Source organism: Spinacia oleracea, chromosome 4 (genome assembly GCF_020520425.1).
Source record: "Spinacia oleracea cultivar Varoflay chromosome 4, BTI_SOV_V1, whole genome shotgun sequence".
NCBI lineage: Eukaryota > Viridiplantae > Streptophyta > Magnoliopsida > Caryophyllales > Amaranthaceae > Spinacia > Spinacia oleracea.
Window position 1 is genome coordinate 71,134,282 of NC_079490.1, and position 72,089 is coordinate 71,206,370.

General features: G+C 41.2%; 2 protein-coding genes and 1 long non-coding RNA gene across 4 annotated transcripts; 2 read left to right on the forward strand and 1 right to left on the reverse strand.

Annotated features, from left to right (window-relative positions):
* Positions 1–5,706: 5,706 nt before the first annotated feature.
* LOC130459555 (uncharacterized) lies at positions 5,707–6,987 on the forward strand. 2 transcript variants are annotated; one of them, XM_056826998.1, is made up of 3 exons: positions 5,707–6,033; positions 6,130–6,320; positions 6,394–6,987. In XM_056826998.1, the coding sequence occupies exons 1-3, from the start codon at positions 5,913–5,915 to the stop codon at positions 6,985–6,987; spliced, it is 906 nt and encodes a 301-aa protein (XP_056682976.1). In that variant the 5' UTR covers positions 5,707–5,912. The 2 variants fall into 2 exon arrangements, with proteins under 2 accessions (XP_056682976.1, XP_056682975.1); XM_056826997.1 differs by having other exon boundaries at positions 5,707–6,320.
* An 18,460-nt stretch (positions 6,988–25,447) lies between these two features.
* On the reverse strand, positions 25,448–29,668 carry LOC110775397 (uncharacterized). Its single transcript, XM_056826573.1, has 5 exons — positions 29,448–29,668; positions 27,464–27,726; positions 27,149–27,360; positions 26,760–27,021; positions 25,448–25,972 (listed from the first exon to the last, which is right to left on the reverse strand). The coding sequence occupies exons 1-5, from the start codon at positions 29,533–29,535 to the stop codon at positions 25,676–25,678; spliced, it is 1,122 nt and encodes a 373-aa protein (XP_056682551.1). The 5' UTR covers positions 29,536–29,668; the 3' UTR covers positions 25,448–25,675.
* Positions 29,669–30,391: 723 nt separating this feature from the next.
* Positions 30,392–33,384, forward strand: LOC130459967 (uncharacterized). Its single transcript, XR_008919741.1, has 3 exons — positions 30,392–31,975; positions 32,358–32,420; positions 33,120–33,384. It is a non-coding gene; the product is annotated as an uncharacterized lncRNA (long non-coding RNA).
* Positions 33,385–72,089: the final 38,705 nt, after the last annotated feature.

A 72,089-nucleotide genomic window follows, 5' to 3' on the forward strand; every position in this document is an offset into this window, starting at 1 on the left:
TGCATTTATAAATTGAATAATCATTCCCTTTTTTTGCATTCACTTCTATTCAATTGGTTATTTATTATGAAAAGATCATAAATGTTTATATAGAATATATAACACAAGTTGTAGTTGGTTAAGATGGTTGGATGTTGAACTTTTAACAAAGAGGTCTGGTGTTCGATCCTTGGTTACATGTTTTTTGGTTGTCAATGACATGTCATGATGCTGATTAGTGGTGACGTGGCGTAATAAGGAGAGATATACGTGACACGTATACGTTTTTAAGAACGCCTTTTAATATATTAGTATAGATTTGTTGCAATAAGTTTAAGAACATGTGTATAGGTGAAAATCAAGTTTATGACTAACAGAGCACTAACACACCGTCTAAACTTTAGGTATTTGGTGTATTTCTGAAAAAATAGCGGTAGTTTATATATTATTAAAACTTGAAGAGTATTTGGTACATTTCGCGAAATCTTGGGGCATTTTATGAAAATACTAATTGTTTATATTCAGGCAAGCACTTTATAAAGCACAAGTATAGTTGAAAAATGACCCCATCATCCTCTCCCCACTTCGTTTCGTTACTTGTTGGCTTGCTTGCTCGCTAATTAAGTACAAGCGACGGGACGTCAAGGCTAGGCCTGGTTATTGGGCGGGTCGGGGCGGGTCACTAATGGGGCGGGTCATTTGCGGGTCATAGAAAAATACATGCGGGTTAGGGTCGGGTCAGGGTCATAAGGGTCAGGGGCGGGTCAGGGTCATAGCAAAAAACTAATAGGGTCGATAGTGGGTCAGGGTCATAGCCAAATCTATATGCTACAGGAACATTACTAGCTATTGCTGAGCATTTCTAAAGTGAGTACAGAAAAGTTTCTCAACCAGAAAGCTGCCCTTCTTGTTCATACACAGTGGCTCGTACAAAGGCCCGAGTTCCTTAGAAATTACTTGATTACATTTTGGATAATTCATCACTAGTACATGTTGCAAAACATAATCCATGGAAATTAATAAGAAATTCAATCATGTCCAACTCAAAATCAATTAGCTTCTTCATTCTTCACAACACCACCAACTCAAAATCAAGATTTTTTAGCGCAAAATGGAAAACATCAAGGAATCCATTTCATACTTTAATGAGAATGGAAAACCCAAAAAAATGTACACATATTCAAGTAAAAATATTTCCAATTTTATTCCTCCTTTTTGTTTGTTTTGTGCTAAAGTGGGAGTGTAACTGCTGTAAAACAAACAGAAAACGTGGAAGCCGTTATTTTTTTATCAAACAGATAAATGTAGAGAATTTGAAGGGTTAACCAAGAAAAAATGAAGAAATAAATTCCAGGCACTCAAACACAATTACAACAGCCACTGAAAATTCAAAATAGTGTACTATATCATCTCAAGTTTGCAACACAACCCAAATTCAATCAAGAAACTCCAATGAGATTTTATGGATTGGTGAGGAATGAGGAGAGAGAAAGCTTAGATAGATCGCATATGGAGGAGAGAGAAAGAAAAAGAGCTGGTAAATTTTCTTTAAAGCAACTTAGATGGATCGCATACAGACTGATACGGTGTAGCCATGTAGTAAGTGGGTATTTTTCTTGACCCTCTATTTTTGTTTTAAAGTTATTGGGCTTTTAAAAAATGCTCTATAAGAGCCCTATAAGAAAATACCCTATAAAGACCCTGTCCAATAAAAAAGTAAAGGGTCAAGACCCTTTTAAAATTGGCCCGACCCTTATACCCAATGGACTACCCTGTCCAATAACCAGGCCTAGTCAAGACATCATGATTCGAGATTGAGCCAGAAAACACCCCATCCACTTAATAATGAGCAATGCTAAAATCAGTAATAAATATCCAAACTTTTGATATAAAATAAATTTCTTTACATAGAGCCTTATTTCCTGTAGACTACAACCTTCTATGAATTCATCTCTTCATGTAGGCCTTGTTTAGTCATTGCATTAGCCAGGCCATTTGATCCCCTTCCCTTGTATGTGATTATGATCCCATTTTCCTTAGTCACCTCATTGCGGATAGAATTAAGGATGAAGTTGAGATTCCATGGTCCCCCGTTTTCCTCATTACACCATTTAACCGCGTTTGCCGAGTCCGACTTGACGATGAGTTTATGAGTTTTTGCGCAATCACAATTGAGCGAGATTTTTATTGCTCTGTGGATTGCTAGGACTTCAACATTGTTGATCTCCATGAAAGAAATCGGACTTGAGAATAAGCATATGAATTTTTCCCTTTGGAGTATGGGATGAAGGAATTATGTCCTTAGACATTTCCGGCAATTACTAAATATAAATAGGAATTAATTATGAAGATAATAAGTTAATTATTTTAGTAATCATATTTGCTTGCTAGAGAATAAATGTGATTAGCAGGACAATATTGATTGGACCTACAACTAAAATTGTTGTGGGGTTTTTCCGGTGAGATACCTGGGAGGTTTCTTGGTAACTTTTACAGATTAAACAAGATTGTATTTTTATAGAGAGAGAAAGTAGAGAGAAGGCAGAGCAGCAATTGCTCTAGAATGTATTGATTGTGACCCTTTTTTCTAGGGAAGTGGGAATATTTATAGTACTAGGTTTTTGGGGGAATGACCTAATATTCCCCTTACATGATTGGCTGGGGAATGGGAGGAGGACACGTGTCCTTTCTCCTTACAATTCTCTGGCCTCTTTTGGCAATAGTGGGCTGTTTGGGCCTATTGTGCTTAGTCATTCACTTGGGATACATACTAATTAAGCCCCTTTCCAGGTATAGGTTTTATACATACATTTATACACACTTAAATACATACATTGTAGATACCTAGATTAATACTCATGCCTCGGAGTAGACTTCGTATGATTTCTGCTTAGGGGGCGCAATACGTGCCATGTGTCACGTCCTCATTGGTACACGAAGGCACGGTAATTTTGCCCACAACATTTGCCCCTCAAGAAGGGCATTTCTGGAAACACATTCCGGGTATCGCTTCTTGACTCTTGTTTTGCATCTTCATCTTTGGGTCAGGTGTTGAGATGGTGACACGTGTCACCTTTCTCCATTTTGCCCCTCCCTATATATAGAGGTGAGGGGGGGTAAATTTCATTTTTTACATTTCATTTTCACAGAGCTTTCATAGGCGATTTCCGGCGTGTTCCTACCACCATCAGGCGATTTCCGGCCACCACGAGACTCATCCTTTTCCTCGTCACACTCATCCTGTTCTTCGTGAAATTCATCCCGTTCTTCGCGATACTCATCCTGTTCTTCACCAAGTACTTCGCAGATCTTTCAAGGTTAGTTTTCGCCATTTTTGTTATCCTCTTGACATTTTTCTCTTTGTTAGCGGCCGACCTCTTAGTACTAGGTAAGGGTTTAAAGGTTTTATTTAAGATTTTTCCGCCGTTCATCTTTTGTCGGGGCGGACGTCCAATCGCGTCTTTTTCTTCATTGTTGGTCACCCCTAAGCCGTGCTTCGTTCACTATGCAGAAGGCATGGCTAGAACCAAGCAAACGGCAGATCCGACGCGCCTGCGCTTGCGGGAAGAAGCATCGACACCTCCTAGGGAGAGATATTCTTCCACCGCCTCGGCAGTCGACGAAGAATTTGCCGAACTCTTTCAAGAGATCGACGAGTACGTCGAGGCGGGGGAGCAGGCGGCAAGCTCGTCGGAGGGTACAGCGAGCCAGGCAGTGGGGGAGCCAAGCGTCGCTCCATTGTCATCGGCCGCCGAGGAACAAGAAGCTGCTCCCCAGCTTATTAGGCCCAGAGGACGGGAGGAGGCCCAATTGCTTCCGTCAGAGATTCACCCAGACGTGGGCTGGATGCGGTGGCTAGACAGGCACGGAGCCAAGATGAGGGATGACCTCTGCGTGGGGGAAGGGTACCAAATGCGCGTGCCGGCCGGTCTGGACTCGACCGTCAGCCTGCTTGCCGAGGGAGAATTCCCTGTGTATGCCGCGTCAATCAAACTCGGCATGAGATTCCCTCCACACCCCTTCGTTGTGGAGGTGTTAGATGGTTTCAATATTGGGGTGGCCCAGCTGACCCCCAACTCATGGGCGGATATCTTTGGCTACATTGCCAAATGTGCACTGAACGACGTGGAGCCGTCCTTCAACGCCTTTCTGCATCTGGTCTCCCTCTCTCGTTCCCCCAGTGCCGCCAAAGGGTGGTTTAATCTGAGCAGCCGTGGTACCTACCAGACAGTGGTCGGCAAGCTCAGCAAGTGGCATATGTGGAGGAAGAGGTGGGTCGTGTTTTACACTGACGACCAGGAGATGTATGAGAGAATGAGCCGTTGGAACTGTGACGCCAACTTCATGGATCGTGACGAGCCCCTTCCCCCCCTTACTGCCGAAGAGTGGGATCAGATAATGGTCCTGTTCAGGGCCAACACTTACCACTTAACAGTGGATAAGAGTTTCCATGTGCCGGCCGAGTGGTTGCCGCACATTAGCCAGTTTCGGAACGAGGCCTTTCTAGCGGCCGTAGGCTTAGGATATTCCATGACTCGAGGTTGTATGCCAATTTATGTGCCGTTCCGCGTTGGTCTATTCATTTTTTCTAACTTTGGATTTCTTTTGTTCACAGAGGAAGGAATGAGCAAGCTATCGGCGGCGGATATTGGGAAGGGCGATATGACCGATTGGATGGCGGACATCTATGAGGCCAAGATGCAGAAAGCCAAGGCCGAGTTGGAGGAGAAGGTGAGTATTCTCTTAGGTTGTTGTTTTTTGCAAGTTAAACTTCTCCCGTCCAGCGTCTACAGTGGACGACTTTTTAGTGACGAGCCGATATCCTGATATCTGACCCGTGTTTGCTAAGGTGGGCCTCGTCACTTTTTATTGACGGGCCCCTTAGTTAGTGTTTTTTCAAGTGACTCGTGATTGATAGGGTACGCCTCGTCATTTTTGGGACGGGCGTCCTTTTTAATGACGAGCCACTTGTCTGCGATTGACTTGCACTTGATAAGGTACGCCTCGTCATTTTTAAGACGGGCGTCCTTTTTAATGGCGAGCCACTATTTATTGAGTGACTTGTGATTGATAAGGTACGCCTCGTCATTTTTAAGACGGGCGTCCTTTTTAATGACGAGCCACTATCTTGTGAGTGACTTGTGATTGATAAGGTACGCCTCGTCATTTTTAAGACGGGCGTCCTTTTTAATGACGAGCCACTATCTTGTGAGTGACTTGTGATTGATAAGGTACGCCTCGTCATTTTTAAGACGGGCGTCCTTTTTAATGACGAGCCACTATCTTGTGAGTGACTTGTGATTGATGAGGTACGCCTCGTCATTTTTTTTTAAGACGGGCGTCCTTTTAAATGACGAGCCACTATCTTGTGAGTGACTGGTGATTGATGAGGTACGCCTCGTCATTTTTAAGACGGGCGTCCTTTTAAATGACGAGCCACTATCTTGTGAGTGACTTGTGATTGATGAGGTACGCCTCGTCATCATTTTTTTTTAAGACGGGCGTCCTTTTAAATGACGAGCCACTATCTTGTGAGTGACTTGTGATTGATGAGGTACGCCTCGTCATTTTTAAGACGGGCGTCCTTTTAAATGACGAGCCACTATCTTGTGAGTGACTTGTGATTGATGAGGTACGCCTCGTCATTTTTGAGATGGGCGTCCTTTTTAATGACGAGCCACTACACGGTGAGTGACTTGCGATAGATGACGAGGCCTAATATTTGACTGTCCTTTCTTTTTTAGCAAGCTAAGGACGCGGCTAGGGCGTCAGGGAAGAAGAAGGGGACGACTCTGTCCCAGCTGAAGAAGAGAGCTGTGCCGGCTGGCTCGGAGACTCCGAGTACCTTCAAGAAGCCAAAACCCCTACCTCGCCGTCTCGTGAAGAAAGACGAGTCGAAGGTTGCTGAGGGGGGATGCCCTGATGACGAAGAGATGGGCGTGGACAAGCCGTCTCTGGTGGTGGACTTGGTGGAGGACCCTCTTTCGGGAATCCCGGCCGACGTCCGCTCTCAGATACCGGCGGAGGTGGCCCGCCGAGCTAGGTCTTCGGGCGGTAAGTATTATTCGAACGTCGTTCAGACGTATCGAGCCTCCTCTGGCAGTTCTTCTTACTCTCCGCGTCATCCTAAGGCCATTGTTTTTCCTATAGCCAAAGACAAAGGGAAGGATGCAGCTGCTGCCGAGGATGAGAACGTACCTGCTACTCCCCACTATTCGTCAAAGGATAGGGTGGCTATATGCCGCAAGGTTTTTAAGGCCGTCCCCGCACAGTATGTTGCTTCTCTTCCTGGCCGCAAGACTGACGCCCAGTTTGGTGCGATCCAGGCCACTCTTCTCGACGTAAGTCTATTTCCAACTTGCTTGTACTTGTCTTCCCTTTGAGTCATTTACTAATATGTAGCTTCTTCTGCAGTTGTTCTGCCGCATGGAATTCTGCAAGAGCTGGAAGACCCGCACTGCTGAGGAGCTCAAAGCTCAGGTGGCTGAGTCCACCCACCATGGTGACTATGCGTTCAAGTCCATTGAAGAGGTCCGCCTGCAGATGCAGACGACCATAGACCTTCAAGCGAAGGAGGTGGCTGCGTTGAGATCTGACAAGGCCGAGCTGCTTAAGAAGATCTTGGCGCAGGACAAGGACATGGTGGCAATGGTCGAGGAGGCCAAGACAGCGGCGGCGGAAATACGGGCGCTTCAGGACCAGTTGCGGGAGTACCCTCAGGTCAAAGAGGCGGCTGAGGAAGCCGAGCATCTTCGTGGGGAGCTAGAGACGGCCAGATCGCAAGTTCGCACCTTGCGTGAGCGTCTTCTGGAATCCTATGATCAGGGGGAACAAGCGACCAAGGACGCTGTTAAGCACGCCTGGGAGAGCCACATGTCAGAGTATGATCTTGGGTGGTTCCAGCGGCGAATGGAGCACAGTGCCGCTGTGTTGGCTGCTGAACGTCTTGGTCAGCCGCCCCCTGAGTTTGTATCATCTGATGACGAGGACGATGCGGCCGCCCCCTGATTTGCTTACTTTCCTATTTTTTTAAAAATTTTATTCAAGCGTTCCCGTGCCTAAGGGCAATAACAATTATGTTGTAAAGTTTTGGCGCTGATGGCGTCTGTATCATTGTGCCTGCTGAGCACACAACAATTCTCTTTCTTTTTCCTGGTCAGGAATTCTGAGCTACTTTCACACGCCTTTCTACGGGCGTTGTTTTATAAGTAAATAGGTTTTTTGATGTTTCTCCTATCTCGCATTTACTTGCTCTTCATAATTTGATTATTCCTTGATCAATAGGCTTAATAGGCTTAATCAATAGGTATGGTTGCCAAGGTGCATCCGAGTGTACCCTAAACCCTACTTTGGTCGTCACTTTCTTTGGCGAGCGTGTCTATAACGATATTGATTGACGCAAGTCAATCAATAGGTATGATTGCCGCTAGACATGCTCGTCAAATGGACTGGCCGGCCAAACATTCGTGCCGCCGCGCTTTTTAGCAAGCAACCTTCGTTTCGAAGTTAATCGTGCCGCTGAACTTTTGAGCGGACAACCTTTGTTTCCAAGTGGTTGGTGCCGCTGGCAACTGAGCATGCGCTAGGCCCTACTTTGGTCGTCACTTTCTTTGGCGAGCGTGTCTATAACGATATTGATTGACGCAAGTCAATCAATAGGTATGATTGCCGCTAGACATGCTCGTCAAATGGACTGGCCGGCCAAACATTCGTGCCGCCGCGCTTTTTAGCAAGCAACCTTCGTTTCGAAGTTAATCGTGCCGCTGAACTTTTGAGCGGACAACCTTTGTTTCCAAGTGGTTGGTGCCGCTGGCAACTGAGCATGCGCTAGGCCCTACTTTGGTCGTCACTTTCTTTGGCGAGCGTGTCTATAACGATATTGATTGACGCAAGTCAATCAATAGGTATGATTGCCGCTAGACATGCTCGTCAAATGGACTGGCCGGCCAAACATGCGTGCCGCCGCGCTTTTTAGCAAACACCCTATGTTTCAAAGTTATTCATGCCGCTGGGCTTTTGAGCGAACAACCTATGTTTCAAAGTTGTTCATGCCGCTGGGCTTTTGAGCGAACAACCTATGTTTCAAAGTTTGTTCATGCCGCTGGGCTTTTGAGCGAACAACCTATGTTTCAAAGTTGTTCATGCCGCTGGGCTTTTGAGCGAACAACCTATGTTTCAAAGTTGTGAGTGCCGCTGGCACGTATTATGCTGTACTGGTCGACCAGCGGCTTGCTTATATTAGGAGGGGAGTTGGATAGGTGATCAGCCTACAACTTGGTGCTAATCTGGGCCACTTCTTAGGCTTCAAACAATTAGTCTTGCTGAGTTTTTGCTAATCTGGGCCACTTCTCAGGCCGTCATACAATTAGGCTTTGGTTATGCATTGGAGTGTATATGTTTATATTCATTGTGCGAACAATAAATATTACGAAACAAATAGAGTAGTATTATTTATAACTTTGCAAGGCGAATTTAGCCGGTTACAAAAGTAATTACTACCCTACTATGACCATTAGAGGCCGCCCCTTGGGCAATGGATCGTGGTAAGTAAGACAAGGCTTAGCACATATCTAGAAGAAATATTTCTTGAGGTTGTCGGCATTCCAAGTGCGTGAAATAGGGCGGCCTTGCATGTCTTGAATGCGGTAGGTTCCATCTCTAACTTCATCATAGATCTCGTAAGGTCCCTCCCAAGTGGGCGTCAGCTTACCTTGTTCATTTGCTCGTCCTGTGGACTCCATTTTTCTGAGAACAAAATCTCCCACTTTGAGCACTCTATTAGAGACTCTCTTGTTGTATTCTCTTGCCATCCTTATCTTGTACAGCTGTTGTCTGAGCGCTGCATTTCCTCTAACCTCGGGCAGAAAGTCCAAGGCTGCTTTCATTGTCTCCCAGTTAGCATTTTCGTCATACAGCATGACTCTCAACGTTGGCTCACACATTTCTATGGGTAGGACAGCCTCGGCGCCATAGGCTAGCAAGAAGGGTGTTTCACCGGTTGAATTCTTAGCCGTGGTGCGGATGGACCATAAGACATTTGGCAGCTCATCAGCCCATAGACCTTTGGCTTCGTCAAGCTTCTTTTTAATTCCTTCAGAGATAATTTTGTTGAACGCCTCAACCTGACCATTGGCTTGGGGTCGTCCGACTGATGCAAAACAGGTGTGTATGCCGTGATCTGCCAGCCACTCTTTCAGCTTAGGCGTCTCAAACTGGGGCCCATTATCGAAGACGATAGCCTGTGGAATCCCAAAGCGAGTCATGATGTTCTTCCAAATGAATGCTCTCACATCAGCAGTTTTTATGTTTTTGAGCGCTTCTGCCTCCACCCATTTGGTGAAGTAATCTACGGCAACGATGACATAACGCCTTCCTCCTGGTGCGGTCGTGAATGGGCCTAGGAGATCCATCCCCCATTTAGCAAATGGAATTGGGCTTATAATGGGCGTCAGAACTCGTGCCGGTTGATGTATTAGGTGAGAAAAGCGCTGACATTTGTCACACTTCTTGACCAGTGAGATTGCGTCCTCCTTAAGGGTCGGCCAGTAATAGCCGGTTCGAAGTGCCTTTTCAGCCAAAGCCCTTCCACCAATATGCGAGCTGCACAACCCCTGATGAAGGTCTTCTAAAATTTCCTGCCCCTTCTCAGGTGTTACACATCTTAACAAAGGACGGGAGTAGGCCTTTTTGTAGAGGGTGCCGTTCCACATTTCAAACCAAGAACATTTCTTTTGAAGTTTTGCCGCTTCCCTTGAGTCTTCGGGCAAGACTCCATTCATTTTGAAGTTTACTATGTCATCCATCCATGTGGACGTTCTGTCAAGAGTTTCTACTTCCATTTGCTCAACACTTTTGTGCTCTTTTACCTCCCAGAACACGTGCCGAGGGGTATCACAAGACGCGGAACTTGCCAACTTTGACAGGGCATCAGCTTGGTTATTTTCCGAGCGAGGGACTTTCCTTACTTCAAAGCTTTTCAGTGGCTCTACTTCCTGATGGACGGCCTGCATGTATTTGACCATAGTCGGATCCCTAGCTTCGTAGGTCCCATTAACTTGGCTCACAATCAGTTGGGAGTCAGATAGTGCTACAATCTCCTCGGCGCCTGCCGCCTTACACATTTTAATGCCACAAAGCAGGGCTTCATATTCGGCTTCATTATTTGACGCCTGGAAGTTAAATCGCATAGCATATTCAAAAGTATCTCCTTCTGGGGAGTGACAGATTATCCCTGCTCCACATCCATTCTGTGTGGATGAGCCGTCTACATACACTGTCCACACTGTGCTTGTATTCTTGGCAAAGTCTGGCCTCGTCATTTCAACAATGAAGTCGGCACATGCCTGCCCCTTGACAGCTTTCCTCGGCTCATAGGTGATATCAAAGGCGTTCAGCTCTATTGCCCAATTCAGCATTCGTCCTGACGCCTCCAGCTTTGTGAAGGGTAGTTTGAGCGGCTGATCGGTGTAGATCACTATTTTGTGAGCTAAGAAATAAGGACGGAGCTTTTTGCTGGCCATGAACAGAGCTAAGCCAAACTTTTCCACTGTAGGATATCTAACTTCAGCATTTTGAAGAACATGACTGACAAAGTATACCGGCATCTGTATTCCCTCCCTCTCTGTCAGTAGAACGGCACTCAACGAGTGCTCGGACACGGCGAGATACATGTACAAAGTCTCTCCTAGCAAGGGACTAACAAGACGAGGCAAGGTGTGTAAGTGCTCCTTTAATCTGACCAATGCCGCCTCGGCCTCGTCCGACCATTCAAACTTGGCCTTCTTTCTGACAGATCTAAAAAAGTAGTGGCACTTGTCTCCAGCCCTGGAAAGGAATCTGCCCAGGGCGGCCAAGCAACCTGTGAGCCGCTGGACCTCCTTCACTGTCTTTGGTGAGCTCATATCAATTACTGCCTGGATTTTGTCTGGGTTGGCTTCAATTCCTCTTTCATCAATCAAGAAACCTAAGAATTTGCCTGCCGTCACCCCGAACACACACTTCTTAGGATTCAACCTCATGTTGTAAGCTCGAATAGTCTCAAATGTCTCTCTGAGATCAGTTATATGCGCCGCCCTCAGCTTACTTTTTACGATCATATCGTCAATGTAAGCTTCAATATTCCTGCCGAGCTGCTTAATGAACACAGTGTTAATAAGACGCTGAAAAGTGGCCGGTGCATTTTTTAACCCAAACGGCATCACCTTGTAGCAGTAAAGGCCTTGTTCAGTAACAAATGACGTTTTCTCCTGGTCGTCAGGCCACAACGGAATCTGGTGAAACCCTGAGTAGGCATCCATAAAGCTCATCATGGCATGCCCCGCTGTAGAGTCGACGAGCCGGTCAATCTTGGGCAATGGGAAACTGTCCTTTGGACATGCCCTATTGAGGTTGGTGTAATCAACACACATTCTCCAGGTACCATTAGGTTTTTTGACGAGGACCACATTAGCAACCCAGTCGGGGTACTGACTAGGCCTGACGAACCCAGCCTCCATCAACTTCTGTATTTCCGCGGCTGCCGCCTGATTTCTATCTTCCCCATGGTTCCTTTTCTTCTGACGAACCGGTTTAAAGTTTGGGTCCACATTCAGCTTATGGACGGCCACAGCAGGGTCAATACCCGGCATTTCGTCCACCGTGAAAGCAAAGATATCTTCAAATTCTCTCAAAAGGTGGACCAATTCTGCCGCCAGCGGATCGTCAGGAGAAATCCCGATGGGCACTACTCTGTCAGGTTTGTCTGTGTTTAAAACCACATTGAAATGGGCCCCAACAGGCTCTGGGCGCCTCTCTTCCATGTGCCCTGCTGAGATAGTTAATGTTTCTTTGACGACCTTGGGTTGTGTGTCGCCACATTTTCGTTTGTTGCTCGACGTCCCTTTCTCTTCACCCGTCCCCCATGCTTCTGGACTCAAGGTGGTTAGGTAGCAATCTCTAGCTTGTTGCTGGTCACCATGTATAGTGCTGACGCTCCCATCGTCACAAATGATCTTAAGAAGCATCAGATGAGTCACAATGACAGCCTTTGCCCTGTTCAACGTGGGACGCCCCAAGATGATGTTATATGCCGTCAGATCTTTAACTATGAGAAAACGGACATCCATTTGCCGAGATTCCTTTTTATTTCCCATCCTCAGAGGAAGGGTAATTATGCCGACTGGGTGGATGACACTACCTCCGAAGCCTATAATGGGATAGTGGATTTTCTCAATTTTTGAGGGATCATGTTGCAGCCGATTCAAGCACTCTAGACTAATTATGTCCGACGAACTTCCTGTATCAACCAAAATACGCCTAACCCTTAGGTTAGCAACTTTTAACTCAATTACCAAAGGATCGTCATGCGGGGTGGAGATTTTCCCACGGTCGGCCTCGCCGATTTCAACTTTTGGAAACGGGTCAACTGTGGCCTTGCCGGACAGCATCACTTGTCCCAATCGCTTGGCATAATCCTTCTGGCCCCTCATGGTCGGCCCGCCGGCGGCCAATCCTCCTGAGATGACTGCCACGCACTCTGGGTCGGTACGATTCCCATCTTCCTCCGAGGGAGGGGATTTGTTTTTCTTGTAGAAGGGTTTGCCAGAACCTCCCGTGTTCCTGCTGATATAACTTTTTAAGAACCCCTTGGTGGCTAGGCCATCCAATGCCCTTTTCAAGCTCTTACATTCATTGGTGTCATGCCCAATGTCACTGTGAAAGTGACAGTACAGTTTGGGGTCCCTACTTTCTGGTGGTGACTTCATGGGAAATGGACGATCAATGTCATATTTGGACCCGACGTCCATCAGGATTGTGTACATGTCTGTGTTATACTCGAAACGCTCCCGATCATAAGTTCTGGGCCGTTTCTGACCTGCCGCTCCGGGGGCCCTGTCTGATTCTTTTGCAATAGCCCACGTCCCGTTAGGCCGGTTCTTCTTTTCAAATTTCTCCTTTTTTGCCGCTAGCTCGGCGTTATCACTTCCTCTGGGGTCTTTCGGGACGCTGCAAATCTCTGTTGCATGAATGAAGGCCTCCGCCTCATCCAGCACTTCTGCCATTGTTCGGACGCTTTTCTTTACCAGATCAAACTTGAAAGAGCCCTTTTTAAGCCCTCGAATGAAGTTATCGAATGCAACACCATCTGGCAAATCCGGAATTTGCCCTGCCTCTAGATTGAATCTCTTCACATAACTCCTCAGGGACTCGTCCTTCCCCTGCTGAATCCTACTCAGATGCATGCTCGTCTTCTTCTCTTCCTTGTGAGCCATGAACCGAGTAGAGAACAATAGCTGGAGCTCCGAAAAAGAGCGAATAGTTCCGGCTGGAAGTCTCTCGAACCACTTAGAGGCTACTCCTTTGAGTGTGCCCGGGAAATACTTACACCAAGTTGAGTCAGTTGTTCCTTGGACATACATGTGATGCCGGTAAACCAAGAGGTGCATGTCCGGATCTGTGGTACCATCGTAAGCATCAATGTTGGGCGGCTTGACTTTGGGTTCCCTCGGGGCTCTCATGATAGAGTCTGCAAAAGGGGTGGTGTGCCCTAGGGCCATGTTGGACACCCCCTCCTGAATGTGATATACAGGGTCTTGACGCCTGGAGTAAGGTAGCCGCAGGGAGGACTCGCGTCCGCGAGTTTGACGGGTTGGACGGGTGGCCCCTGGACGTGCCTGGCTCAGATGCGTATAAGTTGGATGAGGGAGAGGTCTATCCGGCATGACGGGGGTTGACCCAGTGTCAGAAAGTTCCGACTCAGAGTCGGGCAACTGCTCTGCGCGTGGCTGCTCACGTCCTCGGGACGTTTCTCCGATCAGCCGCCGTGGCATTCGGCGTGGTAGGTAAGACATGGTCTGATTTGGCTGACTTGTTGGCGGCTGTCTCCTTAGGTCCTCGCCTGTCAGCCTGGTCCAGACATTTGGGGGGCGCAAAGAAAGTGTTGGCCTATTGCTTGCCGGCCTCTCATGATTTGCAGCCACAGCAGTGGTGTAAATCAGCATACTCTTCTGTACCTCAGCATTAACTGTCTTCCCTACATCAGCTTGGAACTCAGCCAAAATAGCCCGAAGAGCACCCACAGAGACAGGCATATCAGGGTTCTCCTCTATTACCGTATCCACCCGAGGATCCAGGTGTCCTCCAGGAGGGGTGCGATTGGCCTGGTCGTCCTCCTCGCTGAGCACCTCTACCTCGGCAGTGTGACGAGGGGTGTGCCCGGCCGCAAATGTACGTGCGGCATCTTCAGTGATTCTTGTGGCCGGCGTATGATGTTCAGTCGGCATTTCTCTTTCGAGGGGTGGCCGCTCTACGCGTGTAGGCCGCCCAGCATCGTTGTCCTGTCGTTGATCTTCCATGTTACCGTACCTCCCCACAGACGGCGCCAAATGTTGTGGGGTTTTTCCGGTGAGATACCTGGGAGGTTTCTTGGTAACTTTTACAGATTAAACAAGATTGTATTTTTATAGAGAGAGAAAGTAGAGAGAAGGCAGAGCAGCAATTGCTCTAGAATGTATTGATTGTGACCCTTTTTTCTAGGGAAGTGGGAATATTTATAGTACTAGGTTTTTGGGGGAATGACCTAATATTCCCCTTACATGATTGGCTGGGGAATGGGAGGAGGACACGTGTCCTTTCTCCTTACAATTCTCTGGCCTCTTTTGGCAATAGTGGGCTGTTTGGGCCTATTGTGCTTAGTCATTCACTTGGGATACATACTAATTAAGCCCCTTTCCAGGTATAGGTTTTATACATACATTTATACACACTTAAATACATACATTGTAGATACCTAGATTAATACTCATGCCTCGGAGTAGACTTCGTATGATTTCTGCTTAGGGGGCGCAATACGTGCCATGTGTCACGTCCTCATTGGTACACGAAGGCACGGTAATTTTGCCCACAACAAAAATATATTAATCCTATAAGGTCACACATATAAGCATTAATTGGAATGGGCCCAAAAGGCCCGATGGCAACCGGTCTGTTAAGGGAAGAATGTTGGGCTTTAGTTTTGTGTTAACCTAAAACTCTCACATTATAATAGTTATAATGTCAGGGACTTAGAAACTACGTGATTGAAGATATCTGACACAAAAACACAAAAAAAACCCTAACTGTCATTCTCTAAACGCCGTACATCCCAAACAAAGCAAGAGACAGATTGTGATCGTTCTCTTCCGTACTAGCATACGTGGGATTCAATTCGTGCTTGTGGACTGAGTAGAGGAGCAACAAGTGGGGCTCTAAGATCTTCGAAGCTTGCATACGAACGGGAGAACACGCTTCAAAGGTGATTATTCTTTCGACTTAATCTGATCTATACTATTGTTATGCATGAGATCCTGTGATAGATGTTAGGAAATTGTTTCCTGAAATTCCGCTTTATGCATTTATATGTTCCTACAGTGGTATCAGTTTTAGCCTCTTGCATAATATTTTATGATCATGATTGTATGCAACATTATTATTTTGATTCAATTAAGGGAAGATTTATTTATGGCTTGAATTTGCACAATTAATATATGATATTAATTGATTGGAATCATTAAATCGTGATTTAATTAATTTTTGCTCAAAATAAATTTATAAAATTCCGAAATTTTTATCACAGGGTTCAAATTAACAGTTAATATCACATAAAAATTTTCGGAATTTTTAAAATTAAATTCGTCAGATTTTAAATTATTTAATGGTTAATAAGATTAATCATGGAAATAATTTGTTAACAATTAAAGATTTGATTTTTAATTTGTTAAATAAATCTACTGATTATCCCCTAATCTTTATACAATAGCCGAAATTTTTTGGTAATTTTTTAACTAATTTTCGGAATTTTTGTATATTAATTATTGAATTTGGTTAATTTTTATGTTTAATTCGATTAATCATAAAATTTAAGGATAAAAATTAAAATTTTTGATTTTATTTGTTAAGAAAATTCAATAGATCTGCCTGGTAATTTAATTCGAATTTTTCGGACAATAATTGTTATTTTCTTGAATTATTTGAATAAAATGAGATAATTATGCCTTAAATTTTGAATTCTTGTTAGATTTAATTTTAATAAAGAGTTTAAATTGAAATCTAACTTCTAACAACCCTAAAATTCAGTTTAAGGATTGTTAATTTATTCAAATTTTTTACCATTATTTTCGGATAATTAAACCCTAATTAAATTGTTAATCTTTAACAAAAGTTGAATAAAGATTAATTTAATTTAGGTAATTGTTACCCAAATTAAAATAACAACCTCCATGGCTGGGTGGCCACCACCCGCGACGGTGGAGCCACGGTGGAGGATAATTAGGGCGGCGTTCCGGCGGGAAAAGGGAATTAAAAATTGGAAATAAGATCTCCTAATTTTTTGGAAAAGTTAGAAATTTTCTCAAATTAAAGATTGTTTTCCAAAAGGTTTTGGGAAATAGTCTGGGTTGAAGGTTTTGGAAATTTGGTGTTTTGGTTCGATTCTCATTTATTAATTGAAATTGATAAGAAGAGTTGGAAATTAACTTGGGTTTAGTTCTTCTAAATTAAAAATAATTTCCAAAATATATTTTGAGTAACTTGAAAATATTTTTTTTTTTGAAAAACATATTTTCAATGTTGAGCATAAATCCATAAATTTCCTTTCAAATGCAAATTTTTGATTAATAAGATTATTCTAGCCATATTTAAATAGTAATTGAATTAAAATAATAAAGTTTCCCAAATAACGTTAAACTTAAATTGTTTAAGTTTTTTAGTATTATTTTGGAAATGTTATTTGCTTATTAATAGTTAATAAGTAAATAATTTTTGTCTAATATATTTTAATATTATATGCGTGTATGGAATATTATGATATTTTGTTACAGGCAAGTGACTAGTATGGCCCAAAATAGGATAGAAAATACGATTTGCGTATCGTTTTGTATTCTTGTAAATTTTGAAATACGATCTGCGCATCGTTCTGTATTGTTGTAATTTAATTTAAAAGTTTAAATTAGATTATAAAGTTCGTATTATGAGTTCGATGAAGTAAGAAGGTTCAATAAAAAATTCAAGGATGGAGATCCAAGAAAGATGAACAGGAACCCAAGAAGATTTGAGCTTATTTTTTAGGGGCCATACTAGGATCACATTTATTTTTATGCATTTTATATTGCCTTAAAATGCTTATTGAGTTTATGTATGTGGTTATTTAAAGCAATGTGTTCACTTTTAATTAACCAACATAGTAAACTTAGGTCCCAAAATAATATTGAGTTTAAGTGCTTTTCCATACAACACCTATAAAGCCTTAGATCATGAGTAATAGGTTCTGCCAAAGCAGGGTGTTGCTTATAATTCCGGGGATAGTAGGGTAGATTTTTGAAACTTACATGTTAATGTTTGGTTTAACTCAACAAAACTATCAAAAGACAAAGTTTTGGGTTTTGAAGCTAAGAGATAGGAAAATACAAAGAGTTGTTAACCTGTCTACCAAGAGTTATAATCAGTTATAATTAGTAAAATGTTTACTTACCTCGAATACTATAAATTAAAGTAGCAGGGCCAAAGTCCGTTTGATTGTAGTGGGAGGGGATCTTGGTTAATTCTTTATTCAATGGGGACTTCTAATTTTGAATAAAGGGTAGTAGTGAATTGAATTTGTTTAATTGCTACTTTTGATAAACATTATATTGAATCTTGCTTTACTTTTTATTGTAGTTATCATGTCTGGTGCAAACAACTCTACTTTTAACTTGCGCCCTCTAATTGAAAAAGACAAACTGAATGCTACCAACTTCCTACAATGGCAAATGGCTGTGAGAATTGTTCTCAGAGCGGAAGGAAAAGAAAGTGTTCTTGACAATCCTCTACCTGAACCCTTGCCAGAAAATGCTACTGCAGCTCAAAAGCGAGCTAGACAAACTCTAGAGGATAACTCCTTGCAAGTAACATGCTTGATGCTTGCTTGCATGGAACCAGAGTATCAAAAACGTTTTGATGGTCTGGATGCCTACAGCATAATCCAGCAACTGAAAACTTTGTTTCAGAGAAATGCTAGATTGGAGAGATTTGAAGCAAACTGCAAACTTCTGGATTCCAAGTTGGAAGAGGGGAAGCCCGTTGGTCCGCATGTGTTCGATTTGATTGGACATTTTCAGACCATGGAGAAATTGGGTTTCCCTTATCCTAAGGACCTGGCAACTGACATAGTCATCAGATCCTTGCCTGAAGATTTTCATAACTTTAAGTTGAACTTCTACATGCAAGGAGGGGAGGCTACCCTGCAACAGTTGCATGGTTCACTAATTCAGGCTGAGAGAAACTTACCAAGTAAACCTAAACATAAGGATGTTCTAATGGTTAGTAAAGGTAAGCAGTTCAAGAAGAAAGGGGCTCCCATGAAGAAGAACAAGGGCAAGGTAGTTGCCAATGAGAACTCTTCAACCAAGCCAAAGGCCACTCCCAAGGCTAAGGTAGCTGCTCAACATGAGTGCTACCACTGCCACAAGATTGGTCATTGGAAGAGGAACTGCCCCAAATATCTGGAGGATAAGAAGACTGGTGCTTTAACTTCAGGTATCTATGTCATAGAAGTTAATTTAGCTACAACTGCTTCTTGGGTATTTGATACCGCTTGTGGATCTCACATTATTGGTAATGTGCAGGGACTAAAAAGAAGTAGGAGCTTGAGCAAAGGCGAAGTGGATCTCCGAGTAGGCAATGGAGCAAGAGTTGCTGCTTTAGCTGTAGGAGATTATAGTTTACGCTTGCCTTCTGGTTTAATATTAGAACTTTATAATTACGTTCCAGTTATTACCAAGAACATAATTTCTATTCCGATTTTGGATTCGGAAGGTTTTTCATTTCAAATTATGAATAATTGTTGTTCAGCATATTTGAATGGTATGTTCTATGTCTCTGCTAAATTATCAAATGGTTTGTATGTACTAGACTTACAAAACCATATCTATCACATAGAAAACAAGAAACACAAACCAAATGATTTGAACCCTACTTACCTATAGCATTGTCGATTAGGCCACATAAGCTCAAAGCGCATAGAGAAACTTCATAAGGATGGAATTCTCAAATCATTTGATTTTGAATCATTTGAAGTATGTGAGTTTTGCTTAATGGGGAAAATGACAAAATCTCCTTTCACAGGCTCAAGTGAAAGGGCCAATGATCTTTTAGCCCTCATACATACTGATGTGTGCGGACCTATGAGTACTTTGGCTAGGGGAGGGTACGGGTATTTCTTTACTTTTACTGATGATGTGAGCAGATTTGGATATGTTTACCTCATGCGACATAAGTCGGAATCCTTTGAAAAGTTCAAGGAATTCCAAAATGAAGTACAAAACCAACTTGGAAAGAAAATTAAAGCATTGCGATCCGATCGTGGTGGTGAATATTTATCTCAAGAGTTTGGTGATCATTTGAAAGATTGTGGAATACTTTCGCAATTGACTCCACCAGGGACACCACAATTGAATGGGGTTTCCGAAAGAAGGAATCGAACTTTATTAGATATGGTTCGGTCCATGATGAGTCTTGCTAACCTTCCTGCCTCATTTTGGGGATTTGCGCTTGAAACAGCGGCATTCACACTCAACAGAGCTCCGTCCAAAGCAGTAGAAAAGACGCCATATGAGATGTGGACTGGAAAAGTTCCAAAATTGTCTTTTCTAAGGACATGGGGTTGTGAAGTTTATGTAAAACGTTTACTTTCTGATAAGCTTTCACCCAAGTCCGATAAGTGTCTTTTTGTGGGTTACCCAAAACAGACTAAGGGATACTACTTCTACAACCAAAGCGAAAACAAAGTGTTTGTTGCTCGCGATGGTGTCTTTCTGGAAAAGGAGTTTATTTCCAGAAAAACAAGTGGGAGTAATGTATATCTCGAAGAAATTCGAGATGAGCAACAAATGGATGAGGTTCACACCTCGTCAGAGACGACCCAGCATGAAAATGCTCAGGAGGCGGTGCATTCCATTCATGCGCCTTCTACCGTCCCACTTGGAGATAGTCCATGCGAAGTCCCTCAACCTAATGAGGTGGAAACTTCTCCTGTTGTTCCCCAACGTAGGTCTAGTAGGACTGTCATTCCGTCAAAGAGATATATTGATTTCCTTTTGACTGAAAGTTCTGAAATAGAGATTTTAGAACATGAGGAACCTACTAGCTACACAAATGCTTTGACGAGTCAAGACTCCGAGAAATGGCTTGAAGCCATGAGATCCGAAATGGATTCGATGTTTGAAAATCAAGTATGGGACTTGGTTGCTTTGCCTGATGGGGTTAAACCCATAGGTTGCAAATGGATTTTCAAACTGAAAAAGGACAAAGATGGAAACATTGATGTCTTTAAGGCAAGACTAGTGGCAAAAGGTTTTAGACAAATTCATGGTATTGACTATGATGAAACCTTCTCACCAGTAGCCATGCTGAAATCCATTAGGATAATTCTTGCGATTGCTGCCTTTCATGACTATGAGATCTGGCAGATGGACGTCAAAACCGCTTTCTTGAATGGGTTCTTGAAAGAGGATGTGTACATGACACAACCACAAGGTTTTGAAGATCCAAACAATCCAAGAAAAGTTTGCAAGCTTAAGAAGTCCATTTATGGGCTTAAGCAAGCATCCCGGAGTTGGAACCTCAGATTTGATGAGGCAGTCAAATCTTTTGGCTTCCTCAGAAATGAAGAGGAATCTTGTATATACAAGAAGTTGAGTGGGAGTAGTATTGCTTTCCTAGTCTTGTATGTGGATGACATACTTCTCATAGGAAACGACAAGACCATGCTTGAGTCAGTCAAGGAATGGCTTAAAAGTTATTTTTCCATGAAAGACCTAGGAGAAGCTGAATACATCTTGGGAATAAGGATCCATAGAGATAGATCCAAAAGGCTGATTGGACTTAGCCAAGAGACTTATATTGATAAGGTTCTTGCAAGGTTCAAGCTGGAAAACTCCAAAAGAGGTTTCATTCCCATGCAACATGGCATTTCACTTGGCAAGACTCAGTGTCCTTCGACACCTGATGAGGTCAAGCGCATGAGTAATGTTCCTTATGCCTCTGCAGTAGGGTCCATTATGTATGCCATGGTATGCACTCGCCCGGATGTTGCATATGCTTTGAGTATGTGCAGCAGATACCAGTCAAACCCAGGAGAGGCGCACTGGATGGCAGCAAAGAATATCCTTAAGTACTTAAGAAGGACTAAGGATGATTTCTTGGTCTATGGTGGAGATAATGAGTTGGTTGCCACTGGATACACCGATGCAAGCTTCCAAAGTGACAAAGATGATTTCCGATCACAATCTGGTTTCATATTTTGTCTCAATGGAGGGGCTGTGAGCTGGAAGAGTTCTAAGCAGAGTACCATCGCAGATTCTACAACAGAGGCTGAGTATATTGCAGCAAGTGATGCAGCAAAAGAAGCTGTTTGGATCAAAAAGTTCATTAGTGAACTTGGTGTAGTTCCTAGCATTGAAAATGGCATTGAGTTGTATTGTGACAACAATGGTGCCATTTCCCAGTCCAAGGAACCCAGATCGCACCAAAAATCCAAACATGTGCTCAGGAGATTCCATCTTATTCGAGAGATCGTTGAAAGAGGGGATGTGAAAGTAAGCAAGGTTCATACCGAGGATAACGTGGCTGATCCTCTGACTAAACCGCTTGCTCAACCTAAGCATGAGAGTCATACTAGGTCTATGGGGCTTAGGCATATGGGAGAATGGCTTTAGTTTGTTTACTTTATGTTTACAATTGTAAAGACATTTATTATGCTTTAAATGTTTATCAATAAAAGTTCATTCTTATTTAATTGTTTGGTTTAGTATTAAATAAAATGTCCAAATAACTTGTGTTTTCAAATAGGATTATCGAAAACGTTTTGATAATGGAACCCTATAAAGTGAACTGAAATCACAACTTATTAAGTCCCTAGTCTAAATCACTAAATTGGACATAAGTGATTTATGTGAAGCCTAGCATGTAATTAATTGATAGTGCAGTTCCATGGGCTATGGAGACATAGGGATGTCTAATTGATTATATGGATGTATACTTGATGCATTGTGACTTGACCTAACTAGATTCTAAAAGTAGAATCAAACTTCTATATTTAGTGGATTCCTTAGACATGAGTATGTCTTAATAACCACGAGGCAATTAGTTTAACTTTGACGCTGTTAAACGCCGCGCCGTAAAAGGAGGTTATAAAGGCAGTGATCAGGTGGGCTAAGAATTGAGTGGGAGTTATGGTCATACAAGAGTGAATAAGTCCTCCTATTTGATAGGAATGGTGTCTGGGCCTCTTGATGAGCGAGAACTGAAAATTGCATGGCCATGCGGAATGAGATTAAAAGTTAATCTTTATTTGAACAGTTCGAACTCGGCGATCAAGAAACTAGAATTTGAGAATAACAGTGTGTTATCAAATTTTGGCATTAAGAGACTTAAGGAATTTAGCATTGCGTTCTCGTCTTCGGACAAGTGGGAGATTGAAGGAATTATGTCCTTAGACATTTCCGGCAATTACTAAATATAAATAGGAATTAATTATGAAGATAATAAGTTAATTATTTTAGTAATCATATTTGCTTGCTAGAGAATAAATGTGATTAGCAGGACAATATTGATTGGACCTACAACTAAAATATATTAATCCTATAAGGTCACACATATAAGCATTAATTGGAATGGGCCCAAAAGGCCCGATGGCAACCGGTCTGTTAAGGGAAGAATGTTGGGCTTTAGTTTTGTGTTAACCTAAAACTCTCACATTATAATAGTTATAATGTCAGGGACTTAGAAACTACGTGATTGAAGATATCTGACACAAAAAGAAAACACAAAAAAAACCCTAACTGTCATTCTCTAAACGCCGTACATCCCAAACAAAGCAAGAGACAGATTGTGATCGTTCTCTTCCGTACTAGCATACGTGGGATTCAATTCGTGCTTGTGGACTGAGTAGAGGAGCAACAAGTGGGGCTCTAAGATCTTCGAAGCTTGCATACGAACGGGAGAACACGCTTCAAAGGTGATTATTCTTTCGACTTAATCTGATCTATACTATTGTTATGCATGAGATCCTGTGATAGATGTTAGGAAATTGTTTCCTGAAATTCCGCTTTATGCATTTATATGTTCCTACATGAGAGACCTCTCCAATAGAAGAACAAGATGTATTCGAGTTTACGGAAGCATCAGCGTTCCATTTTAGTGTCTTCGAAGGTGGGGGGAGACCAACTGATCATCTCGTCAAGAGTAGTATTCTTTTTCGAACCGGTGGTTTGCTTCCATTTAAGTCAAGCTGGATTTCGGAGAATGTCTTCAGAATTGTACGGGAACGGATCGCCCCATCCCTTCATCCACCAACTTAGTCTAAGGAGGATCAAGTCTTGAAGTTGACTAAGTGTACTAGATTTGTAATTAAAAATTCTTTTGTCTCTCCTTCCATATTGTCCATATTGTAATTAAGAAAACGACCGCCCATATTTTCTTGAAAAAGCCTCCTTGCTAGGAAAGACCCACTAGTCAAAGGCAACTCTAATGATGGCATGAAACACCCATTGGAGACCCCATAAATCAAGACATCATATCCATAGTTGCCGGAGACAATGCATTGCAGTAGTAAATGATTACTGTCTTCCGCTTCTGAGTTACATAAGACACAGTTGGTGTTAGAGTTGTCCAGGAAGCCAATGTGAGCTAGTTTTGCCTTTGTGTTGATTTTGCCGAGTAATGCAAATCAAGTGAATAATTCAATTTGGTGAGGGACTAGGCCTCGCCACAGACCAATGATTGTGTCTAGTTGATCAGGTGGTTATGATTTAGCAAGCTCCAAGTTGAAAGATTTGACAGTGAACTTACCTTTCTTGTGGGGGGTCCAAATTAACGAGTCCAGACCCGCGGGAGATAGGGTTGCACGGTCTAGTATGAGCTCTAGCCTCTCTCTTTCTTGGATGTCTTGTGGTCTCATGTCACGTTTCCATTGAAGGCTCCATCTCCAGGAATGCCCATCCCAAAATCCGCATGAGAATACTAGGGAATTAGGGGGAGTGCGGATCCTGAAGAGTCGAGGGCATAATGTTTTTAGAGTATGTTCACCGATCCATAGATCATGCTAGAAGAGTGTGTTTTCTCCGTTCCCAAGTTTTTTCCTTACTCCTGCCTTGGCTAAATCTTGTGCCGTGTGGTTGTGCATTATAGACGGGACGATACCTCTCCAAGCACAACCAAATGATCGTATTTGTATGTCTGCCATGGTGAGAGAGGAATTGTACCTATATTTCAGTTGGTTAGATTGTCGCCACAATGCATTTGTCTCACCATAGCCATTTGAAGAGAAGAGCAGTGTTTCTTTGGTGCAAATTCCCGATGCTCAGTCCTCCTAATGCTTTTGGATACTCAATTATATTCCATGGAACAAGGTGGAGCGATCTATCCCCCGGTGTACCACACCAAAAGAATTGTCGCTGAAATTTGTTGATTTTGTCGATAATACCTTTGGGGACTGGAAAGCAGGACAAGTAGTACAGAGGCAAGCTAGCTAGAGAGGCTTTTAGTAATGTTGTGCGCCCACCAATTGATAGCATGTTGCTTTTCCATGAGGCCAGTTTCTTTCTCATTCTTTCAATGATAGGATCCCACCTATTAATACGTAACGTTCCCAGCAATCGGGAGGCCTGGATATGTGAATGGAAGCTTCTCAATCTTGCACAATAAAGCATTGGATGTGGATTGTAGCCAGGAGTTGTCGACATTGACTCCCATGATGGAGCTTTTGTGGAAGTTAACTTGCAAACCCCAAGCTAACTGGAAAACTATAAGGGCTTTTTTATTTTTTAGCGGGTACTCAAGGTTTGGTGGACAAAACATTATTCTATCGTCGACGTATTGCAAATGGGAGAGTTTAAAACCACCCTGGCAGATCTCAATTCCCTCCCATAAATAAAGGGAACTGGCTTTGTGTATGATGAGGCTGAGGCATTCCACTATAAGATCAAAGAGGAAGGGGAAGAGGAGGTCTCCTTGCCGGAGTCCACGTTGTAGCTTGAAAGGGGGGAAGGGGACCCGTTTATTAGAATACATGCGGAGGCTGACATTACACAAGTTTGGATCTAATCCCTCCATTGAGAGGGGAAGTGCATTTGTTTGAGAACCAAGTCAAGGAAACCCCTCAATATACACGGTCAAAAGCTTTGTGTTAGCTTCACTATTGTTGCTTTGATGTTTCTCCTTTTACAGGAGTCAATCAACTCTCCAGCAATTAGGGCACCGTCAAGGATTTGACGTTGGTCCTTTGAAGTCTGCACTGTCTTGTAGACATCGGCTTTTATCACTTCCAAGACACTTTTTATGAATTTAAAGTAAAAATTGTCCGGCCCCGTACAACAAATCTATACCTAACAAATATTTTTTATTTTATTTTTGATGATTATACCTAACAACTATACAAATAACAACCACAACTTGCAAATAAATAAGGAAAAAGAAGTGAACTTGAAATAGCAGCCTTTTCCAGGAAATCAGATAATTAAAACTAAATACAGTTTTATAGTTCATGCTCAGGTCTATAGTTGTATGGGCACCCTTCCCACCACTATGCACTATTACAATGGCTAATAACTCAACAAAGCTGATACATTATATAGCAAACGGAAAACTGTGGTCTATCACGTTAAATAGCTCACCTGCGATTAATGGTGTATCTATGTTGACTGGGCTAGTTCTCAAGATAAAGTTGTGTCTTGATAATGGTTTCACTCATGCCTTTAGCGTAAGGGAACAAGTGTCCAGCACCCACTACTTCATGGTACTGAATCCAAGGAAGCTTTTCCGCTATATGACGCTGCAATGTAACAGGCACAAGTATATCTTCATCGCCTTGCCAGAGGTGGACACTCCCCTCTTTGTTTGGGAATGGATTTGTTACTTCAGTTGGGTCAAATTCCCATTTGCCGAACCCCACAACCAAGTCCCGATGGAGGGATTCGTATTCTCCTTGCTGTTTTACGGGAGACTGATAACCAACCATTATAACAATTACAACAATTAGGAATCAGAGGAGATTACAGATACTTTAAAAAAATAGTATATCACTAACCAAATATATGAATAACGAAAGAAAGAAAGAAAGAAAGAAATTGAAGGATCTCAAACGCCACATAATTCATCATTTCACATTTATGAGATCGATTTCTTTAAACAACTTTCTAACATATGAATCTTATTAGATACACTGCTGCAAACTTCAATCCACATCCCAACTTCTTTTTCAGCAGCTCACAACCCAACTTTCTCTTAGTTTTAGTCAGATGTGCTACATGAAACAGAATTTCCGTGCAAGAACATGCTCAGCGTAAACTATCAGGAACATACTACACATTAATACGGAGTATCTTTCTTTAGCTAACAGAAAAAAATGAAATTCACACAGTTTCAGTCTCTTTCCTTCTTGCCGGAAATGAAGGCGACACTATCGCATTGAGAAAAAGGATGCAAAAGCCAACTGAAGCAGTCATGGATCGTCTATTCACACTAAACAGTTAATATAAACCGTAACATTAGTCTACCATATGAACTTTAAGTCTAAACACTAACAGAGCATGTGCATGTTTAAAAATTCACATGCTTATAACTAGCAATGTCAATATTACCCTAACTTAACTACGAAACTGTTCCGATTAGTTAATCTTGTTTTCCTTGAATTTGTAAAATAGTGATAAATAAAACGTAGCTATCTTATAGAAGCGCACACACATAGACATATATTAAATTCAAAGATATCCCGAATTGAAGAGCCATACCGAATCTTCCATTCCTGCAAATTGTTCAACAATTTCTTTGTCCTGACGTGAGAAGATTTCTGGAAGGTGATCAATCACACTTAAAATAGGGAATAACTTTTGTGTATTCCACCAATAAGTTAGCCATGGTGCATGGTGTGCAACACGCAACGCCCATCTATCCCGTTGAAGCTGTTTGTTGTAGGCTTCAGCAGAAAGGTTAGCAGGCAAACCAGACCACCAGTAGTTGACAACTGGAGCTAATAATGTTGCTCCCGCTAGCCTATCAGCATAAATTTTCCCATTTAGAAATATTCAAGAATCAATCAATTATATTGCAGATTTAAAATCCAATATTCACCACCGTGCTTCATATGCACATACTAATATGTAATACAGAGTAATAGTACCTATGTGGAATATACTTAAGGCAGCTCCACACCGCTTGCCCACCCATGGAAAAGCCAACCAGATAAAACTTTTCCCCAAGTCCCAACTTATCAGCAAACTCTTCTACATCTGACGCAATGCTTTTTACTTCCCTCTTCGGATTTGGATCACTTTCTCCATACCCAGATCGGTCGATTGCCACAATATATATTCCTAAACTTTCAACTGTTTCCTAGAATAATCAACAAAAACAAGTTGGCTCTTGCAAAAGATCTGGATGACAATTCTTCATACAACAATAAAAAGGTAAGCAAAATGAAGCTCTTGTAGAATACCGGAGAAAGAAAGTGGGCAACTACAGCATGATTTCGACAGGAGTCAAAGCCATGGACATAAACAAATTTGTATTGTGCTTTTTCTTTTGGCACGCCATGCTCTTTGTAGGCTAAATGCCTTCCATCATTTAGCTTAATTCTTGGTGCTGTAATAGGAGGACCATTTGGAGTTCCACAAATCTTGGGAGGAGGTGGACGAGTAGCTTGATAAGCCCATGCCAAGAGACCAACGAGGCTGACGAGAAAAAGTTTCTTAAGCAAGCCTGAAACATTTTGATACCTTGTCAAATTGTTGAATTTAGAGTAAAACAAGCCTGAGAAATTCATAATCTGTCATTACATTAAATTTTTAGTACTACGGAGTATAGATTTCAGTTATGTCAGGGGGAAATAACTAACTGTAAGTTTAATACTTCTATAATAATTTGGGAAGTCGTTGTTTGTGTGTGTATATATAATTATATATCTTTAAACAATTTCATATTTTATAGGTATATTTTGCAGGACCTAACATCACTAGACCAACACTACAAATAGGAGTTAGGATTTCAGATTTTCAGTTGTGTCTTACAGTAGAACATAGGATTACTGATTAATGCTGACAAGCTTTCTTTGAATTTAGGGTACAATCATAACACATGTATTTTTGACAATCTTCATTGCCAGTTCTAAAAGTAAGTACTTTTGGCAAATCAACCTTTATGGTTGAGGACTCGAGGTTCTTCATGAGCTATTTTCCGTGTAAACGAAGCTATGGAAATGCTCTAGCTTAATCCTTATAAACACAAGGCTTCAGATCAAATGAGTACTCCATTTCAACAAATACGGACATTTCCTGATTCTGTGGAAACAAATGAACTTGATTGAACATCTTATTCATTCTCTACTTCTTCACCAACCAAGCATAATTTATCTCACTAAGGTCTAAGGGTGTATACAAACCACCTGCGGCATGATTATTCTGAAAGTCAAAAACATTCAGCTAAGATATGGGTATATGACACGGAAATCATGGGAGTCTTGACAATTTTACTCTAAGTTTAACAGACACACACTCCATAGTTCCTCGAGGAAAGGAACTCTAGTACTTTTACTTCTTTACCTATTTACCTAATGTAATCCAACACTAAGGGTAAGTGATTGCACGTTATAGACACTAATCAAATATAACTAACATTGAATAAAGAAACAATCTTTCAGCAGCCGGATACAACAACTTCAATGAAGCTCCAACAATTTATCATAAAGAATGTGAAAATCAACCATTCTCCTCAACTGCATCCAAATCTCCATGTCTCATTCCTCACTCAACATGGTTCAGGAATCGGAACAGGGAACCAAACCACAAACAAAAACGACCTTCGAAGTGGGATTCAAGACACTAATCTCAACTCACAATGAAATTGGGTTTCGCAAACATTCAGCCAATCACTTGAATCATGGGGATAATATTGAGAAACAATAATCTAAGTAAAATCGGCCACTATAGAACTCATTCTAGTTACAGCGAGTGTACTCCAACATGGCAACATTCGAAGGGAAAAAAAACCATCAAAAAGTTTTCTCATTAATAAACAATTAAACATACACCCTTAATTATCATCCACCAGCTTACATTTCCCAATGGTAAGATGAACCCATTAAATCACAACTAGCTAAATTCATATAAAACCTACAAAAACAACCCGGATCCCAAAAACTTAAATTAAAAATAAAAATAAAATTAGACCACATCTATTGTGTGTAAAACCACAACAACATCATATCCTTATTTCTGAAAGGACAGGGTCGGCTGCACAAACAAAGAGTCTATGTCTATGATGTCTATCCGTGGTGGTCATTCACGAAGAGTCTGGTAATCCACAAATATCATCTGAATGCGTTTCCAACTACATACAAATCAAATCTCAGAACTAACAAAGTGACTGTTTCCAACCCGAAACAATTACAAATTTCAATAACAAATGATGAGAGAGCGAATTACCAGAAGAGGAGGATTTACGATTGGATTTGCGAGTGTGGGACCTAGCAGAAGCAGCAGAAACCCTCCTGTTAATTCCTCCTCCAGCCATTATCGACTCACTTTACAGAGTGAGAAGTTTATAATTTTTGAAAGGGTAGCCGCCGAAGTAGACAAATAAAACCAGCCCAAGTTTCTACTTATGTGTGCGCGGGTGTGTCAGCCTGTCAGAGGTTAGGTGACTCTCTGTGCCTACTGTGCGAATGTTTGGTAGTTTTTGTCCTTTGATTATTTTTCCCTTGTCCGTCACTTACTTGTTTGATGTCCTTTTGAGATTAATAGTGTCTGTTTTTCTAATTTGGTGTCTTTAAATGATGTGTCTGTTTCTATTTTAAACCTTTCATTTTTGCCAATTATACCCTTATGCACAATTTCTAATTTTAACTTTATCCTCAAAAAGTCAGAAATACAACTTTAAACATTGTACTTTCTTGACTTTGCTTCAACCCATTACATTAGTTTTTGAGGCTCATTTATGAGAGTTAAGCTCACAATTGGGGTCTCAATTTTACAAAAAATCACCGATCAGGACCTCAAAGTTTTTTTTTGTCACCGATTGGGACCTCATCTCCCTCTTTCCGATCAAAGTTAACCATTATAATTAAAGAAAGATAAGTCGTCGAGTTAAGAAATAATTAATTCCGCCCACTTCCATCGGCAGTCGGCATCACCACCTTAGTTTTCCTTCCTTTCCTTTATTAATGGATTTTCATCCATTACGGATCACAATTCAACAATATAGAATTGATCAAAAGATGCTAGGTAACTAATTCATCTAACACATAGAGTCAACCCATTACATCAGTTTTTGAGGCCTATTTATGAGAATCTCACGTTGTTTTTTTTGTCCTATATTCTATCTCCATAAAATTTACCCACAATCCATTGTTCATCTCACAATTCTCTCTCTTCCTCTCCATTACCCTAATTTTTGTGCACTCTCTCCCCTAAATCTATGGTTATGTTGTTTTTTTCATTTTGTTTTTTTTTTATTTTGTAGAGTCATTATTCATTCGATTAGCAAATACTTTGATCCCCAATTTAATTTAAACAAAACCACTCCTAAAAATCTTGATCTGTTCGTCGTATTTTTCTTTGTTCTTCATGTTCTTCGTTCTGGGTTTGATTTTTCTGGAGTTTTGGGTTTGTGTTTTCTGAGGTTTCGAGTTTTTATTGTAGATCTTATCATTTTTTCTAAGGTTGTTTTGATCCGGGTTTTTCGAATATTTGTGAGTTCGTGTTTGTGTTGATCTGGGTAATTGTTGATATGGGTTCTTGGTTTACGTTGTTCGTTGTCTGTTTCGTGTTCATCAAATTCTGGATTTTCTGGGTTTAAAATTGTAATACCCCGAAATTTTTAAACTCGATTTATTAAAATGAATTATATTTATTAGCTTGATTTCGTTTTAAATAATTACGAATAATCGAATTTCGTTATTTTGAACCTTTTTACGATTTATTTTAAACGATAAATTTATAAACGAAAATTTATTTATTTTTCGTTAACAATAATTTTTATAAAGAATTATTTTAATTAAACATTTCTATCTTTTAGTAATTTCCAAAAATAGCAACAATTACTGAATTTTTGTCCAAATATTGTGAAATTACGAAAATGCCCTCAAGGAACCAAAATTCAATTTTGCTCTCTTCCCTTGCTTTCCACGTACAAAGCAGGAAGTGAAGACTTCCTTCCTTCCCACAATTCAGTCCAAAGTCATATACTTGGACCCCAAGCACACCTCCTTGTTCTTCACTCTTCCCAATTACAAATTCAGAATTTTTGGATGGAATTTCAACAACAAACCAAATACAATTCCAATTTCAATCTCAATTTTCTGTGATTCAAACCCACCACCACCATCAACCACCGCCTGCCACCACTGTAGCCACCACCGTCCACCACCATTCTCACCATCACCCAACACCACCTAACCACCACTCACCACCGAGCACCACCACTCCACCATGTCTCCCCTCCCCTGCCCTCTTCTCCCACGTCGCAACTCCCCTGCCCCTTTCCCCTTTTCTCTTCGCCGCACCACCACCATCACTCTCTACCACCGCCCACCATCACCTCCAGCCACCTGCATCATCTCACCAACCAACCCTTCCCCAGATTCCGGCGAGCCGCCGTCCAGGACCAACCGAAAAGCCTCACAAAACTCCCCTGTGTTTCGCCCCAACCGTGCCCCTTTCTCCCCTTTTCTCGTCGTTCGGCCACCCCAGACCAACCACCAGCACCGGCGTAACCCTTCTGCGACGCCCAGCCATCCGCCGCTCCTTCTACTCGCAGCTCTCCTTCCCCTTCGTGCCTCCCCTGTTTCGGCCCCCTCCCCTGCTCTTGACCCCTTTCCCAGGAAACCGAAACAAAAAAAATAAAAAATATAAAAGAAAGAGAGAAACCCAATTCTTATTTTTTTAAGCCTTGATTTTTATTTTCCCTCAAACCCAATTTCAGATTGGGCCATTTCTTAATTTGGGCTTTTTGGGTGAGTTAAGGTTGATTTATAATTTTCAGATTTTAATTTATCAATACTTATGATTAAGTAATTTTATAAAATGATTATTTTCTAATAAAAATTGTTTATTATTTTTCAGGTTATATTATCGATTTTATGAGAATAAGATTCTAGTTTTATTCATCAAAATGGAATTTAAATAATATTTCCATGAAAAATTGATTTATAAAATATATATGTATTTCGATTGAAAATTCGATTAATAATAATATTTTGTTAAATTTCGAAATTATATTTTATGAAAATTCGTTATTTATAAATTTGTTACTTGTAAAATTTATTTATTTTATAAAATATCGATTTTAAATTTTTATCGATCTAATACTAATTAAATGATTTATTATTTTGAAAGAAATTGGACTCGGAGCTCAGGACGAACGAACCAAGGAAAATCCCTAGCAAATCGCGGAGTTAGGTAACGGCTATTGCTAGTACCCGCAATCCCCTTATAAATATGATTTATGAAATTATGACGTTATGGTTGAATTTATGAATTAAATGTTTTGATGTGTTTTATGGATTGTGGGATGAAATATGATTTGATTGAATTGTTTCTTATAATATGATTTGATTGAGTTTTCTCATAAAATGATGTTTATATGATGCCATGAAAGAAATGATATTTTATGGATCCCAGGATCTAAATGATGTTTTATGATCTAAAAGAGTTATGTTATTTCAACTGAAATACAAAAGCCAAGGCTTAGTAAAATTACATAAAACATGATAAATGAAAGTGAAAGACATGGTTTGTCTGGCAGTGTATAAACTACTATCTTCCTATCTATCGGTCATGCATGTACCACAGACACCTGTCCACCCATGGATTACGAGCCCAGGCTCAAGGCCCAGGCCCCACATTACCAGTTTGATGATGAGCCCAAGCTCTTTGGGCCCAGGCCCTACTAGAGAATTCCTTCACGGTTCGTACTTGCCGACAACTAGCATGTTAAATTGCAAAGTTTATGAATGAATTAAATATGATATTTTATTAAATGTTTTACCTATTCTATTCTCCATGTGTTAATAAATAAAATGATTTGAAATGAATTTACGTTTGCTAGAATAGTTCGTTACTGAGTATCCGGCTCACCGTTTTTGTTTTCTGTTTTAGGTACTGTTGGGAAAGATGGAAACGAGTAGTGGCGAGGATTTCACTTTAATAATATTCACCTAGTTAATGTTCTAAGTTTTGATAGTTAATTACAGGCTTTTTAGCAAGTTATGTACTTTTACTTTGGGAATATAAAGGATTATTATATTAACTTTTGGGATTTGATAACTTATTATTGATGGTTGCCTTGAAATTCCCAAGAAGGAGTTACGGCAGGTAATGTCCCGACCAAATTAGGTTATTTTCGCTGCTAATTATGCTTTAATAATTGAATTAGAGGATAGATATGGGTTTGTGTTGATATGGGTTATGGGTTTTTCGAAGGGTTTAAGTTCGTCTTCTCTTTTCTGGGTTCATCAAATTCTGGGGTTTTCTGGTTTTCTCAGTCCGTCTTCTCTATTTTCCTGGGTTGTTTTGTCTTCGTGTTCTAAGTTCGTCTTATCTGAGTTCGTCTTTGTTCCTGGGTTAATTAGTTTGTCTGAGTTCGTCTTTGTTCTTGGGTTAATTCGTTTTTCTGAGTTTGTCTTTGTTCCTGGTTCCGTTTTTCTAAGTTTTTGGGTTTGTTTTTCCTGGTTGAAAATGAGTTTTCATGGTTTCATTGATAGTGAAGATGAATCAAAGAGTCAAAAGTTTAGAAATGTGATTTAGAGAGTAATGTGTGTATTTTTAAAGCTGTAATCCGATTGGAAGTTGTTGATAAATAATGAAAACTTATTGGTGAGCTTTTATTTGTATGGATTAGTGACCTGACATGTTAATTACTCATTTTTTATTGGCCTACAACATCAACACTATAATCCAAACCCATTAATTGATGTTTTGTTTGTTTTTAATTAAAATTAAATTAAAATATGTACTTCATCTTGAAAGTACAAACAACGATTTATGTTATTTTTTACCTTAATAACCGTGATTTTGGTCAAACGGGCACTATATTATGGGATGGAGGGAGTATAAATTATGTGCAATTTTTATAGTGTATCGTTATTCGACGTACGCGTACGTTACTATCGTCCGCATTTTTAACATGAAATTACAAATTTACCCTTATAAAAAGTTATCCCCTCCTTTAATTTTTTTACACCCCTCCCCCTCCTCCTGCGTCCATATATCGTCGCCGAAAACCATAAATTCCAGCAACAAATCTTTACATTTTTTTGTTGGCAATCTCCTTAACTCATATACTTACCACCTAATTTCGCTGGAAAAATTATGTTTATTTCCATTTTTCACCGCAACGTTACGTTTGTTCATAATTCATCAATAAAGCTCGAGGTGGGGTTCATGTGGAACGACGGTGGTCGACTTGGTTGACGGTTGTTTGTCGACGGAGCAACAATGGTGGAGGAGGTTAAAATAAATTTAACTGTTGTTGGTCGGCGTACAGATATTGGACGGTGGACATGGGGGCCGCACACGGTTATTGCTTGGCTCCCATATCCACCAAGCAGATCTTGTGCGCGGCAGACATGTGGGCCAAGCACAAGATCTTCTTGGTGGACATGGGAGCCAAGAAATAACCGTGCACGGCTCCCATGTTCACTGTGCAGATCTTGTGCGCAATTTTTTTTTAAAAAATCATTTATTTTTTATAGTTAGCTATTATTAGCGATTATTAGCGATTATTATGGTATATAGCATGTTATAGTGTATATTTTAGCGATTATTATAGCATGTTAATTAGTGTATATTGTTAGTGTATATTGTTAATTAGTAGCGTGTAAATTAATCTTTATTGTTGTTAATTAGTGTATATTGTTAGTGTATATTGTTAATTACTATATATTGTTAAATAATGCATATTTTTCGTGTATTAAGAATTAATGTAAAAAAATTAGTATAATTTAAGAATAGTCGTATTAAATTATTTCATAAATGAGTGTTAGTGACTTTAGAAATTATTTATTAATTAATTTTAGAAACTATGTTAGTGATTTTAAAACTTAATTGTTAAATTAGCTAAATTTTAATTTAGAATATAATTAGTATCTTATTAATTATAATTAGGGTGTAATTCATTAATAATTAAGTAAATTCATTATACACTAGAATTATTGGTGTAAAATATTAAGTAAAGTTATTATGTTTTATTATAAACCCCATGTAGGGGCCGGTGTTTTTTTTTCGTACATTGTACATTGCTTTTCGTAAAATTGTATATGTTGTATTTTTGAATTTCGAAATGCAAGTTAGAGGAATTTGATGAACCCCCAATTAGCACTCATCAAAGACCTAAACTTTGCCCGATTTATCGAAGAGGAAACTCGTAGTTTTTACTTGATTTTTTACAACCCTACCCGATCAAGGGGAGCCAAAATCTAGAGTTGTCATTATGAAGTTAACCAGTTTTGAACATTTGAAATATCAAAACTCAGTATATAAAAAGTCTACGTAATGACCCCTACGACTTTCAAATATTGAACTTTGACGGAGTCGCCACCAAACATATTAAGGGTCCCGTTTGGAAGGACCAAAGTTGACTCTTTTTTTGGACAAGGCATTGAATCTTGAAACCGAATGTGGGAGATTCGGGTACAGGAACGAACCGCTTATTTTGGTAGGCTTTAAGAAATAAATTCGAATAAAAGACAAGGATTGTTTTACAAAATCCTAACATGGCACTAGGTTGGTTGAATCATGCATTTTAGAATCATTGAAATTGCTACTTGTACGTGGCCACTTTACTTTAAAGTTAATTTAAGGAACCTAAGGCCGTTTTGTCCAAAAACTATCTTCGTTAAGCGTGATGTAACCTTTTGTATTTTGTTGTATTTAGCATTTTGGGTGATGAATGCAATAAACAAGTAAAGCATCATCATAAGTAGAAAATGAATTAATGAAATGCGTACAACACCGTTTAGGTGCAAAACCACATCGCCTTAAAAATGGCGAGTAAAGGGTGCGATATTGAAATTGCAATCATAGTAATAATAAGAGCATTAGTATAGCAATCATCACTTAAGAAAATTAATCATATAAAGGTGCGTTATTGAAATTGCAATATTGAAATAGCACTATTGTATTTGAAATCCGAACGCAAAGCAACTTCTTAATAATATGTGTGCCCGACACGGATTCAATTCTCTAAAAATCTTAAGTTTGGACGAGTTGCTCATCTTAAAATGTCATTTATTTTGAATATTGAAATAGAACTTTAAATAGAACTTGAACTTGAAATAGAACTTGAACTTGAAAAGGGAGGTTCAATATCAAAGATTAAGAGATTTAATGTTAGAAAAATCTCATCTTTAACATACTCCATGATTTGAAGTGTTCTAGTTTAAAGAGAGTTTTCTCTCATTTAAACATCATTGAACTTGAATATTGAATTTTGTATTAAGAACTTGAAAGTTCGTGTGTTCTTGTTTAGAAAAGGGATTGCACTTTTCATAAACATCCTTGAACTTTTGAAAATGTTTGGATTTTTTAAGATTGTGTGATGATTGTTGTAAAGAGTAAATCTTTCAAGAGTGAAAGTTCCTCATTTTACTAATCATTTTTGAAAACAAAGCTTGAAACTTGCATTTGAATATTGAAATGGTGCTTGGAAAATCATTTGAAAGAGATTTCAAGAATGAAATTCTCCCAAAGATTGCACCTTTGTATATTTTTGCTAGTTTGTCATGAGTATGAACTCAAAGACAAACATCATTGGAGTTTTGATCTAGAATTAGAAAGGTAGAAGATTAGAATAGATCATAGTAATTTAGAATAGGGATTCGGATTACCTTATTAGGGTTAGGTTATGCCTCCAATTTGAACTCTTGATTGCTCTTGATATTTGGGAAATTGTAGGATTCTTGAAATTTTGAAGATTGAATTGTATTATGTATTGATTTGTGTTGAGAGGAAATTTCTGGATTACGACCTTGTATCAAAAACCCCTCCCCTTTCTTTGGGTGAAAATTAGGGATTTATATAGGAGATTAACCTGCTACAGGACAAAGCAGGCCATCGCCCAGCGCATAGCCAGCCCCCAACGCTAATGGCAAGTGGCAGATGCCGACAAAAGAAGGACGATGACACTGTCCTTTTGATAGTTGGCATCGTACCTTTTGTACGATTTGGATTTTAGCGCTTTGCTTGGAGATTAAGGCAAAGGTTTGCGGCTAAAAATCCACCTTTTTGTATTCTGGATTTGAATTTGGACTCGGTTTTACGAGACGGGGCCCGACATGCTCGATTTGGTGGGGCGACGCCCGTTTTTGGATTGCTTAATGGCATTTTGATTGGAAATGGCCTTGTAAAAGTAATGGAGAGGTCCATTGGGTGAGATTGTGTTTGGATTTTGAACTTGAACTTTGAAAATTGTATTTTGTACTGAGTTCCGAAATAGGAACGGGCTCGGGAATTGAACTTTGGATATTGGATTTATATCTTAGCAATTGGGACTTCCGCACGGAGTTTCACCAACCACCTAGCAAGGATAATGGTTTTGTCATCATCCCATTAGGGGAGACACGAATTAGGTGTCTACAAAAGCCCCCACTTTGACTGAGCGTTCGGTTAGAAAAGAGAAAGTCAAAGTTTTTGAAATGGGACGAAGAATAGTCAAGCTGTTCTGCAATCAAGACCATTCTTTGTACGCCGGTACATGCACAAGACAAGCGTTAGAAAAAGGATAGAGTCTACCTTCGTGCGGCTTGACGATTCTGATCTTGGTATGGATTGTATTTCTTTTCCGCCTTTGACTTAGAACGAAGCTTGGCATCGAAAATTTTGAATTTTGAATTTTGAACTTTAAAATTTTGAATTTTGAATCTTGAATCTTAAATACCCGGAGTGAATCCACTGGGTTTTTGTACTTGCTTGAAATGTCGTCTGAGGCCTTATCCGCTGGGGAAGTATCCACTAGGGAAAAGAGTTTTTTTACTGACTCTTGGAATTTGAATTTCTTTGACTTTCCCGCAGCTTGGGTCTGCTGGGAGTAGAAATCTTGAATCCGCATATTTTTTGGACCGTGTATGCTTGAGATATTTATCTGTCAGTGTTGATGGAACAGATGTATACCCGTATTTATCGGAAAGGAGCCTGATCTAACGTTTCATGCCTGGTGCAGAAATCCGTTACCAGCAAAGTACATACAATCAGCACGGAAGACGGCGCTAAGATTCCGCATGCGCGGACAATCAGGGCATGCGCCTGGCGCGCTATCAGCACCTGGCGCGCTATCAGCGCCCAGCGCAGGGGCTGTGTATATATACCTCCTGGTGTGCTCTTGGTCGAACACATTTCACTTCATTTGCTTCTTTCTCTCAAAGTTCGATTGCTCTCTCCCTTTGACCTTGTTGTTTTTGCCTTTCCTCTACACTTGTCCATGTAAGCATTTTAAGTTTTGCTTTTGAAATTACTTTAGGATTGCATGTAGGATAAATTTGTGTACTTGAAATTTTCTTGTATGTTGATGTTGCATTTGTATCTTGAAAATGTCAAAATGTTGAAATGTAGATAGTAGTAGGCTTCTTGTACTTTGTATGAAAATTTGTTTGATAGCCATCTCGAACTTGAACTGTTGGAACTTTGTAGAATGTGAATTTGAACTTTTGTACTTGGAATCTTGCACTTAGAACTTGTAGATGACGACTTCACTGGGGACCTTTATGGGTCTTGTATAGGAATAGGCTTGGATAGCCTAGGTGTAATAGCCCAATTTTTTTAGGTGCTTTTAATTAAAGGCTAACTACATTTTATTATCTTAAAATAGATTAATATAGTTTTAATAAAAGATAAGTATTATTATTATCTTTTATCTTTTCAATGTGTAAGAGAGAAAATCTGTTTATTTTAGCTTATATGTAAAATAACAATTTTGCCCTTGGTAAGAAAAAAAAATAAATCCCATGTGCCTTGCTCTTCCATGCTACGTGTCAATCATGGAAGTTACCACACACAAATCTTGGTGTCATCTTCTTGTTAAATCTTCACCATTGTGTGGCAACTGGCAAGTAAGGTAGAGAACAAATTTGTTTAATTGTTTCCCCTATGTACCAAAAATCACAACCCAAAAATCTTTCTCCTCTAGCTTGATTATCTGCTACTGCTTCTGTTTCGTCCAATTACTACAACATTATTTCGTATTTTGCCAATAGTTTCTTCAGCAAAGTTGTAGCCCTTGAAAAATTAATCAATCTAGGCTCAAGAATGGCTTAATTTAGAGCATTATTCTAGGAGATAAGACCCTCTGAAAGTAAGTATTGCTGTTGTTCTGTGATGTCAGCACCAGCTTCTGTTTCTCTTATTTCAGCAATCTTCTGATCATTTTGAGCTTCTGCTCTCTGAACAAGAATTGTATATCTCTTCGACTTGATGAACTTAGGCTCAAGAATTATTAAAATAGGAACCCTGAGCTAGGGGATATGGTCTTTTGAAGCTGACAGCTGCTGCTGCCTATGTTGCTGCTCAGCTTCGTTCCCTTGTGGCTGCTGCTCCTACCCTTTTCGCACCGCTGCCGCTTCTGTGTTGCCGTAGTTTTATGAAATCGAAGTGTTATCGATGTTTTACTTCCTTTTCCCTTTAGCTACTCCTACAACCTCCTCCTCAAGTGAATTGTGAAGGTGATATTTGGGGCGACAATTGGAGTTCAACAATGAGTCGATCTGGAAATTATGGAGGTGATCAAATTATAAGATTGAGGTCGTATTCTTGGAGTTTTGGTGTGAATGATTGAGGTACACATTGTCCATCCACTTTGCTAAAACTTATGGCTTGTGTTTCTTGGATTTTAAGAAATGTTTGATTTACATTTAAGAATAAAATTTTGATTTAAGTTCAAGTATTATGTTGCCGTGATTTGGAATTTGAGATTTCGAAAATAGAATATGAAAACATCTATTTTAGCATTCCAATGCACTTCCTATTTTGTTTTCGAATCTGAAATACTATGATTGATTTGAATGTGTGACTTGTGAAAGCTTGGCTGTGAGATATGTGAATAGTGATTATGTGTCTTGGTATATGATCGGTGCAAGATTTTGTTGGAAATAGTTATGCCTATATAAGAATAATATGGGTTGTAAAGATATTAGTCTGTTGCATTATGGCAAGCTATGGGCGGGCTTATGCTAGTATAATTACATTGTTGGTATGTTGGATAAATGGTGTTAGGGAATCTTCCTAAGTATTCAAGCTATGGTGTGACAAATTTTGAAATAAGCTACAGAGTACATGACTAGAAAATTTTGAGTGACTCATATATATTGACTTGTGTTTGGGATTAATACAGTTTAGCACAACTATCAGTTGAACCATACATGAGAGATATATTTCTTTTGTACTCTTTGTCTTCTTAAACTATTATTTGAGCCATACAATTTTATAACAAGATCTACAAATTATTTTATGAGATAATTATTTTCTTTCTTCATGTTATGATGAAAGTTATCGCTAAACGGTAGTTTCACCAACATACTAGCTATTGTATTATTTTAATTCGAATATGACAATACAGTTTGGTTACAACGTAAAAGGCTTTTTGAAATAAGTTTTATGATTTGGATAATCATGGGAAGTAACTAATTGATCTTCTAGAATCTAGTTTTTGAACTACTTAATATATTATGTATTTTAATTAATTACTTGATTTTCTGAATTATGAAGTATGGCCTATATTTAGCAAGTTATCCTTTATCGAATAGGGAAGATCAACATGATATTAAACTATTTCGTTTGAGATCTTTATATGGTTTTCTATAAAGAGTATGTTTGAAATTGAAAGACAAAGATTATTCTTGAAAAAGATAAAATAATATAAATAATTTATATTTCAATACGATTAAATTGTGGATTTATATATCGTTTTATACTTTAACCCTAATGAGAATTACTTATAAGATCTATGTTACAATGTTGAGAACGTAACCATGTGCAATTGAGCATGAAGTCAAGTTTGACTAGAACGGATTGAGCTATTAAGCTTGTTTGGGGTATACTATTTTATTGAGAAGCCATATTCATTTAGGACTACTTATAAGTGATCAGACTTTATGAAGATTATGCAATTAAAGGACATGAGCTTATTATGCTATTGCGATTATAAGCTAATGGTTTAGAGGTGTGATCTTTGTGTTATAAACCAAATTGATTGAGCAATTGTGTACTTCAAATTAAGGGTTTCTATGGATTAACAGTGAGTTTGGAAATTTGAGCTGAAGAGTATGATTTGTGATAAGCTTAAGAAATTTGAATTGCCCTAAAGTTTAATTCGTACTCGGGTGCGGTTAAGAGTGTAGAAACTTATATAATACTATGTTTAAAATTGTTTTTCAAAGCATCACGTATACGAAATTTGTGAAAAGTTATGAATAATTCGTTTTGATCTTTAAGCGAATATATTGAATTTTGTATAAGTATGGTTTGTGCCAAGATTTTTAATTGTGCTTAATTCAGATGTGATTTGGCTTGTGACACAAGCCTTTGAAGAATTATATTTATATATTGCTTAAATTTGTTAAATTAGTTTTCAAATGTGTTTTAGTGGGGAAGAAGCCGTTAACAACAGCCATGAACAACACTTGTGTATTTGTGTGTGATCTGTGTAAATGCACATCTGTGCATCTGTGTAAATGTACATATGTACATCTATGTGGAGACATGTCCTAAAAGTCTTGCAAGCATGTGTGAAAAGGTGGGTGACGACCCCTAAAAGTTTGGAGACAGTGGTTCTTCAACCCATCTCTATTCGTGTTCTCTTCCCCGATTTATATATATGTTTGAAAGATAAAATGTGTTTGATTATGCTAGAAGTAGCAAATATTGTGAAGTGTGTGTGATTTGAAATGTAAATGATTTGCCAGAGAAAAAGCAAATATCTCCTAAATCTTTGATCTTGTGCAAGCTTTGAATTATCAAGGATTTCTAAGAAATACATTTTTGATATTACTATGTGATATTATTTCCAAAATAAATTATCGAGAGAAAATCGTAGTGAGTTTATTGTTTCCAAATTAAGGAATGTATATGTGTGATTTGGAGGTGAGCCTCAACATGAAGATTTTCTCCATGTTATATCGGGAAGCGGAGAATTAGTCTTAGTTAAGTTGTGTTAGTTGCTTAAGCTCAGGTAGACTCTGAGATACGAGTTGAGAATTTGTGATGGATTCATTTTCAAAGCATATGAGATTAGTTACGTTGAAAAATGGATTTGAGGACTTCTGAAAACATAAATCTTACGATCTTTGGGAATCACCTGGTGATTGAGTCTAAACCCTTGCTTGATTTATTTATCAATTATGAACATTAAAGTTTTGTTCAATGTTTCAAGTGCTTTAAATTATTGCAATTTGATTACTGAGCTTAATTTGAATATGATTTGATTCGTATTGAATCGGTTTTATCTTTGAAATAAATAACTCACGAAATTATGTTTTAAGCCACTAAATTGAGTTTCAGGTTGAGCAATGTGTACTCAGTTTCCCTGACTTTGTTCTTTGAACCTTTCCTGGTGGGGGCAGATTCCTATTCGTGATTTTGCAGGTTTAGTAAATGCTGGAAGTTGAACCAGGGATCGCGAATGCAAAAAGAGATATATGCTAGCTGAATTTCATATATAAGGATTGTAATAGTTTTTGTGTGAATATTTTTAAGTTGAATATGAAGAGTCATTGAATATTATGGATTAATTCCTTGTGGGTTAAGAGCTAAGTTTGATTAATGCTAAAAAGTAATTCTAACTAGCAGCTCGTTAAGAGCGGGCTGTTATACTAGGCGTTGGTGTAGAACTTGAATGCTAGCTTAGGCATGGATAGCTTAGGCGTTGGTGTAGAACTTGAATACCTGCTTAGGCATGGATAGCTTAGGCGTTGATGTTGAACTTGAATGGACGCTTTGGATAGCCTAGGCGTTGATGTTGACTCTTAATAGTCTCTTGAAATAGAAGTCCCTAGCTAGACTGCCATTCCGGATGTTTGGCTTTTGAATTTTGTACGGGCTAGTATGAGATAGCCACTAAGCTTGAATGTTGATTTTTGTATTTGAATGCCTCTAGTATGCCTCGTCACAACCGGAGGAAGCTAGTTGAGTGTTAGAGCAGTTGAGCACCTATGGAGGATGCTTTTGATAATGAAGCTGTTGAGCTGGAGGTGTTTTCCACAGGCATGACCCCTCGGGAGAGACCTATTTTTGATAGTCGCGGATGGCGGCCTACGGACGTTGTATTTCATCCGAGATATCATTTGTTTCAGCGGCCACATAGGGGCGTTGTGTGCCTTGTATTATACTTTTGAACTTGCTATTTGAATTGTACTTATTTGTACTGACCTACCCTTTTTGTAGACTTATAGGATAGGGATCCGAGTATTCTGGTCTCAGGAGGAGCTCATGCGGGCTTCTCAAATCATTCGCGATGCCGAGGAGGCCCGGGCCATTTGGTCACAAACTGGTTTTACCACATTCTGGGAGGTGATTGGAGGTTTTGAGGGAGAGACGGGCGTCAAAGCCCGGACACAAGCTCTCTAGGAGTGGTGGTGGGAGACCACCAACACGTTGCACATGCGCTGGGGGGGAGATTACTATCAGTCCCGTTGAGTTTGCTATGATTATTGGCCTCCCGTTTTCTGAGATGGAGGTCGCTTTTGACCTCAACCTGACATGGAGGTCTGATGGTGTCAGGAACTTGCTGGGCCGTGTTGTAGATTCGATCACTAAGAGCGACATTGTTGCTTTGGTGGAAGTGATATTGAGGGGTATTGGCATAGCTTGTACCACGGCGGAGCAGAAGGTTCGACTCTTCCTTCTGGTGCTCATATGCCGGATAATTATCCCGAGCAGAAGTAGATGTGAAGATTGTTGGAGGTTTTTGGGACTCCTTAAACTTGTATTTTGTACTTGTACTTTGTATTTTGTATGCATAAGGCTGACTGATACCTTGTTTGCTTGAAGATTTGGGCGTATGAGCATTTCCCTGGCTTGGCACCTGCTCGCCCTAGAGCTGCGGCTTACCCGTTTGCTGCTTCTTGGGAGGGAGCGGAGCGCATAGCGATGACCATAGCAGCCTTTCGCAGAGCTTTACGGATACACCTTTTGAGGGGGTAAGTTTGTATTTTGTAGAGCCTTGGACTAGTTGTATTTTGTATATTGACTGAGTTGCTTGCTTTGTAGGTGCGTTGGCGCCCTTTTTTAGATGTGCCCATACCTGCCTCGGCTGTTCGAGCCTACTTCCTTTCTGAGCGACGGGTGCTGATTTTGGGGGTTTATCGCCCCATGTGGTATCTGGGTGAGCGAGTTACTCTCTAGCATAGTACCGCAGATCGACCTGTTTCTCTTGACCCTCCGACGTCCATGATGTTGAGGACTACCACAGCTCTTCGGGCCTACAGTGATGCTCTAAAGGCGGGTGGTGAATCCTTGTGTCTCCCAAGGGGAAACTTTGTAGACAGGGCTGCTAGCTATAGAGACCTCCTGTCGACGCTTGCTCCGACAGTTCATTTCGTGCCACCGGTAAACTTTGAACTTGAATATTGTATTCTTGTATGATGTTTCTTGTATGACTTGAATCTTGTATGTGTGATTGTAGGTCGAGGAGTTCGACCCGGAGGATTTCCCCTATGTTGACAGGGTCCTCCGTTATGTGGACTCGGATGGGGAGCAGGTAGAGTTTCCTGTTCCGGAGGCCCTTTCATCAGAGCAAGCGGGGGCAATGCCCTTCCTGAGCACTACACAGCTGCGAGTGCTTTTGTATTTCTTGAAATTGTTGTATTCTTGTATATAGAAATTGACTTTGAATTTTGTATGTATACAGGAGCCTCGGGCAAGAGTGCACCGCTGGATGGTGGTCATTGACTCCCTGAAGAGGCAATGTGTCAAGCTGACCAGGAAACTTGCTGGTCGAGACCGAGCTGTGAGTTTACAATCTCTGTGCTGTTTGTATTTTGAAACTTGTACATGGATATCTGATGCTTGAATTTTGAATTTTGTATAGGAGCGCCGACAGGACCGTAGAGAGTCCGAGGAGAGGGCTCCTCAGACTGGTGCTTCGAAGGAACAGACTGGGCGGAACTTGGATCTGGGCCCTAACTCCAGTGTTAAGACTTTTCGGAGGTGCTCAGATGCTGATCTGAGGGATGTTCCCTCTTCTTCTACCTAGGCTGGCAGGTATCCGTACTCTTTTGTAGATACGGGTAGTGAGCCGCCTTATGGACCTCCTATGGGTAGCTATGAAGGTATGGGTGGATCCCCATCTTTGAGTGCCGGCAAGAGGATGACGTCCATGGCTCAGTGGTAGGGGTATGAGAGGATACGCCGGTTTCAGGCTTTTTAGTATTATAAGCAGGTGCCTACGTCTGTCAGCGCTATACCTGCTCCTCGGGCTCGGTCGCCCGGCATTTCTCAGATGTTGCAGGAGGAGCCTCTGACCCCTGGGACGCAGCTTGATCGGGAGCTGAAGAAGTTTACTCAGAGAGGGCCCAATGTTAAGGAGATAGCTGATGACTCTGACTGATCCTACATGGGAACGAGGTCTAGCTTTGCCTTGGGTGGGTTGTTTTGTATATGGGATTTTTGTACGGATACTTGTATTTTTGTATTTGTATGGATATTTATAGGTTTGTACTTGAATTTTGTATTTGTGTGGTTGGATTTGTACGGTTTTGAATTTGGAATTTGTATTGTATATTGAATTTTGTATGGTTTTGAAATTTCGCAGGCTTTTGGACATGTTGTTGCGTGTTTATGCATGGTTTTAATTGAATTCGTATGCATTGGGTGTGCATTTTTTAAATTTGTGGCTACATGTATGCATGCAAAAATGAAAAAAAATTGCCCATTTTTTCGGGTGTATATACCACTATAAGCCCCTACTTTGACTGAGGTTTTTTGGTTACAAAAAGCGCAAGTCAAAGTACATTCAACTTTTTCTTATGCATATGATGACTCGACTTAGGACGCCGATCTAGGACTAGAATGATTGAATTTTGGACAAATAACCTGAAATTGACCAGGGAACTACTTGAATTGGCGCGACTTGCGACTTTTTGGAACATCCGACCCAAACCATTGAGCTGATTCCTTTGTATTTGTACTATGCTTTGCAGAGAAGCGTGCTTGATGCCATAAGGTTGGAGGTTGAAATTGTCCTTCCGGCAGGTCTTGCGCCTGGCGGCTGCCTTGCGCCCTACGCTGGTAGTACTTTCAAGTACCACCATAAATGCTGGCTCTTGTATTAATAGAGGGATTTGCAAATCAGTTATTTGCACCTCTACTTCTTGTTCTAATTCGCCTTCTTCTTCTTTGAAAAGAAAATGGCTCTTTCTTTTCAAAATGCCTTGAACGCATGGCTTGGTTCGTTGGGCAAGTTGGAGAAAAGAGAGCTTGATTCTATACATCGTAGAGTGCTTGTTTCTTTTCGGTTTGTAAAGCTTGATTTGCACTTTCTTCATGCTGCTTTGGAGGCCTGGGATCCAGTGAACCATGTTTTTCTCTTTGGAACCAACGGGGTATGTGAAGGAAATAATGCCCTTGGTCCAAGTATGCATATAATGTTAAGTCTAATAAATGCGGTTCAGTATTAATTAACAAGTTAATAATTTAGTGAGATCAAGTGAGCTGAATGTCTAGCTAGAGGCCGCTTCAGTTCAAGTGGAATTAATGATATTAATCCACAGCTTACTCTTGACTGAACACGTAGGGTCACACAAATAGTACGTAAACGGATTAAGTATTTAATGGCATTAAATACTCCATCTATGGATATTCAGAATCGACGGATCTTGGTTTCAGTGGGAGCTAAGATCGTCAAAGGCAAGCAAGTGAATACTCCGAAAACGATGATATTGTCGGAAACGGAAATATGGATCGTATCGGAAATATAAATATTATCCAAGTCGTAGATGTTGCCGGAAACGGAAACATGGAACGTATCGGAAAATATTATTGGAAATGGAAATATTGCCGGAATCGGAAATATTGCCGGAAACGGAAATGTTGTCAGAATCGGAAATATTATCAAAATCGGAAAATAATTCCGGAAACGGAAATATTAAATATTTGTTCGAAACGGAAATTAATTCCGGAATCAGAAATATTGAATATTGTTCGTATCGGAAATAAATTCCGGAATCGAGAATTTAATCGGAAGCGTATCGTACGAATTAGCATCGGACGAGGCCTGCCAGACGAAGGCCCAGCACGAAGCCGGGCCATCGCCCAGCAAGCCAAAGCGCAAAACACACGCCAAGCCTCGACCAGGCCCAGCGCAAAAGCCAGGCCCAGCCGAAGCTTTGGGCGCGCATGCGGAGCAAGGGCTGCGACGAGTGGGCCTTGCGCTGTGCGTGGGCCGCAAGGCCTGCGTGCGGTGCATTGTGCCACTCGTGTGTGTTACTCGGAATCCTAAGGCTACCGGGATTCGTCATATGATTAAATCTAATCCTAATAGATAAAGTTTGTTTAATTAGAGTCCTAGTAGGATTATAATTAAATAGATTTGTATTCTAATAGGATTATAAGTCCTTTCCATAAACTCTATAAATAGGTGCCTAGGATCACAGATTTATACACATCAATTGAAGTATTCAAAGGTAAGATTTTGGAGCAAAGAATCAGCCAAACACTTGTAGCCTATTAGCCGAAAATTCCTAGAACCCTAAGGGCGATTCTAGTTGGTCAAGCTTAAGGCGGATCCGGACGTGCTGTGGACTATCTACGGAGGGACGACACTTGGAGTCCTAAAGACTTGTTCTTGTTCGGTTCGGGCGCAGCTAGGGAGGGCACGCTACAAAGTGTATACATCTAAACTATGCTAAATGATTATGTGTAAATAATATGTTTCCTGGCATTAAGGTTTTCCACATGATTTATGTTTTGTCATATGTATCATTATCTAACAGTGGTATCACGAGCCTCTTATTATTTTCATAATCTAAATTGCATGAACATGGTTAAATTTTACAAATTTGCAAGGAATTAAAGGGGTGATTATTTTTCGTAATTAATTGCAAATTGCGTTTATTTAATTATATGTACGCAGTTTTTCGGCAGAATATTCGTTACTCAACCAAATCGATTGATTTTTGTGTCAATTTCGCATGTAAAAGGCATTCTAAAATTTTGACAAAAATAATCTTTTTCGGCCGAACCCAGAATTCCCAAATTCGAAGCCTAACTATGACTTTTCGGAGGTTTTAGTTTTTTGAACGCAAAAGTTTGTAAATTTAAGATGTTAAATTGAATATTTGCGATTCTTGTTGATAAATCTTGAGTTTTTGATTGACCTACAGTATATGTTTAACAATTATGAATGCCTAGAATTGTTAATTATACAACCTAATTTGTAATTATGATTAATTTGTTGAAATTCGAATAATTTAGAATTGATTTTTTTTCATAATTAATTTATAATTTAATTAGGTATCCATGATTAAAATCCACCATAAAAATTGTTAATTTATGTTAAATTTTAAATTTTTATGACCTAAATTTGAATCCATGTTAATCGGAGATTAATTGATTAATAAATTTTCGATTTTTAGCCCTAAAAATTATGAAATTAATATGTTTTATTAATTTGTCATTAATTTTAGGAAAATTTGGTAATATTAATCCAACCTTTGGGCGATTTTCTTTTATTAATCCCACCTACGACATATTTTTTAATAATCCCACCTTTACTACCCAACCACTTTTATTGGGCTTAAGTGACCGATAACTGGTGAAAAAGTCAACAAGATGGTGATGAATTTATGATGATGACTGGATATATCGAGTGAGAGTACTACCACGTAGGGATATATTACCGCCTACAACAGGTTTATGACCTTTTAGGCTCAATAAAAGTCGTCGGGTAGCAAAGGTGGGATTATTAAAAAATATGTCATAAGTGGGCTTAATAAAGGAAAATCGGACAAAGGTTGGATTAATATTACCAAATTTTCCTTAATTTTAAATTAAAAATTTTAAATTTTTATGAAAACGCCCATAAATGTTGCACGCACAAAGCAATGGAAGCTACGTGTTACCCTTAAGGGGTGTTGTATAGTGCGGGCACTCGACGACGAGCAAGGGAGCTCGTCGCCCGTGCGGTACGAATGCAGCGAGCAACGAACGTGGCATGCACAAGGCAATGCGCCTAAGGGGTGTGTGCTACGCGTGTGGGCGATGGGGCAACGGGCGAGCAAATGCAGCGAGCAAGGCAAGCACGCGTGGGCAGCGATGGATGCTGCGCCACACATGCGTTGCCTCGCCCAACAGCACGCCAAGGCATGGGCCAAGGCAGCGACGAGCTGTCCAGCAAGCCATGCCCAGCAGTGCGCCAAGGCGATGGGCGAGTGGGCTGCGCGCAAGCGTGGCTCGCTGGGCCTGACGCATTGGTGTGTTGTTGCTTGGGCTTTGCGGTACGATCAATCGAGTGACAAGGGGTTTGTTGCTTGTTGGACTTGACGAGGTATGGGCGCAAGCCCATGGCCTTGTCTTGACCCGATTGGTTCGTCTTAATTTAAATTGTTTTCTCGGATTTAATTTTCAATATTATAATTATTATAAATTTTAATTTATACTAATTAATTTACTAAAATTAAACCTTGAATTAATTTAAATTCATTTAAATTAACTGAAAATAAATTAAATAAAATGGGTTCAATTATAAATTTATATGAGCTTTAAATTTTAATTAAATTTGTATGTTTCCGGTTAGACTAGAAATACATTTTTGTGTTTAAAGTTAGTAAAGCATATGAGTTTATTGGTTTAAGTGGGAGCATTTTTAGTCATAAACTCTTGATTAGGTCTACAAATCCTTTAAGGTTAAAACAACTTGATTAGAATTAATAAGGACTGAATAATTGGTAGATTATTGGTGCCCTTGATTAATTGCTGCAAATATTTATGTGATGCATACAACATGTTTTTACTAACCAGCTATGTGGGCCATTCATGATAATGAATGGGTGAATGGTATATAGTGTATATGTACTGTTTTGCAGGTTATGAAGTGACTAGTATGGCCCAAATAGGATAGAAAATATGGTATGTGTACCATTAATTTGAATGTAATTGGTCTAATGCACCAAATTTGTTTTTCAATTCAAAAATGGTCTGCGTACCATCAAATAGTTGTAATTAGTTTAATTATAGCTTATCCTGTTTGAAGAAAATGGCGCCTCCCACGGTGAAATTCAAGACGAAGTTTCCAACCATTTTCAAGACGGACTTTGAAGTTGAAGCTTCAAGATGAAGTCGGGCCATACTAGATCACATTTATCTTATGCATGCTTTAAGTTATTTATTGCTTTTAAATATGTCTTAAATATGCATGAGATTGAAGCTTGAATATGTTGCATGATTAAGGATTTTAGTTCACTTAAAATCTAACCAACATAGTAAGAGCCTTAAGTTCCAAACTTAAAAATTGAGTTAAAAGGTGCCATGCCAAAATAACACTTACTTGGATAACCTTTACATCAATCTAGTAATAGATTACGCTCAGCGAGGTGTTACTTATTGATCCTAAAGGGGTAAGGTACACAAATAATTGTGAGTACATGTTAGTTTTGGTGAAACTCAACGATATAAGTAAGGAGTCCTTTTATGTCGTGGCAAAATTGATAGGTTTACCTAATAAGCTCTTAGACGTACCTATTAACCAAGAGTAGTTTCTAGACTATTAGCAAAAGGCTTTTTCTTACCTAAAAGATTTTAGAACCGAGTCTAAATACATAATGTGCTTAATTCTTCAATGGGTTTTAGGATCTTGGAATCATTTTATTCACACCTGCCGGAACACATAACTTGAATAAAATGCTTAATGAACATTAAATTATGCATGTATGCTAGAATTTAAGTTTATTAAGAGAAACTGTGAATGATTATTTATTTGTTTATTCTTTTTCAATAATTGTAGTTTTAATTATGGCAAACAACAATTCATTCAACATTCCATCAATTCTCGAAAAGGAGAAGTTGAACGGGAAAAACTTCCTTGACTGGCAAAGGAACTTGCAAATAGTTCTTATGCAGGAAGAAAAGGAGTATGTCCTGGAAGAGGCGATGCCCGAAGCCGCAGGTGAAGGGGTCACTCAGGCAGCCCTCTATCGTTGGATTGATGCCAACAAGGATGTGAAATGTCTAATGCTTGCAACCATGAGTGCAGATCTACAGAAAACGTTCATCAACTCAGATGCTTTCACGATCATCAGTGAGTTAAAGAACATGTTCCAAGATCTGGCTCGGGTCGAAAGATTCGAGACTCATAGGCAAATTCTTGAGACCAAGCTTAAGAAAGGCGAGCCCGTAAGTCCACATGTTCTCAAAATGATTGGACTCATTGAGAATATGAGTCAGCTGGATCAGCAATTCTCTCAGGAAATGGCTGTAGACACCATCCTCCATTCTCTTCATAACGGGTATGATCAGTTCAAACTGAACTACAGTATGAATAGTCTGGACAAAACGCTCACTGAGCTTCACGGTATGCTGAAGACCGCTGAAAAGATGCTCAAAAGTGATAAGCAAGATGTGCTTATGGTGCGTGGGGGAAAGTTCAAGAAATCTAGAAAGAAGAGGAATGCTAAGAAAGGTGGCAAGAAGGCCAGCCCGACTAAGAAAACTGGCGCCAAGTCTGAAAAGAGGAAGGTCAGTCAACCCACTTCTGAATCCGAATGCTTCTATTGCAAGAAGAAGGGGCATTGTGATACGGTTATGGATGAAAGTGATAGTCTTATGCTAGCAATTGGAACCAAAACTGATTTGGGTTCAATGGCTCATTTTGTGTGCATGGTGACTTGGATTGAGTGAGCTCGTTATATGGTCCTTATTATCAAGGTGGTACGTTAATCAAACTGGTCCGTTTAATCACATTGGTCCGCTTGTTTAAACAGATTGTACGCACTTATTATTTTTAATTGCTTTGGTTAAAGTCGGTTTAATAAAGGGATATTTGTTTAAATCCCCAATTTAAATTCAGTCATTACTTAGCTTTGATTATTGCTGTTTGTAAGGAGAGTTTTAAGCCTTTGTAACCTCCAATTTAGTGACTGAATTAGGAGGCTTTAGAGCTTGTAACTGCCAGTTTTAAAGGCTCTTAAATGGCTCTTAATTAGCCTTTTAAAGCTCTTGTAGCTGTTGGTTTTTGGCTATTTATAGTCAGCTTCTTGATTGGAATAAACAACCAACTGGATGATTAAAACAATTGTTTGTTACATTTCGAATTATAGTTTATAATTCAGCTTTTTTTCTTTGTTTTGGACGCGTTTCCTATTCAAAGAACCGATTGTGAGTCAATAGGTCTTGTCTTGCATTCACGATCAACGAGTTAAAGGCCTAGCTTGTTAATCAACTATCCTTGTTTATACAACGAGTTTTTAAACTCGTATCATTAGTGGTATCAGAGCTGCTGTTCGTGTGATCCGCCCAAAAAAAAAAAAAAAGGAAAAAAAAGAGCTGTTGTTCGTAATTCTTACAAACGGAAATATGGATTTTGATGATCCTGACTTTCTACAACATCTCCAAGAAGCCTTGAAGAACGTTAGAGATGGGGGGTATCGTAGGCCTCCTAGGCGTGATCTACGGGCTATGGATGAATTCAAGGTCACCGAACTTCCTGAATTTGTTGGTGGAACAGATCCGGAAGCCTATTTGGAGTGGGAGCGCAAAATAGAGATAATGTTCGATTTCAAGGACATTGATGATGAGAAGCGTTGCAAATATGCCATATTGAAGCTAGGACGAGGGGCTTCATTGTGGTTCGAGGGACTGAAATCCAAGAGAATACGTGAAGGGAAGGAGAAAATTACCTCTTGGGAGTCTTTGAAACGTAAGCTACGTAAAAGGTATGTGCCAACAACTCATAGAATAACAACTTATCGTAAAATTGCCGAATTGAGGCAAGGAAAAATGAGTGTGGCTGAATATATTGATGAGTTTGAAAAGTTGTCCTTAATGGGAGAAATTGAGGAAATTGAGGAAATTGAGGAACAAAAACTGTCCAGATTTTTAAGGGGTCTAAATTATAATATTGCCAATACCGTAGACCTTTATCCATATTCTGATTTTGACACTCTTTGTGCACTTTGTTTAAAATTGGAAAATCAAGGGAAGGCAAAATATGGGGGAGGGTCTAGTATGGATGGTAAAGCCAAGTCTTGGGCTAAATCCGAACCTAGCTTGAAACCAAACACATCACCTAGAACCGCAGGTTCAAGTAATTCTACGGCTGCCCCTTAACTATCTAACCCAACCAAAGAAACAAGTCTGTCCAAGGTGCGTTGTTTTAAGTGTCAAGGGTTTGGGCATTATCGAAATGCGTGTCCAAATAAACGAGTAGTGACCTTGAGAGAAGCTGTTGAATGTCGTGAGGAGTTGCTGGAAGAGGAAAAGAGGTTGGGGGACGTATTTGTGTTTGATGAGAGTGGTGATGAGGAGGAAGAGGAAGGGTATGAGGCTCCAATTTATGACACAAATCTGGTTCTTAGAGCGCTACAAACTCAAATTTCACCTACTGATCTAGACCAACGAGATCAGTTGTTTCATACTAAATGTCTAGTGAAAGATAAGTGGTGTAGTGTAATTGTTGATGGGGGGAGTTGTACCAATGCTGCTTCTAGTGAAATGGTGTCAAAATTAGGCTTAATCACTACTGCCCATCCTAGGCCATACGCACTCCATTGGCTTGATGATGGTAATAGTGTAAAAGTGTCGAAGCAAGTAAGGGTTGGTTTGACTATGGGTTCGTATGTGGATGAAGTTCTTTGTGATGTTATTCCTATGGATGCTTGTCATATTTTGTTGGGTCGTCCTTGGCAGTTTGATAGGGACGTGATTCATAAAAGGAGAAGCAATGAGTATGAATTGAGAGACAAAGGCAAGAAAATTGTGCTAAAGCCTATGTCATCTCAAGCGGTTCGATCCATGAGTGTGAAACAAAAGAAAAAGCCAAATCTCACCATGTTGGCTAGTGAACGAGAAATTGAGCAAGCTCTTGATCATGGAGAGTTGGTGTATTTGCTCGTGGCTAAGGAGAGTCCAATTGAAGGCCAAAATTGGAAAGAAGGCAGTCCCATTGCCGAATTGCTGTTTGAGTTCAAGGATGTATTTCCGGATGAATTACCACCAGGTTTGCCCCCTATTCGTGGTATTGAACATCAAATTGATCTTATTCCAGGAACTTCTTTGCTTAATAAGGCTGCCTATCGTTGCAATCCGGAGGAAACAAAGGAATTACAAAAGCAAATTGATGAACTTGTGAATCGAGGCTATGTTAGAGAAAGCTTGAGTCCATGTGCTGTTCCGGTGTTGCTTGTGCCTAAGAAAGATGGAACATGGCGAATGTGTGTTGATAGTAGGGCTGTGAATAACATTACCATCAAGTATCGTTTTCCAATTCCGAGACTTGATGATATGTTAGATGAGCTCCATGGTTCGAAGTTGTTCTCAAAAATTGATTTGCGAAGTGGTTATCATCAGATTCGGATGCGTGAAGGAGATGAGTGGAAAACGGCTTTCAAGACAAAACATGGTTTGTATGAGTGGACCGTCATGCCATTTGGTCTCACTAATGCTCCTAGTACGTTTATGAGGCTAATGAATGAAGTGCTTAAATCAATTTTGGGCAGATTCGTTGTGGTATATCTTGATGACATCTTGGTGTATAGTAGGAACGAAGAGGAGCATCTGATTCATTTGAGGGATGTTTTTGAAACACTTAGAGCTCAAAGACTCTATGGGAAGCTAGAGAAGTGTTCATTCCTTGTTGACAATGTTGTATTCTTGGGCTATGTGGTTTCGAAAGATGGAGTGTCCGTGGATCAGTCCAAGATCGAGGCTATCAAATCGTAGCCTAATCCTAAAACTATAAGTGAGGTGCGTTCATTTCATGGTCTTGCTTCATTTTATAGACGTTTCATTCGTGATTTCAGTACTATTACTAGTCCTATCACTAGTTGCTTGAAGAAAGGTGCTTTTGTATGGGGAGAGGACGCTCAAAAGGCGTTTGATGTGATTAAAGAGCGTTTGTGTGCTGCTCCTATTTTGGCGCTGCCAGATTTCTCTCAACCTTTTGAGGTCGAGTGTGATGCTAGTGGAGTGGGGATTGGTGCTGTTTTGATCCAAGGTAAGCGTCCCATAGCTTATTTTTTGGAAAAGTTAGGGGGTGCTCGTTTGAATTATTGCACTTATGATAAGGAGTTCTATGCCATTGTTAGAGCTTTGGATCATTGGAGTCATTATTTGCGTTCTAGCCACTTTGTTTTGCATTCTGATCATGAATCTTTGAAGTATATTAATGGGAAACAAAAATTGAGCCCAAGGCATGCTAAATGGGTTGAGTTCTTGCAATCCTTTCATTTTTCTTCGAAATACAAAGATGGTAAAAGCAATGTGGTGGCTGATGCATTATCACGGAGGTACACTTTGCTTGCTACACTTGATGTTCGTTTGTTGGGGTTTGAAACCTTAAAAGATTATTATCATGATGATGGTGATTTTGGAGTTGCATTCGAGAAATGTGCAGTTGGTGCTTATGGGGAGTACATGTTGCAAGATGGGTTTCTTTTCAAAGGTAATCGCCTTTGTATTCCTAAGCATTCAATTCGTGAGTTACTAGTGCGTGAGGCTCATGGTGGAGGATTGGCTGGTCACTTTGGCATAGCCAAGACCTTGGAAATATTGAGAGAACATTTCTTTTGGCCTAAAATGTTAGGTGATGTAACGAACATTGTGAATAAATGTGTGACTTGTCATATGGCCAAGAGTTCTTTCAAACCCGGTTTATACTCACCTTTGTCGGTTCAAGTTCGCCCTTGGGAAGATGTATCCATGGATTTTATAGTGGCTTTGCCTCGTACTTAAAGAGGTAAGGATGCTATTATGGTCGTGGTGGATAGATTTCCAAAAATGGCTCACTTCGTTGCTTGTCACAAAACGGATGATGCTTGTAATGTAGCTGATTTGTATTATAAGGAGATTGTTCGTTTGCATGGAATTCCAAAGACTATTGTTTCTGATCGAGATTCCAAGTTCTTGAGTTACTTTTGGAATACATTGTGGAGAAAGGTGGGAACCAAGTTGTTGTTTAGCACTTCACATCACCCTCAAACTGATGGGAAAACAGAGGTGACAAATCGAACCTTGGGAACGCTATTGAGAGGGTTGGTAAGTAAAACGCAAAAGGATTGGGATGTCAAGCTTGCTCACGCTGAATTTGCTTATAATCGGTCTCCTACTTATGCTACTGGTCATTCTCAATTTGAGGTAGTATATGGGATTAATCCATACTTGCCCTTGGATTTAATTCCATTACCAAAAGATGAGTTGGTTCACAAGGATGCCGATGCTAAGTTAAAGTCTATGATGAAACTGCACCAACAAGTTCGTGAGCGAATTGAAGCTATTAATGCCTCTTATAAACAGAAATCAAATAAGAATAGCAAATCGAGGTTGTTTGAAGAAGGTGATTTGGTTTGGGTTCATTTAAGGAAAGAGCGTTTTTCAAGCAAACGCAAGAACAAGCTTATGCCTAGGGCTGAAGGTCCTTACAAGGTGGTTGCACGTGTGAATGATAATGCTTACAAGATTGAGCTTCCGGGAGACTATGGTGTCCATGCTACTTTCAATGTAGGTGATCTTTCACCTTATCTTGATGATGATGGCCTTGCTGAATTGAGGTCAATTCCTTTTAAAGGGGGAGGGGATGATACGGTTATGGATGAAAGTGATAGTCTTATGCTAGCAATTGGAACCAAAACTGATTTGGGTTCAATGGCTCATTTTGTGTGCATGGTGACTTGGATTGAGTGAGCTCGTTATATGGTACTTATTATCAAGGTGGTACGTTAATCTAACTGGTCCGTTTAATCACATTGGTCCGCTTGTTTAAACAGATTGTACGCACTTATTATTTTTAATTGCTTTGGTTAAAGTCGGTTTAATAAAGGGATATTTGTTTAAATCCCCAATTTAAATTCAGTCATTACTTAGCTTTGATTATTGCTGTTTGTAAGGAGAGTTTTAAGCCTTTGTAACCTCCAATTTAGTGACTGAATTAGGAGGCTTTAGAGCTTGTAACTGCCAGTTTTAAAGGCTCTTAAATGGCTCTTAATTAGCCGTTTAAAGCTCTTGTAGCTGTTGGTTTTTGGCTATTTATAGTCAGCTTCTTGATTGGAATAAACAACCAACTGGATGATTAAAACACTTGTTTGTTACATTTCGAATTATAGTTTATAATTCAGCTTTTTTTCTTTGTTTTGGACGCGTTTCCTATTCAAAGAACTGATTGTGAGTCAATAGGTCTTGTCTTGCATTCGCGATCAACGAGTTAAAGGTCTAGCTTGTTAATCAACTATCCTTGTTTATACAACGAGTTTTTAAACTCGTATCACATTGGAAGAGAGATTGCTTGAAGCTAAAGGAAGATCAGAAGAACGGAACAGTCGTTCCATCTTCAGGTATTTTCGTTATAGACTGTATACTTGCTAATTCAACTTCTTGGGTATTAGATACAGGTTGTGGCTCACACTTATGTTCCAATCCACAGGCACTAAGAAGAAGTAGAAGGTTAAGAAAGGGTGAAGTCGACCTACGAGTGGGTAATGGAGCACAGATTGCTGCATTAGCTGTAGGAACTTATTATTTGTCGTGGCTGTTGTGGGAGTTTTTCCTTGGATGATGACGAGGAGGTATCAGGTTCCACGTAGTGTCGAGTCCAGTCCATGTCGGCGGCGTACCTACAAAACAAGAATATTCCCGAAGGAATATTCCCTCCGATGCTTAAGTAAGACACGTGTTTTAAGGAAGATGTAATTAATAAACAGAAAGCATTAAAGTAGTAGAATGTTTCTCTATCTAGAATTGTGTGTCCATTTCTTGGGAAATGGAAATATTTATAGTCCCCCCCTTTTTGGGGGAAACCCTAAAGTGAGCTCATATGATTGGTTGGTGTGTAAGATGGTGACATGTGTCACCATCATAACTCCCTATGGGCCATGGGCTCTAAAGTGGTTGGCATAATTAGGCCAGTCACCCATGAGCACATGGATGACTCCTAAGTGGCAGCCCAATAGGCGGCCAACTAGTAAGGGAGTGCCACGTGTCTCGCGGCAATTGGGCCACGTATGCGAGGGTATTTTTACCCACATCATTTGCCCCTCAAGAAGGGTATTACGGTAAGACGATTGGCGTGGTGCCCTTCCTTGACCCCTGATCTCCTGATTGGGCGTTTTGAACCGAGGAGAGTGCGCCACGCGGCGACCTTTCCCATTCTGCCCTCCCTATATATATGCGAAGGGGGGTAAAATTTTCATTTTTCACTTTCCAAAATTCACTCTGTGCTTTTCTAGAGAGAGATTTTACAGAGATTCTTGGCGCTTTCTTCGATTCGGCCCATTCTTAAGACGAAGGAAAGACCGGACAAGCCTTTCGTCTTCTTTTCGCGACGCTCACCTGTGACGCCATCATCTCCGTTATTTTTTGAGGTAAGGGCCTGATTTCAATAGGTTATTTTTGTATTGTGTTTTTTTTTTGTCAGTGTTGGCATCGTCTATTTTTCTTTTTGGAACAATGGCCTATGTTTCTCGAGCCGTTAAGGTTGGAGCTCCTGGATTTGGTGGTCTGATCTGCGCCGCACCAATATCCCTCATTGTTTCCTTTTAAGCCCGTCGTTAAGTTTGGCCTCCCATTGCGTCTTTATGCAGGACACGATGGCGAGGACGAAAAAGACGGCAAACATTGCTGACTTGCGGCTTAGAGGTCAGCAGATGGACCCTTCTTTCTCAGGAGGGAGATCCATCAAGGTGCCGGCGGGGGAAATAAGCCGGACTCCCTCAGGTGAGGCTAGTAGTGCTCGTCAAGGAGGTACTTTCTTTGACGAGTTTTGGATGGAAGAGATGGAAGTTGGTCCATCAGAACAGCCTGCCGCTTCGTTCGATGAGTCGGAGCCAGATGAGAGCGGCGGCGAGGCTGTGGGTGAAGAAGCTGGAGAAGAGGTGGCTGGAGTGCCCCAGGTTGTTGCTGGGGGCGTCCAGGGTGAGAATGCTCAGATCGATACGGGTCATATTGGGGCTGACCCGAAGTGGCTTAAATGGCTGGAGAGGCATAAAGAAAATTATGCCGCTGGTATGAATACCGGCCCGGGCTATGAAATGAGATTTCCCGAAAGTGAGGCGTCCACTATTTTTGACGTGGGCCCAGGCGAGTTCCCTGTATATGCTGGAGCCTTTAAGAGTGGACTACGCTTTCCAGTCCACCCTTTTGTGCAGGAGGTTTTGGATGGGTTCGGCATTGGCATCTGCCAATTGTCCCCCAACTCTTGGACGAACGTACTTGGGTACGTCGCCAAATGTGAGCTGTTGGGCCTGAAGCGGTCTTTCAACGCATTTCTTAGAATGGTGCGTTTTCAGAAAGTGAAGGGGGCCGAAGGTTGGTTCCAGTTGGCTAACAAAGGGGAGTATGCCACCACTTTTGACAAGCCGTCAAAACATCACTTCTAGAGAATGAGGTGGGTGGTGATGTGGACCGCCGACGAGGAGGCAGAACTGAAGTTTAGCCGTTGGCAGCTGAATCCTCGTTTTGCAGGAGGGAACGAGGAGTTGCCAGCCTTAAAGGCGCAGGAATGGGACCAGATCACGGTCCATTTCCAGGCTGAGGCCGTGACTGCCCAGGCTAAGAACTTGAACATTCCCCTATCCTGGATTCCGTCGTGTTTCTCAGCTCATGGACTCCGTGTTTCTGGCAGCGGCCGGTCTGGACCATGGGTTGGACCAAGGTACCTCGGCATTACTGCCTTTTGTATTGGATGTTACTTGCTTACTGACTTCTATAAAATCTCCTTTTGCAGCCGTCGCCATGTCCAAGCTTCCGCCGCAAGAGAAGGGGGTTATTAACACCAAGGAGTGGTTAACCCAGATGGTTGACCAGAAGCTAAGAGGACTCGGCGGAGGTGCCCCGGCGAAAGTAAGTTAGTTTGTTTTTATTGATGTTGGTATGTTAGTTCGGCATTTTCTTTATGGTGTCTGTTTCTGTTTTTACAGAAGGGTGAGAAGGGTCCGACCGGCTCAAAGCGCAAGGCCGAAGAGGGGGATGCCTCCGCAGCGGGGAAGCGTCCTAAAGTCAAGGCGGGGATTAGGCGTCCCAAAAAGGAGGACATGCCGGAGAAGTCAGCGGACTCTCCTGTGGAGGTTGTCCCCATGGATGTAACTCCGTTACGGCAACACCCTCCCCCTGAGGGTTCGGCCAGGCGGGGGGACGCCAGGGGCGGAGCCGGCCCCAGCAAGAGGGCGGCGTCTCCTACGCCGGTGGAGATCCTCGATGGTGAGGATGATCATCCATCGGCTCAGGCGGATCAGACTCCTGAGGCACCTCGTCCTCCTCCCCGCGGCAGAGACGATCTAGGTATGCTCAGGATTCTTTTAGACTTGATTGTTTTTGGGTTAAGGGCTTACATAATCTCTTGCTTTTTCTTTGTATAGCTTCTGGTCGGCAGGCGGCATTGGACGATGAGGTCCGAATATTCCTCCGTCCCGGCACTTCTCTTCCCGGGATAAGGCTAAGATCATCTCTTCGGTGATCAAGGCAGTGCCGAAGGAATATGTGGACCAATTCCCTCCGGCAGCGGACGCGCAGTTTGGGGCTATGCAGGCGGTCCTTTTGGATGTAAGCGTCCAACTTTTTGTTTCACCCTTTTGACTTAGTAATTTTATCCCCTCTTACTTGTGTTTTTCCACAGCTGCTCATTAAGGCTGAAGGCTTTAAACGCTGGCGAGCTGACGTCACTAGTCAGCTTCAGCGGTAGGTGCATAAGGCTACCGATGCCGGCGACTATGCCATGGCGACGGTAGAGAAGGTTCGGCTGGAGATGCAGGAGACCATTGAAGCTCAGAGCAAGGAGCTGGCCATCCTGAGGAGTGACAAGAGGCAGTGCTTGATCAAAATTAATGAACAAGTTCTTGCTTGAGACTCTTAATGCCGAAGCCCTTTCTACCCAGTCGTTCCTCCAGGAGGCCGAAGCCAAGGTGAAGGAAGCTGCGGGCTTGCGTCAGCAAGTGGCCAGCCTTGAAGAGATGGTCTTGGCTTCTCAGGCCGAGGTTTCTCGGGTCAAGGACGAGGCCAAGTTGGCTGCGAAGGAGGTGAGAGAGAGAACTCGCCGTGCCTGGGACGCCTGTATGGAGGACTTCTCATTCGCCTGGTTTGAGCGGCAGATTCAAAAGAAGGGTGCAATTATTGAGGCCGAGAAACAAGGTCTTCCTCCTCCCGTTTTTTAGGATTCCGATGCCGAAAGTGAGGAGGTGAACTCACCGGCTCAGGAGGAGGAGACTTCAGCTCAGCCAACCTCAAAGCCTGCTGTCGACGGTCCAGATGGTATGGGCACGTCGACCTCCGCTCATTCTGCTGCCGCTCGTCCCGCTGGGTCCTAACTCCACTTCCCCTTATCAAAATCAGTTTTTACGGCGCCTAAAGCGTCTGTAATGAATAATTTTTATTTCTGTTTTAACGCCTAGGGCGTTTGTCTGAATAATTTTTTAATTTTCTGTTGAATTTGGCGCCGTTTTGAGCGCAGACCGGTGGTGATACGTCACCTTTTTATATTATCTTTTTTAGTTTGAGACTTTTAAACGCCTTCTCTGTTATAGATGTCGTGTATGATTGGCCGTCCATTTTATGCCCCAGAGCAGGTGTTTGCAAGTCTCTGAACCAGACTCCCATGCCCAAGTTTATTTTAGTTGATTGATTGACGCAAGTCAATCAATCAGTATGATTGCCGCTGAACTTGGGTATGGGGATTATTGTGCGGCTTCTCGCAGATGGATTTTTTTTTTTTGGCATGTAGGGGTAATCCTACTTGCCTTAAAAAATATACGTTGTTTTAAGAAAACCATAAATTGTGAGGGGTTTGCCCCCGTCGCAAACTGGGTGCGGCATGTTGGATGCCGCAGCGTATGACTTATGTGGGGGTTTGCCCTCGTCGCAAAATGGGCGCGGCATGTTTGATGCCGCAGCGTATGACTTATGTGGGGGTTTGCCCCCGTCGTCAATGTGAAGCGGCACGTTTGTTGCCGCGGCATATAGGGAATGAACCTATTTGCCTTAGAAATTTTTCATGTTTTTTAAGAAAACGACAAATTGTGAGGGGTTTCCCCTCGTCGCAAACTGGGCGCGGCATATTGGATGCCGTAGCGTATGACTTATGTGGGGGTTTGCCCTCGTCGCAAATTGGGCGCGGCATGTTTGATGCCGCAGCGTATGACTTATGTGGGGGTTTGCCCCCGTCGTCAATGTGAAGCGGCACGTTTGTTGCCGCGGCATATAGGGAATGAACCTATTTGCCTTAGATAAATAGACACTCGTGTTTTCGGGAACGGTTTTTACAATTTAATAGGTGATCAGCCTATGTTTATGCTAATCTGGGCCACTTCTTAGGCTTCAAACAATTAGGCTTGTAAATGTTGTGCTAATCTGGGGCCACTTCTTAGGCCTTTATTCGATTAGGCTTTTTGCATGCATATGTTAGATAAGTTAGTAGAGAGTAATAAATAGGACGAAGCAAGAGTGGTATTATTTATACTTTGTAAGGCGAATTTAGCCGGTTACAAGAGAGACTACTACTCCATTAGGACCATTAGCGGCCGTTGTCTAGACCACAGATTCTTTCATAAAAGATAGTCAGAATACACCCTAGAAAAAGTATTTTATGAGATTGTCTGCATTCCAGGTGCGTAAAATTGGCCGGCCCTGCATGTCCTGAATGCGATAGGTTCCATCTCTGCCTTCGTCATAGATCTTATAGGGTCCCTCCCAAGTGGGCGTCAGTTTACCCTGTTCATTGGCTCGTCCCTCAGATTCCATTTTCCGGAGAACAAAGTCTCCTACTTTGAGCACCCTTTTGGAGACTTTCTTGTTGTACTCCCTCGCCATCCTTATCTTGTACAGTTGTTGCCTCAATGCTGCATTTCCTCTCACTTCATGTAAAAAGTCAAGGGCCAACTTCATCATTTCCCAGTTGGCATTCTCGTCATATAACATGACCCTTAGTGTAGGTTCACACATTTCTATGGGTAATACGGCCTCAGCTCCATAGGCTAACAAGAATGGGGTCTCGCCGGTTGAGTTCTTAGCCGTGGTGCGGATGGACCATAAGACGTTTGGTAACTCATCGGCCCATAGACCCTTGGCTTCATCTAGTTTCTTCTTGATCCCCTCGGAGATGATTTTGTTAAAAGCTTTGACTTGGCCATTGGCTTGAGGTCGTCCCACAGAGGCAAAGCAGCTATTTATGCCGTGATCTGCTAACCACTCCTTCAGCTTAGGCGTCTCAAACTGAGGCCCATTATCAAAGACGATAGCTTGAGGTATTCCAAAGCGAGTCATGATATTTTTCCAGATAAATGCCCTCACACAACTTGTCTTTATGTTCTTGAGAGCCTCTGCTTCAACCCACTTGGTGAAGTAATCAACAGCCACTATCACATAGCGCCGGCCTCCAGGGGCCGCTGTATATGGCCCTAATAGGTCCATCCCCCACTTGGCAAACGGAATGGGACTCATAATAGGAGAAAGTGGGTGGGCCGGCCTGTGGATGAGATGAGCAAACCGTTGGCACTTGTCACATTTTTGCACCATGGCTAGGGCGTCTTCTCTCAAAGTGGGCCAATAATAACCAGTTCGCAAAGCTTTCTCTGCCAGGGCTCGTCCTCCAACGTGGGAGCTACATAATCCTTGGTGCAAATCATCTAGAATTTCCTTTCCTTTCTCAGGAGTGACGCACCGCAGGAGAGGTCTAGAAAATGACTTTTTGTACAAAACTCCATTGCACCATTCAAACCAAGAACTCTTCTTTTGTATTTTGGCGGCCAGACTTGAATCGTCCGGAAACGTACCGTCCATTTTGTAAGCAATGATAGGGTCCATCCATGTTGACAATCGATCCAAGATAGCTACCATAGGAGCGCACAATTCCTGCTCAATACTTCGCTTATCCTTTACTTCCCAAAACACGTGACGCGGAGTATCACAGGAAGCCGAGCTAGCTAGTTTCGACAGGGCATCGGCCTGATTGTTCTCCGTTCTGGGAATCTGCTTAGCTTCGAAGCTCTTTAGATGTTCTATTTCTTGATGCACAGCTTGCATATATTTGATCATGTTAGGGTCCCTTGCCTCATAGTCCCCATTTACTTGGCTCACAATGAGCTGAGAGTCGGAGAAGGCAAGTATCTCTTGAGCTCCAGCGGCTTTGCACATTTTTATGCCGGCTAATAAAGCTTCATATTCTGCCTCATTGTTGGATGTTTGGAAGTTAAATCTCATGGCATACTCATACTTGTCTCCTTCAGGAGACTGACATATTATGCCGGCTCCACACCCGTTCTGGGTTGACGAGCCATCTACTAGGCTGTCCAACGAGTCGCCACATTCTTTTCAATATTCGGCCTCGTCATCTCTGCAATGAAATCAGCAAATGCTTGTCCCTTGATAGCTTTTCGGGGCTCATATGAGATATCAAATGCATTCAGCTCAATTGCCCATTTCAGCATTCGTCCGGCAGCATCTAGCTTAGTAAGAGGTTGTTTCAAAGGCTGGTCTGTGTATACCACTAGTTTGTGTGCCAGAAAATAAGGGCGCAGCTTCTTGCTGGCCATAAACAGTGCAAGGGCAAACTTCTCAATTGGAGAATATCTTAATTCAGCGTTTTGCAGGACATGGCTCACAAAATAGACGGGGAGTTGTACTCCCTCCCTCTCAGTTAGCAAGACAGCACTCAAGGACCACTCAGAAATGGCCAGATACACATACAAAGTTTCCCCCTGAAGAGGACTGACAAGTCGAGGTAAGGTGTGGAGGTGTTCCTTTAATCGGACGAAGGCAGTTTCTGCCGCCTCAGTCCATTCAAATTTGCTCTTTTTCTTGATTGTGCCGAAGAAGTAATGACACTTGTCACCTGCCCTTGATAAGAACCGCCCCAGGGCCGCTAGACATCCCGTCAGGCGTTGGACTTCCTTGACTGATTTTGGCGATGTCATATCTATTACTGCCTGTACTTTATCAGGATTGGCCTCGATTCCTCTTTCATCAATAAGGAACCCCAAGAACTTTCCAGCCGTCACCCCGAAAACACACTTCTTTGGATTCAACCTCATCTGATATTTTCGGAGCGTCTCAAAAGTTTCTCTTAAGTCAGCCAAGTGTTCTTCGAGTTGCTTGCTTTTTACTATCATATCATCAATGTAAGCTTCAAAGTTTCGGCCTAACTGACAAGAGAAGACAGTGTTGACTAGACGTTGAAATGTGGCTGGAGCATTCTTTAACCCGAACGACATCACTTTGTAACAGTATAGGCCTTGCTCAGTAACAAATGACGTCTTTTCCTGATCGTCTGGCCACAAAGGAATTTGGTGAAAGCCCGAGTATGCGTCCATGAAAGACATCAAAGCATGGCCAGCCGTTGAATCTACCAACCGATCTATCTTGGGTAGAGGGAAGTTGTCTTTTGGGCAAGCCTTGTTTAGATCTGTATAGTCCACCACATTCTCCAGGATTTGTTGGGCTTCGGCACCAACACTACATTTGCCACCCAATCTGGATATTGACTTGGCCGAAAGAACCCAGCCTCTAACAACTTCTGCACTTCTTCGGCTGCAGCTTTGTTTCTTGCTTCCCCATGATTTCTCTTCTTCTGGCGAACAGGTTTTAAGGACTCATCTACATTGAGCTTGTGTACAGCTATGCTTGGATCAATACCCGGCATCTCCTCCACAGCAAAAGCAAAAATGTCCTGGAATTCCCTCAGGATAGTGAATAAATGTGCCCCAAGCTGGTCGTCAGGAGAGACCCCTACTGGCACCGTCCTGTCTGGACGTGCTTCATCAAGGATGATCTCATAATGCCCACCAATCGGCTCAGGCCGCCTAGTTTCCATATGAGCCGTGGCAATGGTAAAGGTCTCCTTTTTGACTTTTTCTTCCATCTCATCTAGTTTTCTTTTTGAGCTTGCTCTGGCTTCGTCAGTTTTCCCCCAAGCCTCGGGACTCAGCGTAGTGAGGTAACAATCTCTTGCTAGCTGTTGATCGCCATGAATTGTGCTGACCTGACCTTTATCACAGACATACTTCATGAGCATAAGATGAGTGACGACCACCGCCTTGGCCTGATTCAAAGTCGGACGACCCAGTATGATATTGTAAGCAGTGAGGTCCTTCACAATTAAAAAGCGGACGTTCAAGTTCTTGCTCTGATGCCGGCCTCCAACTCGTAGGGGCAGGGTGATTATCCCCTGGGGGTGGATTATACCGCCTCCGAATCCAATGATAGGATAATGTATTTTCTCAATTGTCTTCGGATCATGCTCAAGACGACTTAGACAAGCTGTGCTGATAATGTCTGATGAACTCCCCGTATCCACTAGAATACGCCTTACCTTGAGGTTTGCCACCTTCAGTTCAATGACCAAGGGGTCGTCATGTGGAGTGGCGATCTTACCCCTGTCAGATTCACAAATTTCTACTTTAGGGAAATGGTCAATTGGGGTTTTTCCAGACAACATGACCTGTCCCAACCGGCTTGCATAGTCTTTTTGTCCTCTCATGGTTGGTCCCCCAACGGCCAAACCCCCTGAGATGACGGCTACAATCTCTGGATCAGTGTCATTGTCATCACGTCGGTATGACGATGACTTGCTTTTCTTGTAGAACTTTTTACCACTTCCTCCTGCACTCGAGCTGAGATACGATTTCAAGAATCCCTTGGCGGCTAACCCATCAAGGGCCCTACGCAAACTCTTGCAATCTTTAGTTTCATGTCCCACGTCACAGTGGAATTTACAGTAGAGAGAGCTGTCCCGCGTTTCCACCGGCGACTTCATTGGGAACGGACGATCAATCTCATACCTATCGCTAACGTCCAGCAATATTGTGTACAAGTCAGCGTTGTACTCAAACCTCTCTTTGTCGTAGGGGCGTCCCCTCTTCTGTCCTTGGGAGGCGTTTGCTTGATATCCTTTCTTTTCAATGGCCCACGTCCCATTCGGACGGTTGGATTTTTTCTCCGATTTGTCCCTCCGCTGGGAGTGGTCTGCAATCTCTGCTCCCTTAGACTCCTTGGGGACCGAACAGATTTCAGTGGCATGAATAAAGGATACGGCCTCGTCCAAAGCGTCAGCCATTGTTCTCACGCTCTTCTTCACCGGATCGAACTTAAAGGACCCCTTCTTAAGTCCCCTAAAGAAATTATCAAACGCCACCCCGTCAGGCAGGTCTGGAAACTGTCCTGATTCCAAATTGAAACGTCGAACATAGCTTCGCAAAGATTCGTCTTTTCCTTGCTGTATTCGACCCAAATGCATGCTCGTCTTTTTCTCTTCTTTGTAAGCCATAAATCTTGCTGAAAATAACATCTCCAATTCGGCATATGTGTTGATCGTTCCCGCAGGCAACTTCTTGAACCATTTGGAGGCAACTCCTTTCAGAGTGGACGGGAAGTATTTGCACCATGTTGCATCAGTAGTCCCCTGGACATACATATGATGCCGATAGGCCAAGAGGTGTACATCAGGATCAGACGTGCCATCATAGGCGTCAATAGCAGGTGGTTTTACTTTAGGCTCCTTGGGAGCATTCATGATATCAGCACAGAATGGTGTAGTGTAATCAAGGACAATGCCGGCTACCCCTTGTTGAATATGGCATATTGGATCCTGCCTTATATTCTGGGATGTTCTACGCCGCTCGCTGTCCGCGCGGCTGACATGAGTCCTGGTGAGACGGCGCGAAGGGGCAGCGAGGGGTGAATCTTGCATGACAGGAGTAGAACCTGAATCTGACAGCTGAGTTTCTTGAGGCCTATCTAGCTGAATGATTGGTACTCTTCGGGACGGTCCAGGTTCAGGCCGAGAAGTTGGCAGAATCCGACGCGGAGCTATGGGCTGGAAGGAGGTTCTGGTTCTATCAAAGCGTCTGTCATGATCATCATTTCGTGCTTGGTCTTGCCGCCAGACATTAGACCGAGTGAGTCCATTAAAGAATGGAATTCCCGTCCCCTGAGACTGAGAACGGATAATTTTGATCTCACCTTGCAGGGTGTCCATCTGTGCCTTGAATCCAGCTAGGATATCTTTAAGCTGCCCAGCAGACACCGGCAAGTCTGGGTTTTCTTCCATAATTGTGTCGGCATCAGCTCTCAAGTGGCCTCCTGGAGGAAACAAAGCTTGACCCGTCTCATCTTCCACTTGAACCTGCTCAGGTTGCGACTCCGGAGGAGGTTCAGGACGGCCGTCCTGCCCTAAAGACTGGTGGCTTCTGTCGTCCCTCCCTCGAGGAGGACGATCACCATTGATTGCGGTTTCGTCGTTTTCGTTTCGACTGATGGGCCCGTCTCCGAAGTGCTGGACGTCTACCATGTTACCTTACCTCCACACAGACGGCGCCAAATGTTGTGGGAGTTTTTCCTTGGATGATGACGAGAAGGTATCAGGTTCCATGTAGTGTCGAGTCCAGTCCACGTCGGAGCGTACCTACAAAACAAGAATATTCCCGAAGGAATATTCCCTCCGATGCTTAAGTAAGACACGGGTTTTAAGGAAGATGTAATTAATAAACAGAAAGCATTAAAGTAAGTAGTAGAATGTTTCTCTATCTAGAATTGTGTGCCCATTTCTTGGGAAATGGAAATATTTATAGTCCCCCCCTTTTTGGGGGAAACCCTAAAGTGAGCTCATATGATTGGTTGGTGTGTAAGATGGTGACATGTGTCACCATCATAACTCCCTATGGGCCATGGGCTCTAAAGTGGTTGGCATAATTAGGCCAGTCACCCATGAGCACATGGATGACTCCTAAGTGGCAGCCCAATAGGCGGCCAGCCAGTAAGGGATCGCCACGTGTCTCGCGGCAATTGGGCCACGTATGCGAGGGTATTTTTACCCACCCTCTGGGATAGTTTTGGAACTTGAAGAGTGTTTCCATGTTCCAAGTCTTACTAAAAACATCATTTCTGTTTCTTGCTTTATCTGCTAAGGGATTTTCCTTTTTAATAAAAGACAATAGTTGTTCGTTTTATTTTAAAGAGATGTTTTATGGATCTGCTAGATTAGTCAATGGACTTTATTTATTAGATCACGACAAACAAGTTTATAACATAAATACCAAAAAGGCCAAAAAGGATGATTCAGATCTCACCTATCTGTGGCATTGTCGATTAGGCCATATTAACTTGAAACGCATGGAAAGACTTCAAAAGGAAGGAATTCTAGAACCATTTGACTTAGAGGATTATGGTAAATGCGAATCATGTTTCTTGGCAAAATGAAAAAGCAACCTTTCTCTAATGTTGGAGAAAGAGCAACTGAACTATTGGGTTTAATCCATACAGATGTATGTGGACCAATGAGTACAAATGCTAGAGCTGGTTTCAGCTACTTTATCACTTTCACTGATGGCTTCAGTAGATATGGTTATGTCTACCTAATGAAGCATAAGTCTGAATCCTTTGACAAATTCAAGGAATTTCAGAGTGAAGTAGAGAATCAATTAGGCAAGAAGATTAAGGCACTGCGGTCTGATAGAGGCGGTGAATATCTGAGCTATGAATTTGATGACCATTTGAAAGAATGTGGAATTCTATCAGAATTGACTCCTCTGGAACACCACAATGGAACGGTGTGTCGAAACGGAGGAACAGAACCTTGCTAGACATGGTTAGATCAATGATGGGTCAGGCCGAACTTCCATTAGAATTTTGGGGACATGCACTAAATACAGCTGCACTCACTATAAATAGAGCTCCGTCTAAAGCTGTTGAAAAGACTCCATATGAGTTATGGTTTGGAAAGCCTCCAAATGTATCTTTTCTTAAGATTTGGGGATGTGAAGTATACGTCAAACGATTAATTTCATACAAACTTCACCCAAAATCTGACAAATGTATCCTTGTGGGCTATCCAAAGGAAACAAAGGGGTATTACTTCTACAATACATCTGAGAACAAGGTGTTTGTTGCTCGAGATGGTATCTTTTTGGAAAAGAATCACATTTCAAAAATGACAAGTGGGAGAAAAGTAGACCTCGAAGAAATTCGAGTCGAACAACAAACTCTAGAGAATGCTCAAGATGACATTCAAGATGAAACTCAGGGATCTTTAGAAGTATCTGGTGAGAATCATGGTCAATCTAGAGATGTAACCCCGCGTAGATCGCAAAGATATAGATCTCAACCGGAAAGGTACTTAGGTATTTTGACGAACGAGAGCTATGATGTTCTATTACTTGAAAGTGATGAACCTGCGACTTACAAACAAGCTATGAAGAGCCCCAGCTCCAAGCAATGGCAAGAAGCCATGCAATTTGAATTAGACTCCATGTCAGAAAACCAAGTGTGGGATTTGGTCGATTTGCCAGATGGCTACCAAGCCATAGGAAGAAAATGGGTTTTCAAACTGAAAAAGGACGAGGATGGAAAACTTGAAGTTTTCAAAGCTAGGTTGGTTGCAAAAGGTTACAGGCAAGTCCACGGTGTGGATTACGATGAAACCTTTTCACCAGTTGCAATGCTAAAATCTATACGGATAATGTTAGCAATCGCTGCATATTACGATTACGAAATATGGCAGATGGATGTCAAAACCGCTTTCTTAAACGGCGTTTTAACAGAAACTGTGTTTATGACACAGCCTGAGGGTTTTGAGGATCCAAAGAATGCTAAAAAGGTATGCAAGCTAAAGAAATCAATCTACGGATTAAAGCAGGCATCCAGGAGCTGGAATATACGTTTTGATGAAGCAGTCAGTGACTTTGGTTTCATCAAGAACGCAGACGAATCTTGTGTATACAAGAAGGTCAGTGGGAGAAAAATTTCTTTTCTAGTATTATATGTCGACGACATATTACTTATCGGAAATGACATTCCTATGTTGAACTCTGTCAAGATTTGGCTTGGGAAATGTTTTTCGATGAAGGATCTAGGAGAAGCACAGTACATACTGGGCATCAAGATTTACAGAGATAGATCTAAGAAGATGATTGGACTTAGTCAAAGCACTTATATCAATAAGGTGCTTGATAGGTTCAAGATGGCAGACTCCAAGCAAGGCTACCTACCCATGTCTCATGGAATGCCTCTAAGCAAGACTCGGTGCCCAAAAACACTCGATGAGCGTAGACGAATGAATGGGATTCCATATGCATCATAGATTGGTTCAATAATGTATGCTATGATATGTACACGCCCGGATGTTGCGTACGCACTCAGTGCTACGAGCAGATACCAGTCAGACCCAGGAGAGGCACATTGGACTGCTGCCAAGAATATTCTGAAGTACCTGAAAAGGCACAAAGATGACTTCCTGGTCTATGGTGGAGATGATGAATTAATTGTTAAAGGCTATACGGATGCAAGTTTCCAAACCGACAAAGATGATTTCAGATCACAGTCTGGGTTTGTCTTCTGCCTCAACGGAGGTGCAGTAAGTTGGAAAAGTGCTAAGCAAAGCACCATTGCGGATTCTACAACTGAAGCGGAGTACATTGCTGCACATGAAGCAGCAAAGGAAGCTATATGGCTAAGGAAGTTCATAGGTGAACTTGGTGTAGTCCCCTCCATTAAAGAACCAATAGCCCTATATTGTGATAATAACGGAGCTATTGCACAGGCAAAGGAGCCTAGACACCACCAAAGAGTCAAGCATGTACTTCGTAGATTTCACCTTCTACGAGAGTTCGTTGAAAGAAAAGAAGTCGAGATAAGCAAGATTGGAACTGATGACAACATCTCAGATCCATTGAATAAACCTCTGCCGCAGGCAAAGCACAACTTGCACACTGCAGCTATGGGAATCAAGCATATTGGAGAATGGCTTTGATGTCCTTGTTTAATGTTTTAAAGTTTTAGAGTTTAATACTTTGTAAAACATTATTGGTTAATCATTCACAATAAATGAATAGAATTCATTTTTCCATTTAATTTGTGGTTTATTAAATGATGAGTCCCTTCAATTTGACAAAATATTCAAGATAGACTGTCAGGACCAGTCATGTGACTAAGAAATGTCTATCAAGTGAACTTGAATGTCAAAAGTTG

Excerpts from the sequence above, each read along its gene's own strand:
- LOC130459555 (XM_056826997.1), top strand. The coding sequence starts at position 5,913 with ATGGGCGTGGACAAGCCGTCTCTGGTGGTGGACTTGGTGGAGGACCCT. Across the intron at positions 6,321-6,393 it reads TCCAGGCCACTCTTCTCGAC|TTGTTCTGCCGCATGGAATT; the intron begins GTAAGTCTATTT and ends CTTCTTCTGCAG.
- LOC110775397 (XM_056826573.1), bottom strand. The coding sequence starts at position 29,535 with ATGGCTGGAGGAGGAATTAACAGGAGGGTTTCTGCTGCTTCTGCTAGG. Across the intron at positions 27,727-29,447 it reads TCGTAAATCCTCCTCTTCTG|GCTTGCTTAAGAAACTTTTT; the intron begins GTAATTCGCTCT and ends AAAATGTTTCAG. Across the intron at positions 25,973-26,759 it reads TTGCAGGAATGGAAGATTCG|TCTCCCGTAAAACAGCAAGG; the intron begins GTATGGCTCTTC and ends GTTGGTTATCAG.